This window comes from Arachis hypogaea, chromosome 18 (genome assembly GCF_003086295.3).
Source record: "Arachis hypogaea cultivar Tifrunner chromosome 18, arahy.Tifrunner.gnm2.J5K5, whole genome shotgun sequence".
Classification (NCBI taxonomy): domain Eukaryota; kingdom Viridiplantae; phylum Streptophyta; class Magnoliopsida; order Fabales; family Fabaceae; genus Arachis; species Arachis hypogaea.
The window spans coordinates 90,018,643-90,090,731 of record NC_092053.1 but is presented as its reverse complement, the minus strand read 5'-3'; the positions used below and the strand labels follow the sequence as shown (position 1 = coordinate 90,090,731).

General features: G+C 37.5%; 1 protein-coding gene and 2 non-coding genes across 3 annotated transcripts; 2 read left to right on the top strand and 1 right to left on the bottom strand.

Annotated features, from left to right (window-relative positions):
* Positions 1-22,201: 22,201 nt before the first annotated feature.
* Positions 22,202-22,666, bottom strand: LOC140181396 (pathogenesis-related protein 1B-like). Its single transcript, XM_072224950.1, has one exon. The coding sequence runs from the start codon at positions 22,664-22,666 to the stop codon at positions 22,202-22,204; it is 465 nt and encodes a 154-aa protein (XP_072081051.1).
* A 34,765-nt stretch (positions 22,667-57,431) lies between these two features.
* LOC112774040 (small nucleolar RNA R71) lies at positions 57,432-57,539 on the top strand. Its single transcript, XR_003188553.1, has one exon. It is a non-coding gene; the product is annotated as a small nucleolar RNA R71 (small nucleolar RNA).
* Positions 57,540-62,712: 5,173 nt separating this feature from the next.
* On the top strand, positions 62,713-65,760 carry LOC112773087 (uncharacterized). Its single transcript, XR_011876623.1, has 2 exons — positions 62,713-62,881; positions 65,460-65,760. It is a non-coding gene; the product is annotated as an uncharacterized protein (transcript).
* Positions 65,761-72,089: the final 6,329 nt, after the last annotated feature.

Below are 72,089 nucleotides of genomic sequence, written 5' to 3'. Positions count from 1 at the left end.
AATGTAACCATATGCCAATTTATTGAAATTTAAACAAAGCAAGGAAAAGAAATGTACCTACTGTCTACCTGTTCTTTACTTTCTTCCTCTTCTTCCAATTTGTTAAGAGAAATGACTTCAAAGAAGGAGAAGATTCAGCTATTACCCCCTGTCTTGGTCTCTCCTCAGCAAGCTTTCTTTTGTACATGGCTTGATTGAGCTTGCTTGCTATTGGTCCAGGGGTTGGATTGCTTGTGGTTGACCTCCTCTTGAATGTTGTCCTTGGTAGTTTGGTCACAATCCTCTTCTTGGTGCTTTTGTTAATTGCCTTCACTTCTTTGAATCCAAGTCTTGGTGGTTGTGTGATTGTTGGAGTCTTCTTTTCATCAAGAGTCTCTTGTATTGGTGGTTCCATGAACTCCTCCTTTATGTACTTCTCTGCCTCACTTGAGTTTGGAATGACTTCTTCCCTTTCTTGCTCCTCCACTTCCTCTTTTACACTCAACATTTGTTTTAATAGCTCTTTTATGGAGGAGGTTTGTTGATCTTCCCAAGCTTTCTTCATCTCCTCTTCATACCTTTCAATCATGGATTCAAGTGTTGAGGCGTTTTGGTCCAGGGAAATTTGTGAGAGTTGTGATTCTTCATGTTCCTTTGTCATCTCAAGTGTAGTTTCATTTTTAACCACCTCATTCTTCATTAAAAATCCACTTGACTCAGTAGCCTCTTCCTCTTGTCTTTCATCCTTCTTCATTGCACTTTCACTTGACATAAGGACCTTTTGTTCTTGTTTTTCCACTTCCTCTCCCACAGATTGATTTTTACTGTTTGATGGTTCTAAGTGTTTCCTTATGTTCTCCAGGTGCTCATTCGTCCTCTGACGGATGATTTCTTCCCTTTTCCAGGCTTTCATTGCCTCCTCCTTATTTTTTTTGAACATGGACTCAAGCTCTAAAAGCCTTGAGTGGTTCATGGAAGTTTGTGTGGGTGGTGAGTTTTGAAAGGGGCTTTCGGTTGAAGTATGGTCAAGTGATGATATCTTTGGATGAATATCATATTGAGCACTAGAATTCCCTTCCCAGCCACCATTAGAATCATGACTTGCATCATTTTGTGGTGTAGGGAAATATCCCATATGATTTTCTTTCTCATTTTGTGGTTCTGAAGCATAGCTCCATGAATTGGAGTGCCCAGAATTTGAAGTTTCTTGGTGATATTCCCAACCACCATTAGAGATTGGTGATGGTGGGTGATATCCCATAAAATTTTGTTTGACCATAAGATGAGTTGAACTCCATTTGTATTTTGTAAACATCAATGAAATTTGAAATTCATGTCATAGAGAAAGAATTTCTTAGTGAGGCAATAACTCAAGCACCTTGGTTTCAACTTAGAATAGAGAACAAAAATAAAGAAAATGCTTGATCTAGACTTCACACCCACTTAATCATTGTTGATCTAATCAATCCCCGGCAACGGCGCCAAAAACTTGATGAGTATTTTTGTGGAAAAACAAATTTCTCCAAAACACCCAAAGCTAACCGGCAAGTGCACCGGGTCGCATCAAGTAATAATAACTCACGGGAGTGAGGTCGATCCCACAGGGTTTGAAGGATTGAGCAATTTTAGTTTAGTGGTTGATTTAGTCAAGCGAATCAAGATTTGGTTGAGAGATTTGTGATTTGCAGAATTTAAATTGCATAGAAAGTAAAGGGAATGGGTAATTGGCATGAAATTAAAGAGAACTGAAATTTAAAGTGTTGAATCTTAAAGAACAAGAAATTAAATGGCAGAAACTTAGAACACAAGAAATGTAAATTGCAGAATCTTAAAGTGCAAGAAATGTAAATGGCTTGAATTGTAAAGGGAATTGGGAATTGGATTTGCAGAATTTAAACAAGGAAAAGTAAATTGCAACAAATAGAGAAGTAAAGGGTGACTTGAATCGAACCGGATCTTAAAACAGAAATGTGAATGAGATTGAAAAACATTCAACAGAGGATGTAAAATTGGAATTCAGATCTCAGGACTCAAGAGACTAGATAACCAAGTCTAGATCTCAATGCCTTCCTAGATCCAACAAGAGTAATTGCAAAGGAAATATAAATTGCAGAGAAAGTAGATGAGAGAGCAAGTAACAGAAACTGAAATTTAATTAAGCAGAGAATTAAACAAGATCCCAAGGTGAGATTGAAACAGAAGTTCTTCAATTCTCCACCCAAGATCCGAAGCAAGAAAATTAAAGAGTGCTGGGCAAGAACAAGGAAGAAGAGAGATCAATTCTCCTGCCCAATTCTCTTGAATTAAAATAACAATGCTAGAATGTAAAATGAGCTCTCTGCTGCAAGTATTGAAAAATTCTAAAAAGGAAGCTCTCCGAAAAACTTAAATCCTATGCTATTTATACACTTTCTTCAAATGGTCCTCAAGCCTTCAATTGGGCCTCTGCTCTTGATGGAATTGGGTTGATAGAGGCCTTGGTTGATTGCTCTTGGAGTTTAGAGAAGAACCGAATTGAACCGGGTTTGGAATCATGAAAGCTTGAGTAAAAGTTTGAGTAAAAGTTTGAGGCAAACTTTTACTCCAACTTTTCACATCAGCCACCCTCTTTTGCTGATATCAACATTGGGGCAAAAGTTTGGGGTCAAACTTTTGCTCCAACGTTGGCCTCCCCTTGCACACTCATGGCGCCAACTTTAGCCAAAAAGTTAGAGGCTAACGTTGGCGCAAACTTTTGCTCTCCAGGGTGTGTTGTTCATGCGCCAACGTTTGCCAAAAAGTTTGAGGCTAACGTTGGCGCACACTTTTGCTCTCCAGGGTGTTGATTTGTGATGCCAAAAGTTTGCCAAAAAGTTTGAGGCAAACTTTTGCTCCAGCTTTTTGCCCAAAAGTTTGCAACAAAAGTTTGAGGCAAACTTTTGCTCCAGCTGTTTGCCCAAAAGTTTGCACAAAAGTTTGAGGCAAACTTTTGGTCCAGCTTTTTGCTCCCTGGTTCATTTTCAATTAATCCAAAAGTTTGAGCTAAAGTTTTGAGGCAAACTTTTGCTCAAACTTTTTGTCCTCTCTTCCTCCTAGCCATTCCTTCTTGCTTCAACCTTTCTCCAAGCTTTCTTCGCCTATCATTAATCAACCAAACACATCAAAGCTATGCTCAAAATCATGAGATATTCATTCTTTCATAATATGTGACAATTATAGCATAAAACCTCATGAAATTGCATTAATTCATACATGGTTGATTAAATCAAAGGAAACATGAAAATCTACCCAATTGGCTTGCTTATGGCTTAAGAAAGTGCATAATTCAATTGAAAACAAAAGAAAAAGGCTAGTGAAACTAGGCTAAGATGACTTGTCATCACAACACCAAACTTAAACCTTGCTTGTCCCCAAGCAAGAAAAGAATCATGCAATAAAGATTGACAATCCAAGGCAAGAAGAATAGCAACTCAATGTTCATGGTAAGCTAGTTTTCTAAGCATGCTACAATCACAAAAGAAATGTAAATGATTGATGCTTCCATCTAGCTCAATTTATGAAATCTTTTTCTTATATTTCTTCCTTGAAACAAGCTTTTGATTTTCTTATTAGGTTCTCCTTTTGGGTGCTTTGCCCCATGAGTTAATAACAAAGCTACGACTTCTAAATGCTTTGTTTTCAAGTATTACCACTTGATACATAAGCACCACAAGCATTTGATTAGAGGACTTCATTAAGCTCATTTTTCTTTTCTTTTCTTGACTCTCTAATCATTGATGCTCAGAGCCTTGAGCTTTGAGGGAGTGCTTTTGCACTTTGAGCCTAACCTTGACTTCTAAGTGTTTTGTTTTCAAGCATTTGGCTTGATACATAAACACCACAAGTACTTAACAAATGAATTGCCATTGGTACTCAGAGCCTTCAGCTTTCTCATTCTTTCCCTTTTTCTTTTCTTGCTTTATTTTGCATTTGCTTCTTCAAGGTTTTCATGATTTTAAAAGATTTCACAAAATGTTCTAGATGAAAACTTCAATAAAATCCAATGCAATTGAGCAACAATTAATCATACTAGCTTTCCAATACTTGTATGCACATGCTAAACTCTTCTTTAGTTCCTTGTTTGTTTATGATCATGATGCTTTACTGCTTTTGAATTCACAAAACTCAAGTTGGTAATCATAATGGCACAACACCATGTTGCAATTTAGAAATCAAACTATGCCTTTTCATACACACATGCATACGGAGAAGGTAAAGACAATCATGCAGTTTATAGTGCTTGAAACAAATGAGGAGAAAAGGAACTCTACAACCTTGCAGTTCATCTTCATTATTGTTGTCCTTTTTCCTCTATTCTTCCTCCTTCCCTTGCCAAACTCAGAATACTTGCTCATCCTCAAGCAACAATTAGAACAATGGCCATGGGGCTAAGATGTATCATGAATGTCTTACACAATGAAATGTTAGTAGCACATGTGTTTTAAGCAAGCAAAATTAAAGATAATAATCAAGGCACAAGAGACAGAGATATTGTGATTGCAAACTTAAGAAGGTGAGCACAATACATTGCATAAAAGATAAGTGGCACACCAAACTTAGTGTGACACTTTCACTTGGAATTAATGCAAGTATCTTGTAAGAATTGGAACTAAATTTTGTTGCATAGCAATACCAAACTTAGAATTCAACCATATGTCAATTTATTTGAACTAAATCTAAACAAAAGAAACTGTTATATGTTAAATACAATCACCAAATGAAGAGTCTATTATGAATAAGGATGTCTTGGTGATGTATTAACAAAAACAGTTAATGAAGGAAAGTATTAAAAACAAGTAAATAAATGAAACAAAGAGAAAACAAAAATTATCCAACTAAGAATAAAAATAACACTGTAAAAGGCAATATGATTATGCAGACAAGTGATGTTGCTGGATTGATTTGCATAGAAAAATAGGTAGCACACCAAACTTAGAATCTTGGTGTGTCACTTTCATGTAAAATTGATGCAATCATCCATGAAGATGGAAAACAGTTTGTTGCAGGGCAACACCAAACTTAGAATGTAACCATATGCCAATTTATTGAAATTTAAACAAAGTAAGGAAAAGAAATGTACCTACTGTCTACTTGTTCTTTACTTTCTTCCTCTTCTTCCAATTTGTTAAGAGAAATGACTTCAAAGGAGGAGAAGATTCAGCTATTACCCCCTGTCTTGGTCTCTCCTCAGCAAGCTTTCTTTTGTACATGGCTTGATTGAGCTTGCTTGCTATTGGTCCAGGGGTTGGATTGCTTGTGGTTGACCTCCTCTTGAATGTTGTCCTTGGTAGTTTGGTCACAATCCTCTTCTTGGTGCTTTTGTTAATTGCCTTCACTTCTTTGAATCCAAGTCTTAGTGGTTGTGTGATTGTTGGAGTCTTCTTTTCATCAAGAGTCTCTTGTATTGGTGGTTCCATGAACTCCTCCTTTATGTACTTCTCTGCCTCACTTGAGTTTGGAATGACTTCTTCACTTTCTTGCTCCTCCACTTCCTCTTTTACACTCAACATTTGTTTTAATAGCTCTTTTATGGAGGAGGTTTGTTGATCTTCCCAAGCTTTCTTCATCTCCTCTTCATACCTTTCAATCATGGATTCAAGTGTTGAGGCGTTTTGGTCCAGAGAAATTTGTGAGAGTTGTGATTCTTCATGTTCCTTTGTCATCTCAAGTGTAGTTTCATTTTTAACCACCTCATTCTTCATTAAAAATCCACCTGACTCAGTAGCCTCTTCCTCTTGTTTTTCCTCCTTCTTCATTGCACTTTCACTTGACATAAGGACCTTTTGTTCTTGTTTTTCCACTTCCTCTCCCACAGATTGATTTTTACTGTTTGATGGTTCTAAGTGTTTCCTTATGTTCTCCAGGTGCTCATTCGTCCTCTGACGGATGATTTCTTCCCTTTTCCAGGCTTTCATTGCCTCCTCCTCATTTTTTTTGAACATGGACTCAAGCTCTGAAAGCCTTGAGTGGTTCATGGAAGTTTGTGTGGGTGGTGAGTTTTGAAAGGGGCTTTCGGTTGAAGTATGGTCAAGTGATGATATCTTTGGATGAATATCATATGGAGCACTAGAATTCCCTTCCCAGCCACCATTAGAATCATGACTTGCATCATTTTGTGGTGGAGGGAAATATCCCATATGATTTTCTTTCTCATCTTGTGGTTCTGAAGCATAGCTCCATGAATTGGAGTGCCCAGAATTTGAAGTTTCTTGGTGATATTCCCAACCACCATTAGAGATTGGTGATGGTGGGTGATATCCCATAAAATTTTATTTAACCATAAGATGAGTTGAACTCCATTTGTATTTTGTAAACATCAATGAAATTTGAAATTCATGTCATAGAGAAAGAATTTCTTAGTGAGTCAATAACTCAAACACCTTGGTTTCAACTTAGAACAGAGAACAAAAATAAAGAAAATGCTTGATCTAGACTTCTCACCCACTTAATCATTGTTGATCTAATCAATCCCCGGCAACGGCGCCAAAAACTTGATGTGCGGAAAACGATCCGACACAAAACTCACCGGCAAGTGTACCGGGTCGCATCAAGTAATAAAACTCATGGGAGTGAGGTCGATCCCACAGGGATTGATGGATCAAGCAACTTTAGTGGGTGATTAGTTTAGTCAAGCTAACATTGAGTGATTTGAGTGACAATTGAAGCCAACAGAATGTAAACTTGCAGGAATTATAAAGTGCAGAAAGTAAAATTGCAAGTAACTTAAAGGGCAAGAAATGTAAATTCCAAGAATCTTAAATTGCAAGAAATGTAAATTGCATGAAATTAAAGGGGAGTAGGTGCTGGAAATTAAAGAGAACAATAGATCACGCAACTGGAAATTTAAATTGCTGGAAAGTAAACTGAGAGCAATGTAAATAGAGAAGCAAAATTTCAGTGAATCAGAATTTAGAGCAATTGCAGAGGAATTTAAAATTGTGCAGGAAATGTAAATGAGATTTGCAGTAAGCTTAATGTAAATTAAATTGAAGAACCAAACAGAAAGTGAAATGCAGCACAATTGCAATAACTAAAGGAAATTGAAGATCTCAGGGGTTGGATGAGACTAGAGACCAAGTCTAGATCTCAATTCCTTCCTTGATCCAATAAAGAACAATTTGCAAAAGAAATGAAGATGAAAGCAATAAACAGAGTGTTGATTCAAATCCTTAATTCACTGAAATTTTGTAGAAGAAAACAGAGAGAATTCTCAAGGTGAGATTGAAACAGAATTTCTTCAATTCTCAACCCAAGATTTAAAACAAAAAGAAAAACTAAAGAGAGAGAGTTCTATATTCCTAATGCTCCTTAGTGGAACTCGCCTCCTAAATAAAATGAAACAGATGCCTATTTATAGGCATTTTTACAAAATGAAAATGAAATTCAAAACAAATTACAATTAAAATGAAATTTCTATTCTAACTATCTCTTGTGCCTTTGAGTGGTGTCAACTGGGCCCTTGCTCTTGATGGAATTGGGTTGATAGAGGCCTTGGTTGATTGCTCTTGGAGTTGGAGAGAGAACCAATGTGAACCGGGTTGTGAATCTTAAAAGCTTGAGTAAAAGTTTGAGTAAAAGTTTGAGGCAAACTTTTACTCCAACTTTTCACATCAGCCACCCTCTTTTGCTGATATCAACCTTGGGGCAAAAGTTTGGGGTCAAACTTTTGGGTGTTTTGGAGAAATTCGTTTTTCCACAAAAATATCCATCAAGTTTTTGGCGCCGTTGCCGGGGATTGATTAGATCAACAATGATTAAGTGGGTGAGAAGTCTAGATCAAGCATTTTCTTTATTTTTGTTCTCTGTTCTAAGTTGAAACCAAGGTGTTTGAGTTATTGCCTCACTAAGAAATTCTTTCTCTATGACATGAATTTCAAATTTCATTGATGTTTACAAAATACAAATGGAGTTCAACTCATCTTATGGTCAAACAAAATTTTATGGGATATCACCCACCATCACCAATCTCTAATGGTGGTTGGGAATATCACCAAGAAACTTCAAATTCTGGGCACTCCAATTCATGGAGCTATGCTTCAGAACCACAAGATGAGAAAGAAAATCATATGGGATATTTCCCTCCACCACAAAATGATGCAAGTCATGATTCTAATGGTGGCTGGGAAGGGAATTCTAGTGCTCCATATGATATTCATCCAAAGATATCATCACTTGACCATACTTCAACCGAAAGCCCCTTTCAAAACTCACCACCCACACAAACTTCCATGAACCACTCAAGGTTTTCAGAGCTTGAGTCCATGTTCAAAAAAAATGAGGAGGAGGCAATGAAAGCCTGGAAAAGGGAAGAAATCATCCGTCAGAGGACGAATGAGCACCTGGAGAACATAAGGAAACACTTAGAACTATTAAACAGTAAAAATCAATCTGTGGGAGAGGAAGTGGAAAAACAAGAACAAAAGGTCCTTATGTCAAGTGAAAGTGCAATGAAGAAGGAGGAAAAACAAGAGGAAGAGGCTACTGAGTCAAGTGGATTTTTAATGAAGAATGAGGTGGTTAAAAATGAAACTACACTTGAGATGACAAAGGAACATGAAGAATCACAACTCTCACAAATTTCCCTGGACCAAAACGCCTCAACACTTGAATCCATGATTGAAAAGTATGAAGAGGAGATGAAGAAAGCTTGAGAAGATCAACAAACCTCCTCCATAAAAGAGCTATTAAAACAAATGTTGAGTGTAAAAGAGGAAGTGGAAGAGCAAGAAAGTGAGAAAGACAACCAAAGAATTCCAAACTCAAGTGAAGCAGAGAAGTACATGAAGGAAGAATCCACAGAACCACCATTGCAAGAGACTCTTGATGAAGACAAAACTCCAACAATCACACAGCAACCAAGTCATAAATTCAAGGAAGTGAAGGCAATTAACAAAAGCACCAAGAAGATGATTGTGACCAAGATACCAAGGACAACATTCATGAGAAGGTCAACTGCAAATAATCCTCCCCCTGATCCAGCAAGCAAGATCAATCAAGCCAATTTCACAAGGAAGCTTGCTGAGGAGAGACCAAGACAGGGGGCAATAGCTGAATCTTCTCCTCCCTTGAGGTCATTCCTCTTAACAAACTGGAAGAAGAGGAAGAAAGTAAAAAAACAGGTAGACAGTAGGTACATTTCTTCTCCTTGCTTTGTTTAAATTTCAATAAATTGGCATATGATCACATTCTAAGTTTGGTGTTGCCTTGCAACAAATTGTTTTCAATCCCGTTTGGATGATTGCATTAATTCTACATGAAGTGTCACGCTAAGATTCTAAGTTTGGTGTGCCACTTAATTTTCTATGCAATGAATCCAGCAACATCACTTGTCTGCATAATCATATTGCCTTTTACAGTGTTATTTTTCTTCTTAGTTGGATAATTTTTGTTTTCTCTTTGTTTCATTTATTTACTTATTTTTAATGCTTTCCTTCATTAACTGTTTTTGTTAATACATCACCAAGACATCCTTATTCATAACAGACTCTTCATTTGGTGATTGTATTTAACATATAACAGTTTCTTTTGTTTAGTTTTAGTTCAAATAAATTGACATAGGATTGCATTCTAAGTTTGGTGTTGCTATGCAACAAAATTTGCTTCCAATCCTTACAAGATACTTGCATCAATTCCAAGTGAAAGTGTCACACTAAGTTTGGTGTGCCACTTATTCTTTATGCAAAGTATTATGCTCACCTTCTTAAGCTTGCAATCACAATGTCTCTGTCTCTTGTGCCGTGATTATTATCTTTAATTTGCTTGCTTGAAACACATGTACTACTAACATTTCTTGTGTAAGACATTCATGATCCATCTTAGCCCCATAGCCACGGTTCTAATAGTTGCTTGAGGATGAGCAAGCATTCTGAGTTTGGTATGGGAAGGAGGAGAATGGGAGGAAAATGACAACAATAGAAAAGATGAACTACAAGGTTGTAAAGTTCCTTTTCCTCTTATTTGTTTCAAGCACTATAAACTGCATGATTGTCTTTACCTTCTCTGTATGCATGTGTGTATGAAAAGGCATAGTTTGATTTCTAAATTGCAACATGGTGCTGTGCCATTGTGATTACCAACTTGAGTTTTGTGAATTCAAAAGCAGTAAAGCATCATGATCATAAACAAACAAGGAACTAAAGAAGAGTTTAGCATGTGCATACAAGTATTGGAAAGCTAGTATGATTAATTGTTGCTCAATTGCATCAGATTTTATTTAATTGAAGTTTTCATCTAGAAAATTTTGTGAAATCTTTTAAAATCATGAAAACCTTGAAGAAGCAAATGCAAAATAAAGCAAGAAAAGAAAAAGGGAAAGAATGAGAAAGCTGAAGGCTCTGAGTACCAATGGCAATTCATTTGTTAAGTACTTGTGGTGTTTATGTATCAAGCCAAATGCTTGAAAATAAAACACTTAGAAGTCAAGGTTAGGCTCAAAGTGCAAAAGCACTCCCTCAAAGCTCAAGGCTCTGAGCATCAATGATTAGAGAGTCAAGAAAAGAAAAGAAAAATGAGCTTAATGAAGTCCTCTAATCAAATGCTTGTGGTGCTTATGTATCAAGTGGTAATACTTGAAAACAAAGCATTTAGAAGTCGTAGCTTTGTTATCAACTCATGGGGCAAAGCACCCAAAAGGAGAAGCTAATAAGAAAATCAAAAGCTTGTTTCAAGGAAGAAATATAAGAAAACGATTTCATAAATTGAGCTAGATGGAAGCATCAATCATTTACATTTCTTTTGTGATTGTAGCATGCTTAGAAAACTAGCTTACCATGAACATTGAGTTGCTATTCTTCTTGCCTTGGATTGTCAATCTTTATTGCATGATTCTTTTCTTGCTTGGGGACAAGCAAGGTTTAAGTTTGGTGTTGTGATGACATGTCATCATGTCATGTTTTTCTATGCTTATTCATTTGTTTTCAATAGGTTTTATGCACTTTCTTGAGCCATAAGCAAGCCAATTGGGTAGATTTTCATGTTTCCTTTGATTTAATCAACCATGTATGAATTAATACAATTTCATGAGGTTTTATTCTATAATTGTCACATATTATGAAAGAATGAATATCTCATTATTTTGAGCATAGCTTTGATGTGTTTGGTTGATTAATGATAGGTGAAGAAAGCTTGGAGAAAGGTTGAAGCAAGAAGGAATGGCTAGGAGGAAGAGAGGACAAAAAGTTTGAGCAAAAATTTGCCTCAAAATTTAGCTCAAACTTTTGGATTAATTGAAAACGAACCAGGAAGCAAAAAGCTGGAGCAAAAGTTTGCCTCAAACTTTTGGGCAAACTTTTTGGCAAAAAGCTGGAGCAAAAGTTTGCCTCAAACTTTTGTGCAAACTTTTGGCATCACAAATCAACACCCTGGAGAGCAAAAGTTTGCGCCAACATTTGCCTCAAACTTTTTGGCAAACGTTGGTGCCACACCAACACACCCAGGGGAGAAAAAGCTTGCGCCAAAGTTTGCCTCAAGCTTTTTGGCAAACGTTGGCGCCACAAGGCATACAAGGGGTATACTTCCAACAAGAATAACTTGAGCTACAGAGCTCCAAATGAGGTGATTCAAAAAGCAATGGAAAGTAGGAATCAAGCGCTTTCCAGGAATATATGGCACTGCATGGTGGACACTAAAATTGAGGGAGAAAACTGCCCCGAAATGTGCATAAACGAATATCGTGGCAACCTGCAGTGAGGCCAACTGACCTCTGCACCATCGACGGAGTATAACTCGAGCTGTAGAGTTCCAAATGATGTGCTTCCAAAAGCATTGGAAAGTAGACATTCAGGGATTTCCAAAAATGTATAATAGTATGGGGTGGACAATACGTTTGAGCCTCCAAAACTGGCGTTTTCGACCACGTTTGAGGCAAACTTTACCTCAAACGTTGGGCACCAAAGCCAGTGACCCTGTCCTCTTCAAAGAAGCATAACTTGAGTTGTAGATGTCCAATTGAGGTGATTCCAATTGGTTTAGAAAGCTGACATTCAGAGCTTTCTAACCATATATAATAGTTTATAGTGGGCATAAAATTAGCAACGTTGACAAGAGGACAACGTAGCGCCACATATATGCACTAGGGGGCCAATGTTTGAGCAAAAGTTTGACCCCAAACTTTGGCTCAAACGTTGGTAGCAGCAAGAATGGGGCAGCTAGTGTAAAAAATTTGAGTAAAAGTTTGCCTCAAACTTTTACTCAAACTTTTACTCAAGCTTTTAAGATTCACAGCCCGGTTCACATTGGTTCTCTCTCCAACTCCAAGAGCAATCAACCAAGGCCTCTATCAACCCAATTCCATCAAGAGCAAGGGCCCAATTGACACCACTCAAAGGCACAAGAGATAGTTAGAATAGAAATTTCATTGTAATTTGTTTTGAATTTCATTTTCATTTTATAAAAATGCCTATAAATAGGTATCTGTTTCATTTTATTAAGGAGGCGAGCTCCACTAAGGAGCATTAGGAATATAGAACTCTCTCTCTTTAGTTTTTCTTTTTGTTTTAAATCTTGGGTTGAGAATTGAAGAAATTCTGTTTCAATCTCACCTTGAGAATTCTCTCTGTTTTCTTCTACAAAATTTCAGTGAATTAAGGATTTGAATCAACACTCTGTTTATTGCTTTCATCTTCATTTCTTTTGCAAATTGTTCTTTATTGGATCAAGGAAGGAATTGAGATCTAGATTTGGTCTCTAGTCTCATCCAACCCCTGAGATCTTCAATTTCCTTTAGTTATTGCAATTGTGCTGCATTTCACTTTCTGTTTGGTTCTTCAATTTAATTTACATTAAGCTTGCTGCAAATCTCATTTACATTTCCTGCACAATTTTAAATTCCCCTGCAATTGCTCTAAATTCTGATTCACTGAAATTTTGCTTCTCTATTTACATTGCTCTCAGTTTACTTTCCAGCAATTTAAATTTCCAGTTGCGTGATCTATTGTTCTCTTTAATTTCCAGCACCTACTCCCCTTTAATTTCATGCAATTTATATTTCTTGCAATTTAAGATTCTTGCAATTTACATTTCTTGCCCTTTAAGTTACTTGCAATTTTACTTTCTACACTTTATAATTCCTGCAAGTTTACATTCTGTTGTCTTCAATTGTCACTCAAATCACTCAATGTTAGCTTGACTAAACTAATCACCCACTAAAGTTGCTTGATCCATCAATCCCTGTGGGATCGACCTCACTCCCGTGAGTTTTATTACTTGATGCGACCCGGTGCACTTGCCGGTGAGTTTTGTGTCGGATCGTTTTCTTTATGAAAAAAACTTTGATGAGTATTTTTGTGGAAAAACAAATTTCTCCAAAACACCCAAAACTAACCGGCAAGTGCACCGGGTCGCATCAAGTAATAATAACTCACGGGAGTGAGGTCGATCCCACAGGGATTGAAGGATTGAGCAATTTTAGTTTAGTGGTTGATTTAGTCAAGCGAATCAAGATTTGGTTGAGAGATTTGTGATTTGCAGAATTTAAATTGCATAGAAAGTAAAGGGAATGGGTAATTGGCATGAAATTAAAGAGAACTGAAATTTAAAGTGCTGAATCTTAAAGAACAAGAAATTAAATGGCAGAAACTTAGAACACAAGAAATGTAAATTGCAGAATCTTAAAGTGCAAGAAATGTAAATGGCTTGAATTGTAAAGGGAATTGGGAATTGGATTTGCAGAATTTAAACAAGGAAAAGTAAATTGCAACAAACAGAGAAGTAAAGGGTGACTTGAATCGAACCGGATCTTAAAACAGAAATGTGAATGAGATTGAAAAACATTCAACAGAGGATGTAAAATTGGAATTCAGATCTTAAGACTCAAGAGACTAGATAACCAAGTCTAGATCTCAATGCCTTCCTAGATCCAACAAGAGTAATTGCAAAGGAAATGTAAATTGCAGAGAAAGTAGATGAGAGAGCAAGTAACAGAAACTGAAATTCAATTAAGCAAAGAATTAAACAAGATCCCAAGGTGAGATTGAAACAGAAGTTCTTCAATTCTCCACCCAAGATTCGAAGCAAGAAAATTAAAGAGTGCTGGGCAAGAACAAGGAAGAAGAGAGATCAATTCTCCTCCCCAATTCTCTTGAATTAAAATAACAATGCTAGAATGTAAAATGAGCTCTCTGCTGCAAGTATTGAAAAATTCTAAAAAGGAAGCTCCCCGAAAAACTTAAATCCTATGCTATTTATACACTTTCTTCAAATGGTCCTCAAGCCTTCAATTGGGCCTTTGCTCTTGATGGAATTGGGTTGATAGAGGCCTTGGTTGATTGCTCTTGGAGTTTGGAGAAGAACCGAATTGAACCGGGTTTGGAATCATGAAAAGCTTGAGTAAAAGTTTGAGTAAAAGTTTGAGGCAAACTTTTACTCAAACTTTTTACACCAGCTGCCCCATTCTTGCTGCTACCAACGTTTGAGCTAAAGTTTAGGGTCAAACTTTTGCTCAAACGTTGGCCCCCTTATGCACACTCATGGCGCTACTTTGTCCTCTTGTCAACGTTGTCAATTTTATGCCCACTATAAACTATTATATATGGTTGGAAATCTCTGAATGTCAGCTTTCTAACCCAATTGGAATCACCTCAATTGGACATCTACAACTCAAGTTATGCTCCTTTGAAGAGGACAGGGTCGCTGGCTTTGGTGCCCAACGTTTGAGGTAAAGTTTGCCTCAAACGTGGTCGAAAACGCCGGTTTTGGAGGCTCAAACGTATTTCCACCCCATACTATTATATATTGTTGGAAAGCCATGGATGTCTACTTTCCAATGCGGTTGAGAGCATATCATTTGGAGCTCTACAGCTCGAGTTATACTCCGTCGAAGGTGCAGAGGTCAGTTGGCCTCACTGCAGGTTGCCACCATGTTCGTTTATGCTCATTGCGGGGCAGTTTTCTCCCTCAATTTTAGTGTCCACCATACAGTGCCATATATGCTTGGAAAGCTCTCGATTCCTACTTTCCATTGCTTTTTGAATCACCTCATTTGGAGCTCTGTAGCTCAAGTTATTCTTGTTGGAAGTATACCCCTTGTATGCCTTGTGGCGCCAACGTTTGCCAAAAAGCTTAAGGCAAACGTTGGCGCAAGCTTTTTCTCCCCTGGGTGTGTTGGTGTGGCGCCAACGTTTGCCAAAAAGTTTGAGGCAAACGTTGGCGCAAACTTTTTCTCTCCAGGGTGTTGATTTGTGATGCCAAAAGTTTGCCAAAAAGTTTGAGGCAAACTTTTGGTCAAGCTTTTTGCTCCCTGGTTCGTTTTCACTTATTCCAAAAGTTTGAGCTAAAGTTTGAGGCAAACTTTTGCTCAAACTTTTTGTTCTCTCTTCCTCCTAGCCATTCCTTCTTGCTTCAACCTTTCTCCAAGCTTTCTTCACCTATCATTAATCAACCAAATACATCAAAGCTATGCTCAAAATCATGAGATATTCATTCTTTCATAATATATGACAATTATAGCATAAAACCTCATGAAATTCCATTAATTCATCTATGGTTGATTAAATCAAAGGAAACATGAAAATCTACCCAATTGGCTTGCTTATGGCTCAAGAAAGTGCATAATTCAATTGAAAACAAAAGAAAAAGGCTAGTGAAACTAGGCTAAGATGACTTGTCATCACAACACCAAACTTAAAGCTTGCTTGTCCCCAAGCAAGAAATGAATTATGCTCAATGGTTCTTTCATTTAAGATGGATTGAAAAACAACTTGTAAAGTCCTGTGAGTGAAGTGATCAAGTAACAGTGGGGTGAACTCTAAATTATATGCTCATACAAGGGCTTTAGTGCTTACTAGTCCTCACATATTGGGAGTCTTAGGTCTTAGGATTTTCATCCAAATGGTATCATGGAGATCTCTTTATATGTAGTCACCTTGAAGCAGCTTATAGTTTCTGTGCTTTGGCCTCGACTCTAAGTGTCATGTCTCAAAGCGGCTCTTTAGATAAGCTTTCAATCAATACTCCTAAACCAGTTGGTTTTAAGGTATTAGGTGTTAAAGCACCCCTAAGGATTTACTTGCTCAAGCCTCTTTCTTTGACACAACTCAACCACAAGCATTTACTAGGCTAACAACTCTTTGAGTTTTATTTCTTCTTTCTTTTTCTGCCTAGTAATTGATGCTCAGAGCCTTGGGCCATGTTCTTTTTGCTTTTGTATTTTCTTTATTTTTTTTTGTTTTGTTTGCTGCTTCTTGGATCAATAGATTTTTGAGAATCTCCACAATACTTCTTTGAACTTCATGTCCTGCCTATGAGCTCCCATGCAAGTTTTCACAAGCATGCAACCTCAATACATAATCATACAACTAGAACCACCACTTCTCCTAATCTTTTGCTTGTCTCAAAATTGTTTAATTCCTCAATCCTTCTTTTCAAAGAACTTTCATGTGATGCATTTTTGAACATTGAGTGCAAACAAGTTTTGAAGAGAAAAATGTTGTGAATAGTCAAGCATCATAGTTATTGAATTACAGAAAAACTATGCTATGCAGGCAGGCAGGGGTATTATGTAACTTTCAATTTAGCAGCATCTGATACAAAATAATCACTGAACAATACAACCTTTTGGAGTTCGCTTGCTTTCCTCTTCCTCATCATCATTGCCGATCTTTACATTCCTCTCTCTTCCTTTTGATAGATGATGCTTAATCCTTCCAAAAGTTTGTATGGTACCCTGCAGTGATATTGAAAGTTGCTTGTTCCCCAAGCACTTGAAAAATGGTTAGCATGCATGATTTATTTGTTGGCTTTTGAACTTACTTTGGTGTGGGAACACCAAACTTAGTACCTTGCCAATGGTCCTTGTGCATCAGATTAACCATGTGTAAAACTCTTTTTCTTTTTCAAAATTGACAAAACTGGAAACTTAGGAAACGGCAGCATAGTTGTCCAGTTTATCTAAATGCTTGAAGCTAGCATTATGCAGAAAGTGAGAATGTGTTTTATGATGGGATTTTGGTGGAACACCAAACTTAGAATCCTTCATTCTTCCTTATGTTGTTTTGGTGTGCAACACCAAACTTAGCTTCTTGCAATATAGATAAAACTAATTAACCTTTTTATTGATATAGATATGAAAAGATAGTTACCTCCAGTTGGGTTGCCTCCCAACAAGCGCTCTTTTATTGTCACTAGCTTGACAGTCCTTCATTCTGTGCTCATGGAAGTTGAGACTTCTGTTGCCTCTGGCTTCCTCCTAAGTGAGGTTTTGCTGTGTGATGCTCATCCTGGATGATTGATTCTTTTCCTTCAGCCCTCTTCTCACCCATTTCTGTGAGGTTCTTAGCCAGTTACTGCATTTGCCTCTCAATTCTTCTAAGTGAGGTTTCCTGGTTCTGTGTTATCTCCTCTTGATGCTCCATCATTCTCTCTATTAAGATCTCCACATTGGTGATCCTATGAAAGTGTTGTGAAATTTGTTGGTTGTGAGGTATCTGGGGTTGGAAGAGTGGGTAGTGTGGTGGTATGTAGTGATTGTTGATTGTATGGTGGTGTTTTTGCAGGTTTGGGAAGTTGGGATTGTTATAGTTGAAGTCCCTTTGTTCCTGATGCTGAGATTCCCTCATTCTTAGATAAGAATGTGGCTTCCATGGTGGAAATTGTGCATTCACTGTGGCAGAATGTAAAAAATCAATCTGTCTAGCTATTGACTCCAATTGTTGCTGAGTTTGCTGGTATAGCTGTTTGTTTTGATTCATGATTGGTGGGTGTGGTTCTTCTTGTACCTGACATACAAGCAGAACATAAGAAACACTCAAACCAGTGACACTTCAATCTACTGCTAGAATGAAGTTTTAGTTAGCTTAAGCAAAAATTCAAACAGTTAGTGGGTTAGTCAAAATTAGAGAAAAATAAAGAAAAAGTGCTTGATCTAGATCACCACCTCACTTAATCATTGTCAATCTAATCAATTCCTGGCAACGGCGCCAAAAACTTGATGTGCGAAAAACGATCCGACACAAAACTCACCGGCAAGTGCACCGGGTCGCATCAAGTAATAAAACTCACGGGAGTGAGGTCGATCCCACAGGGATTGATGGATCAAGCAACTTTAGTGGGTGATTAGTTTAGTCAAGCTAACATTAAGTGATTTGAGTGACAATTGAAGCCAACAGAATGTAAACTTGCAGGAATTATAAAGTGCAGAAATTAAAATTGCAAGTAACTTAAAGGGCAAGAAATGTAAATTGCAAGAATCTTAAATTGCAAGAAATGTAAATTGCATGAAATTAAAGGGGAGTAGGTGCTGGAAATTAAAAAGAACAATAGATTACGCAACTGGAAATTTAAATTGCTGGAAAGTAAACTGAGAGCAATGTAAATAGAGAAGCAAAATTTCAGTGAATCAGAATTTAGAGCAATTGCAGAGGAATTTAAAATTGTGCAGGAAATGTAAATGAGATTTGCAGCAAGCTTAATGTAAATTAAATTGAAGAACCAAAAACTAGAAACATGACAATTGTTAAGCAGTTTCTCTGATGGTTTGGAGCCGATACTGATCATGCTGAGGGTGCAATGTGTTCTTAATGAAATTTTTGGTGGAACACCAAACTTAGCATCTAACATTCACCCCTTAACTATTTTGGTGTGCAACACCAAACTTAGCTCTTTGCAATACAGAGAAATCTACTCAACTCTTTTATTAAATTAGCTATGAAGAGAAAATTACCTCAGGTTGGGTTGCCTCCCAACAAGCGCTTCTTTATTGTCACTAGCTTGACATGTTGTTCTTCACTTTCTTCCTCTTCTTCCAGTTGGTTAAGAGGAATGACCTCAAGGGGAGGAAAGTTTCAGCTGTTGTCCCCTTTCTTAGTCTCTCCTCAGCAAGCCTCCTTTTGTATACAGCTTGATTGAGCTTACTTGCTAGTTCAGGGGAAGGATTGTTTGCAGTTGACCTTCTCTTGAATGTTGTCCTTTGTAGCTTGGTCACAATCCTCTTCTCGGTGCTTTTGTTAATTGCCTTCACTTTCTTGAATCCAAGTCTTGGTGGTTGTGTGATTGTTAGAGTCTTCTTTTCATCAAGAGCCTCTTGCAATGGTGGTTCTGTGAGCTCTTCCTCTGTGTACTTCTCTGCTTCACTTGAGTTTGGAATTCTTTGGTTGTCTTTCTTATTTTCTTGCTCTTCCACTTCCTCTTTTACACTCAATATTTGTTTTAATAGCTCTTTCATGAAGGAGGTTTGTTGATCTTCCCAACATTTCTTCATCTCCTTTTCATATCTTTCAATCATGGATCCAATTATTGAGCCATTTTGTTTTTCATGTTCTCTTGTCATCTCAAGTGGCTTCTGTGAATATGCAAGGTCAGGTTCAAATGTTTCCTCTACCTCATTTTTCATTGAAATTTCTCTTGACACAGAGGCTTCCTCATCTTTCTTTTCCACTTCCTCACCCATAGATTTGTCTTCATCCTTACTGTTTGATGGTTCTAAGTTCCTCTTTGTTTGCTCTAAGGGCCCATTCATCTTCTTGAGGATGGTTTCTTTCCAAGATGGGGATTTTGTGTATCTTTCCACTAGTTTTCTCTGTATTTCAATGGCTTCAAGGTATTCCTCATCTGTTAATTCAAGAGATGAAGGTTGAGAGTAATTTTGGTGACGTGAATGTGTTGTGGTGAAGTTGTGTTGAGGGGTGTGGAATGAGTTGTGTGATTGATGGGATGACTGGTATGGATTTTGGAGGAAACTTTGTGTTGAGGCATAATCAAGTGATGAAAAACTTTTAAATGAGAAACTGGGACGTGAGGGTGGATGCTCTTTCATTCTTTGGTGATACTCCCATCTACCATGAGGATAATAATTTGAATTATTTTGTAGTGGTGGTTGGTATCCCATATGATTCTCCTGCTCATCTTGTGTCTCTGAAGCAAATCTCCATGGATTGGAGTGCTTAGAATTCGTATTTTCTTGGTGATATTTTCAGCCACCATTAGAGATTGGTGATGGTGGGTAATATCCCATAAAATTTGTTTGATCATAAGATGAGTTGAACTCCATTTGAATTTTGGAAAGCACAACACCATTGAAAATTGAAATTACTCATATCAAAGATGAGAATTTCTTAGGGAGGCATAAACTCAAACACCTTGGTTTCAATCTAAAACAGAGAACAAAAATAAAGAAAATGCTTGATCTAGACCACCACCTCACTTAATCATTGTCAATCTATTCAATCCCCGGCAACGGCGCCAAAAACTTGATGTGCGGAAAACGATCCGACACAAAACTCACCGGCAAGTGCACCGGGTCGCATCAAGTAATAAAACTCACGGGAGTGAGGTCGATCCCACAGGGATTGATGGATCAAGCAACTTTAGTGGGTGATTAGTTTAGTCAAGCTAACATTGAGTGATTTGAGTGACAATTGAAGCCAACAGAATGTAAACTTGCAGGAATTATAAAGTGCAAAAAGTAAAATTGCAAGTAACTTAAAGGGCAAGAAATGTAAATTGCAAGAATCTTAAATTGCAAGAAATATTGTGAGTTTTTACTTGACGATAACCGGTGCACTTGCCGGAAGGAATTTTGTCGATCGTGCAATTTCCTAAATCGTGGCATAACTAGTTTATGCGCATCACGTCACCATCATCACTCAACGTGAAGTCGTCGTCGTTGCTAATTAGAAGTAATAAACCTTCATTTATATACTTGAGAATTACTTTTTGTAATGGTTAGGTTTTATTACCATAGTTGTATATTAAATTCGATCAGAAATAATTTCAAAATTTTTTATGCACATCTGTTTATTTTGTATCATACGAGCTAATAAAAATATTTAGGAAACAATAAAAATTAACCTAAATCAGTTTAAAATATTTTATTTTAGAGTAAAGTGACAAATAAATTTTTAAAAATTTATATTTCGAATAGATCAGTTTCTAAAGAAAAAAAAGTATGTACCAATAAAATCTTTTAGGATAATAAATGTGAAAAAATTAATTTAAATTAAGACTTTTTACTCTAATCATAGAGGTTAATTTGAAGGTAATGTATCCACATATATATACTATTTTGGAGGACTTTATTAGTATGTTTTTAAAGAATTAATTTGCCAAAAGCGTAAATTTTTAAGATTTTATTTATTATTTTATTTTTTATTTTTTATTTATTAATTATCTCTAAAATAAATATATAATATTAAATATAATAAATATATATAATTTTAGATATTATATATACAAAATTATAGGTGTTAAACTAAATAAGTTAAATTTAGAATATGTTTTTCATGAGATGTATACACCTAAAAGATGTAGATATATATTACGTACGTTATATATCTACTATTGTTTAATAGCTGCATAGATTCAGCTTTTCATCTGAGTCACCCTAGGGTTTGTAACTTTTCTACATAGCTGTAATAGTTCTATACACATTATCCATCCTTGACCTGTGTTCTATAGAATACTTAACACATCTGCATGTAACTTCTTGGAGGCCATAAATTTTATCATTAATCCGTTTCTCAGTTATGCATTTGGGAATGGCATAATAATATACAAATCACTGAACAAGTTATTGCTGATATAGTTCCTCACAGTGCTATTACCGGTAGCAATAATGCCATCATCACGAGAATAAGAATCACCAGCTAGGCTTAATCTTTATCATGTTATAAACGAAAAAAATTAATATTTCTTTGTTTAGCTTAACATCTATATTTTTATATATACATATAATTTTTTTAAGAGAAAATCTAGGAGATCAGCATTTTTATTAAAATTTGGCAGCATTTAATCAGCAAAAAGAAAATGAATAATCTCACATCATTAGATGTAATTTCACACCATTAAAACATTAATCATAGGTAATTGAAGGCTGCAAATTACAAAATCTGCTGGCCACTAGCATTCTTTATATATTTATTATATTTAATATTATTTAATTATTTTAATAATAATTAATAAATATAAAATAAGATAACTGATAATTATTAAATAGTACAAGATAAAATAATTTTATTTTAGGTTGATTTTCTTTTGGCTCTTAAATATCATTGTTATTTGATGTAGTAATCTTTACTTTGCTTTATTCGATCATGTCCTTATTTCTTGGTACGGTAGATTACTATTTAGTAAGTAATATTAAAAGAGACATTATATTTGTACCATTTTTATATATTTTATTATAATTGTTTTCTTTTTTTTTTAACGAAAAGTAAAAGGTGTATAACAAAAAATGTAGACAAAAATTGGTGCATAGAACAGTGGTTGTAATTAACTAGAAAGGACGATGGCCTTCAACGTTTCCTTTAGGACTATAAAGACAACCAATAAGAGTGCACCCGCCAATAAGAAACATGCATAGTCTCTTTGGGCACTTAAGTTTAGCGCATCCAACATGAGTAGTTTCTCTCCAAACAACTTGAGTGTAGCATTCACACTTACCACCAATACACGAGTTGGATTTATGGTCGTAGTACTTTTTCTGTTCCACCCACTCTGCTATCGCTTTTGCTGCTGTATAGTGTTCAGGTTTCACATGCCACGCAAGATTCTTGCCGTACATAGAGGGCTTGGATGGCACAAATATTCCCTGGCAGATTGTGAGGTATTCATTCATCAACTTCTGAGCTATTTTTTCTAGTTTCACATCCCACTTCAGCGGAGGAACCCCAACGCTTACTCGTGCAGTGTTGTGGCCTCTCAAATACTCTTCTGGAGACTCTGCCTCATCAGCTACCATAGCTACTATGCACAATGGCAATAATATGCTTACAAAATTTATTATTATTACCATCTTCATAATTCTCATTTTATTGTTCTCTGTCAATGCTCGCCAAATATCAGTAGAGAAATGTTTAGGGTTAGATTGTTATAATATTGTAATGAATAATGGATATGTACAATCTATTTATATTATATCATATAGTTGCCTTTTGATGTACTTGAATGAATATATATATTGATTTAATTACTAGATGATCAAGAAAGAAATATAAAATATTTATTATCAATTAGAGTAGTATAATGATTATATAATTGATGATTCTTGACTCTGTGATCTTTCATAATAACTTGGGGTCAAATTAAAAAAGCTTGTAAACATCTTAATCAAATGATGTAGGAACAAGGAGAAATAGTAGATTAAGTATATTAATTAGTTAACTATAAAAAGAGAATACAAATTTTATATTGTTTAGGATATATAGTAAATTTGTGTTATGTATTAATTTTACTTTGTATTAATTTTACTTTATCTAAGTCGTAAAGGCTTTTTTTTATTAGTATAAATAATTTATGTTTAGTTTTGAAGCGAATGTGAGCTGAATATGATATAAACCGTGTTTTTTATTGTCATACTTTAAAAGCGTGGCCAACAAAAGCCCATAGCTACACTTTTTAAGGATTATTGGTTTGACCATTAATATACCAAATCATTTTTTAAAAAAATCTTAAATAAAACACTCTACCCCAAATCAAAAACTCCCAAACCAAATGACTTAATTTCCTCTTTAGTACTACAGACGGCAATAGATTCTCTCAATTTTTTTTTAATTATTTGATAAAATGTGATTTTTTACCTTATATTTTTTAGGTGAGACAACAAAAAACCATGTGAGAAAAGATACTAAATGGTAAAAAATTACACTTAACTCAACAATGGAAAAATAATTGGAGAAAAGGACAAACAGGTCCTTGAAATTTTGGCCCACAAACATTTAAGTTCTCAAAGATTTGAAAATACATTTAAGTTTCTAAATTTCTCAAAATCTAGACACATCAATCCCTCTGTTTACTTGGGTCTGTCAAACCCAACGAAAAAAATCAAACGTGACTCCCGTTATACTAATCTGGCCGATACAGATGCACATGCGGAAGAGTTTTTAAAATGGGACAAATTAAACCCAAAGATTGATGTGCCCAAATTTTAAGGAGATTAGAGACTTAAATGTATTTTCAAATCCTCAAGAACTTAAGTGTCCACTGACTAAAAACTCAAGGATCATTTTATCCTTTTCCCAAAAATTGAGAACATCCACTCCCTATTCACTCCCATAGCGTCTCTCACAGCGATGAAACTTCTCCCTCTTCTCTGCCATCGATGCCACCTCATAGCACTCTGACTCACGCCCTGCGGCGATGCGACCTCTCCCCATCCTCGAAGCACTTCTCTCTCCGTCCTCCTCCACGGCACCACACACCAGTAGCTACTGTCATCCTCCACGCACCAACAATCGCCGTAGTCCTCCACACACAGCAGCAGCATGCATCAATGCCATTGTCCTCCATGTACAGAAGGACCTCCCTGCACTCAACCACTCTTTATCTACACCATCAACTCCTCAAGAATGGAACATCCGTGTCAGGTTGGTTCCATTCTTTATTGTTATTGATTATTGTTCTTTTATTTCTTTAATGAAATTAGAGTAATACCCAAAATATGTCCCCAAAGATTTGGCGGTCCGACAGATTTGTCCCTCAGAAAAATTAACTAGGTCCCGAGTCCCCAAGATTACTAGATATATGTCATATAGGTCCCCAAGTCAGGTTGAACCGGTTAACACGACACTCTTTCTCCTACGTGGAGGTTGTAGGTGTGACGTGTCAGGTAAAGCCACTTGCGTCGTGCTCAAGACACATTAGTCCTTGGACACGTGGCTAAAACGACAAACGTTTTGGGACAATGCCAAACGACGCCGTTTTAAGGGTATAGATACATCCCCTCCTTTGTTTCCTGATTATCAAAAATTCAGCGTTTTAAAGTCAAATAGGTCCCCTAAAATTTTTATTATAAGTCAAAAAGGTCCTTGATATTAAGTGGATACCTTGTATTGAAGGCGGCTTGTTCTTCCTCTTGAAGATCTTATGGAGTGCTTTAGCTCCTCAATGTCTCTTCCTTGCCTTTGTTGCTCCTTCCTCATGACTCTTTGGTCTTATCTAATTTCATGGAGGAGGATGAAATGCTCTTGGTGCTCCACCCTTAGTTGTCCCATGTTGGAACTTAATTCTCCTAGGGAGGTGTTAATTTGCTGCCAATAATTTTGTGGAGGAAAGTGCATCCTTTGAGGCATCTCAGGGATTTCATGATGAAGAATTTCCTCATGCTCTTGTCCATGAGTGGGCTCTCTTGTTTGCTCCATCCTTTTCTTAGTGATGGGCTTGTCCTCATCAATGAGGATGTCTTCCTCTATGTTAATTCCAGCTGAATTACAGAGGTGACAAATGAGATGAGGGAAGGCTAACCTTGCCAAAGTAGAGGACTTGTCCGCCACCTTGTAGAGTTCTAGGGATATAACCTCATGAACTTCTACTTCCTCTCCATTCATGATGCTATGGATCATGATAGCCTGGTCTATAGTAACTTCAGACCGGTTGCTAGTAGGAATGATTGAGCATTGGATGAACTCCAACCATCCCCTAGCCACTGGCTTGAGGTCAAGCCTTCTTAGTTGAACTGGCTTTCCTCTTGAATCTCTCTTCCATTGAGCGCCTTCCACACAAATGTCCATAAAGACTTGGTCCAACCTTTGATCAAAGTTGACCCTTCTAGTGTAGGGGCATGCATCTCCTTGCATAATTGGCAAGTTAAATGCCAACCTTACATTTTCTGGACTGAAATCTAAGTATTTTCCCTGGACCATTGTAAGCTAATTCTTTGGGTCCGGGTTCACACTTTGATCATGGTTTTTGGTACTCCATGCATTGGCATAGAACTCTTGAACCATTAAGATCCCGACTTGTTGAATGGGGTTGGTGAGAATTTCCCAACCTCTTCTTTGAATCTCATGTCGGATCTCCGGATATTCACTCTTTTTAAGCTTGAAGAGGACCTCAGGGATCACCTTCTTCTTGGCCACAACTTCATAGAAGTGGTTTTGATGGACCTTTGAGGTGAATCTCTCCATCTTCCATGACTCGGAGGTAGAAGCTTTTGCCTTCCCTTTCCTCTTTCTAGAGGTTTTTCCGGCCTTAAGTGCCATAAGTGGTTATGGAAAAACAAAAAGCAACACTTTTACCACACCAAACTTAGAAGGTTTGCTCGTCCTCGAGCAAAAGAAGAAAGAAGGGAGTAGAAGAAGAAGAAATATAGGAGATGGAGGGGGTTTAGTGGTTCGGCCAAGGGGAAGAAGTAGTGTTTGTGATATGTGGAAATGAAGGAGTGAAGAGGGGTTTATATAGGAGTGGAAAGAGAAGGGAGGGTTCGTGTATTAGGGGTTGGGTTTGGGAGGGAAAGGATTTGAATTTGAATGGTGAGGTAGGTGGGGTTTTATGATGGATGGATGTTGGTTGGTAAAGATATTATGGAGAAGAGGGTAGGATTTGATAGGTGAGGGGTTTTTGGGGAAGAGGTATTGAGGTGATTGGTCAATGGTGGGTGGGGAAGAAGAGAGAGAGAGAGAGAGAGAGAGAGAGTTGAGGTAGGTGGGGATCCTGTGGGGTTCACAGATCTGAGGTGTCAAGGATTTCTCATCCCTGCACCATGTTGGTGTGTAAACGCCCCTTGGAGTGCCAATCCTGGCGTTTAACGCCAGCTTATCTTCCCTTTCTGGAGTTAAACGCCAGTTTTTCTCCCCTTTCTGGCGTTAAACGCCAGTTTTGTGCCCCTTTCTGGCGTTAAACGCCAGTCTGGTGCCCTTTTCTGGCGTTAAACACCCAGAATGGTGCCAGACTGGGCGTTTAACGCCCATTTTGCTACCCTTACTGGCGTTTAAACGCCAGTAAAATTGTCCTCCAGGGTGTGCTATTTTTAATACTATTTTTCACTCTATTTTTGCTTTTTCAGTTGTTTTTATGACTTCACATGATCATCAACCTAAAGAAAACATAAAATAACAATAGAAAATAGAAATTTAACATAGATAAATAAAAATTGGGTTGCCTCCCAACAAGCGCTTCTTTAATGTCAATAGCTTGACAGTGGGCTCTCATGGAGCCTCACAGATACTCAGAGCATGATGATGGCCTCCCAACACCAAACTTAGAGTTTAAATATGGGGGCTCTGTTTTACTCTGCATTGAGAGAAGCTTTTCATGCTTCCTCTCCATGGTTACAGAGGAAGATCCTTGAGCCTTAAACACAAGGTACTCCCCATTCACTTGAAGGACCAATTTTCCTCTGTCAACATCAATCACAGCTTTTGCTGTGGCTAGGAAAGGTCTGCCAAGGATGATGGATTCATCCATACTCTTCCCAGTGTCTAGGATTATGAAGTCAGAAAGGATGTAAAGGCCTTCAACCTTTACCAGGACATCCTCTACAAGTCCATAAGCCTGCTTCCTTGAATCATCTGTCATCTCTAGTGAGATTCTTGCAGCTTGTACCTCAAGGATTCCTAGCTTCTCTATTACAGAGAGGGGCATGAGGTTTATGCTTGAACCAAGGTCACACAGAGCCTTTTCAAAGGTCGTGTTGCCTATGGTACAAGGTATTGAAAATTTTCCAGGATCCTGTCTCTTTTGAGGTAATGTCTGCCTAATCAAGTCATTCAGTTCATTGGTGAGCAAGGAGGGTTCATCCTCCCAAGTCTCATTACCAAATAACTTGGCATTTAGCTTCATGATTGCTCCAAGGTACTTAGAAACTTGCTCTTCAGCAATATCTTCATCCTCTTCAGAGGAAGAATACTCATCAGAGCTCATGAATGACAGAAGTAGGTTCAGTGGAATCTCTATGGTCTCTATTTGAGCCTCAGATTCCTCTGGTTTCTCATTAGGAAACTCCTTGGAGGCCAGTGGATGTCCATTGAGGTCTCCCTCAGTGAAAATCACTACTTTTCTCTCCTCCATGCATTCGGCCATGTGGGACGTGTTTATGGCCTTGCACTCTCTCTTGGAATTTTCTTCTGTATTGCTTGGGAGAGTGCTAAGAGGAGTTTCAGTAATTCTCTTACTTAGCTAACCCACCTGTGCCTCCAAATTTCTAATGGAGGATCTTGTTTCATTCATGAAACTTAGTGTGGTCTTAGATAGATCAGAGACTATGGTTGCTAAGCTAGATAGACTTTGCTCAGAATTCTCTGTCTATTGCTGAGAAGATGATGGAAAAGGTTTGCTATTGCTAAACCTATTTCTTCTACTATTATTGTTGTTGAAGCCTTGTTAAGGCTTCTGTTGGTCCTTCCATGTGAGATTTGGATGATTTCTCTATGAAGGATTATAGGTGTTTCCATAGGGTTCTCCTATGTAATTCACCTCTTCCATTGCAGGGTTCTCAAGATCATAAGCTTCTTCTTCAGAAGATGCTTCTTTAGTACTGCCTGTTGCTGCTTGCATTCCAGACAGACTCAGAAATTATATTGACTTGCTGAGTCAATATTTTATTCTGAGCCAATATGGCATTCAAAGTATCAATCTCTAGAACTCCTTTCTTCTGGGTTGTCCCATTGTTCACAGGATTTCTTTCAGAAGTGTACATGAATTTGTTATTTGCAACCATTTCAATGAGTTCCTGGGCTTCTTCAGATGAAGAGAGCCACCAGCAGAGTTGTCCAATGACATCTTGGACAGTTCAGATAGACCATCATAGAATATGCATATGATGCTCCATTCTGAAAGCATGCCAGAAGGACACCTTCTGATCAACTGCTTGTATCTTTTCCAAGCTTCATAGAGGAATTCGCCTTCCTTCTGTCTGAAGGTTTGGACTTCCACTCTAAGCTTACTCAATTTTTGAGGTGAAAAGAACTTTGGGAAAAGAAAGCATTGACCAGCTTTTCCCAAGAGTTCAGGCTTTCTTTAGGTTGTGAGTCCAACCATGTCCTAGCTCTATCTCTTACAGCAAAAGGGAAGAGCATAAGTCTGTAGACCTCAGGGTCAACCCCATGGGTCTTAATAGTGTCACAAATTTGCAAGAATTCAGCTAAAAACTGATGAGGATCTTCCAATGGAAGTCCATGATACTTACAATTCTGCTGCATTAGAGAAACTAATTGAGGCTTAAGTTCAAAGTTGTTTACTCCAATTGCAGGAATTGAGATGCTCCTTCCACAGAAGTCAGAAGAAGGTGCAATGAAGTCACCAAGCATCTTCCTTGCATTGTTGGCATTGTCGTTATTTTCGGCTGCCATGTCTTTTTCTTTTTCAAAAATTTCTTTTAGGTCCTCTCCAGAGAGTTGTGCTTTAGCTTCTCTTAGCTTTCTCTTCAAGGTCCTTTCAGGTTCAGGATCAGCTTCAACTAGAATGCCTTTGTCCTTGTTCCTGCTCATATGAAAGAGAAGAGAACAAAAAAGTATGGAATCCTCTATGTCACAGTATAGAGATTTCTTGAGGTGTCAGAGGAAAAGAGGAATGGAAGGATGAGGTAGAGAGGAGAATTCGAACTTATAGAGAGGGAAAGAGTCCGAATTGCTAATAGAGGAGAAGTGTTAGTCCTTAAATAGAAGAGGGTGAGGAGGTGGGGAAATTTTCGAAAACAAAATAAATAAAAAAAATAAAAACATAATTAAAAGGAATTTTGAAAAAGTGGTTGATTGTTTTCGAAAATTAAAAGTGAGAAAGTGGTTAAGTGATTTTGAAAAAGATTTTGAAATTAGCAATCAAAAAGATATGATTGAAAATTATTTTGAAAAAGATGTGATTGAGAAGATATGATTGAAAAACAATTTAAAAAGATTTGATTTTTAAAATTAATGACTTGGCTAACAAAATGTTTAAAAGATATGACTCTAAAATTTAAATATTGAACCTTTCTTAACAAAGAAGTAACAAACTTGAAATTTTTGAATCAAATCATTAATTGGTAGCAAGGATTTTCGAAAATAGTGAAAGAAAAATGGAAAAAGATTTGATTTGAAAAATTATGAAAATTTGAAAAAGATTTGATTTTTAAAAATTTTGAAAATTTGAAAAATATTTGAATTAAAAACTAACTTACCTCCCTTGTGCTGTGCTGGCGTTAAACGCCTAGAATGGTATCCATTATAGCGTTTAACGCCCAAATTACTACCCTTTTGGGCGTTTAACGCCCAGCCAGGTACCCTGGCTGGCGTTTAAATGCCAGATTTCCTTCCTCACTGGGCGTTTTGAATGCCCAGCTTTTTCTCTGTAATTCCTCTACTGAATGTTCTGAATCTTCAATTCTCTATATTATTGACTTGAAAAGACATAATTTTGAAATTTTTTTTGAATTTTTAATGATGAGAAACAACAAAATGAAACTAATCATGGAAAAACTAAGATCAAATAAACAATGCATGCAAGACACCAAACTTAGAAATTTTTATATCAAAGACACTAACAAATTGAGAATGCATATGAGAAACAACAAAAGACACAAAACAAGAGAATTTAAAGATCAGACCCAGGAATATCATCAAGAACAACTTGAAGATCAATGAAGAACATGATGCATATATTCGAAAAATGCAAGAAAATTAAAAAAATATGCAAGACACCAAACTTAAAAATAGACACTAGACTCAAACAAAAAACACAAATTTTTTTTTTGTTTTTATGATTTTATTAATTTTTTTGTATTTTTTTGAAAATTATTTGGAAAAAGAAAATAAGGAATTCAAAATTCTTAATGAGAATTCCAGGAATCATGCAATGTTAGTCTAAAACTCTAGTCCAGGAATTAGACATGGCTTACTAGCCAGCCAAGCTTTCAGTGAAAGCTTCGGTCCAAAACACTAGACATGGCCAATGGTCAGCCAAGCTTTAGCAGATCATTGCATAGAACAGCTAAATTGATGAGAAATCCAAAGAAGCTCTTCTAAAGATAAGTGGAAATCTCGGTCCAAAATATTAGACATGGCTTAACAGCCAGCCAGGTTTTAATATATCTCTGAAACTCTAGAATTTATTCTTAAAAATTTTGATGAATTTTTAGAAAACAAATATTTATTAATTCATTTTTTTTCGAAAATTGAAATAAGAAAGCTTAAACCTAAAATAAAATTACCCAATCTAAGCAACAAGATGAATCGTCAGTTGTCCAAACTCGAACAATCCCCGGCAACGGTGCCAAAATCTTGGTACACGAAATCGTGATCACACACTTTTCACACAACTCCGTGCAGCTGACCAGCAAGTGCACTGGGTCGTCCAAGTAATACCTTATGTGAGTAAGGATCGATCCCGCGGAGATTGTCGGCTTGAAGCAAGCTATGGTCATCCTTGTAAATCTCAGTAAGGCGGATTCAAATGTTCATGAGTTTGATAATTAAAATATAATTAAAATAGAAAATAAGATAGAAATACTTATGTAATTCATTGGTAGGATTTCAGATAAGCGTATGAAGATGCTTTGTTCCTTCTGAATCTCTGCTTTCCTATTGCCTTCATCCAATCATGCGTACTCCTTTCCATGGAAAGCTGTATGTTAAGGGATCATTTTTATATCATTGTTGAGACTGTCTTTGTATCACTTTTGATCTCTTGATCACGTTTGGAGGCTAGCCATTCGGCCATGCCTAGACCTTTTTCACTTATGTATTTTCAACGGTGGAGTTTCTACACCCCATAGATTAAGGTGTGAAGCTCTGCTGTTCCTCATTTGTTAATGCAAAGTACTATTATTTTCTATTCAATCCAAGCTTATTCTTGTTCTAAGATATCCATTCGCACTTCAACATGATGAATGGTGATGATTATGTGACACTCATCACCATTCTCACTTATGAACGCGTGCCTGACAACCACTTCCGTTCTACATGAAAACGAGCTTGAATGCATATCTCTAAGCCTCCTATCAGAGTCTTCGGGGTATAGGCTAGAATCAATTGGCAACATTCTTGAAATCCGGAAAGTCTAAACCTTGTCTGTGGTATTCCGAGTAGGATCTGGGATGGGATGACTATGACGAGCTTCAAACTCGCGAGTGTTGGGTGTAGTGACAGACGCAAAAGGATCAATGGATCCTATTCCAACATGAGTGAGAACTGACAGATGATTAGCCGTGCGGTGACAACGCATTTGGACCATTTTCACTGAGAGAACGGATGGTAGCCATTGACGATGGTAATCCCCAACATACAGCTTGCCATGGAAAGGAGTATGCATGATTGGATGTAGGCAATATGAAAGCAGAGATTCAGAAGGAACAAAGCATCTTCATACGCTTATCTGAAATCCTACCAATGAATTACATAAGTATTTCTATCTTATTTTCTATTTTAATTATATTTTAATTATCAAACTCATGAACATTTGAATCCGCCTGACTGAGATTTACAAGGATGACCATAGCTTGCTTCAAGCCGACAATCTCCATGGGATCGACCCTTACTCACGTAAGGTATTACTTGGACGACCCAGTGCACTTGCTGGTCAGCTGCACGGAGTTGTGTGAAAAGTGTGTGATCACGATTTCGTGTACCAGACATCTTGATCAATTCTCATTTCTTCTTCTTGTTCCTCCTGGGCATCGGTTTCAAACACTTCTTCCACCAAGTCTTCTATCATTTCCACTCTCATATGCTTTTCTTTCTCAGGAGGGAATTGCATCACTTTAAAGACATTGATGATCATTTTTTCATCATGTACCCTGTCGGTCATTTCACCTTTCTCCACATCAATGATAGCTCTTTCTGTTGCTAAGAAAGATTGCCCCAAGATGATTGAGTTGTGTCCTTCTTCTTCCATGTCTAAAATGACAAAATTAGCAGGGAAGATGAATTCCCCAATCTTCACCAACAAGTTTTCTACAACTCCATTAGGTATCTTGAGTGATCTATCAGCCATTTGAAGTGACATTCTTGTTGGTTTGACTTCCTCTATTGCAAGCTTTTTCATCAATGAGAGAGGCATCAAGTTGATGCTGGCTCCTAAATCACAGAGAGCCTTTTCTAGTGTCATTTTGCCTATGGTGCATGATATGATGAAACTCCCAAGATCTTTGAGTTTTGGTGCGAGACCCTTTTGAATGACAATACTACACTCTTGGGTTAGGATCACTGTCTCCTTTTCATTCTAGCTTCTCTTCTTATTAATGAGTTCTTTGAGGAATTTTGCATACAAAGGCATCTGCTCTAATGCTTCAGCAAGGGGGATGTTGATTTCCAGCTTCTTAAAAACCTCCAGAAACTTGGGAAATTGTTGATCCTTGAGCTCTCTTTGCAACCTTCGAGGGTATGGTAGATGAGGGATGTAAGGTTTCACCACCTTCCTCTGTTCTTGTGAATGTTCCTCTATCACTTGCTTTCCCTTCTTTAAAGCTTGTTACTCTTCCTCCTTCTTTTTGAAACTCTCTTGATCATGCTTGTCCTCCTCTACTGCCACTTCTTTCTTGCTACCAACCTTGTCGTCCTCTGCTGGCTTCTTGTTAGCTTCTTTATCATTCCCAAAAGTCTTTCCACTTCTTAATTGAATGGCCTTGCATTCTTCTATAGGATTAGGGATGGTATCACTTGGGAAGGAGTTGGTTGGCTTTTTAGCTGGTTGTTTGGACAATTGTCCAATCTGTCTTTCCAGGTTTCTCAGTGAAGCTTCATGATTTTTCTTGGCCAACTCTTGATGTTTTATCATTTTCTCCATCATCATCTCCAAGTTGGAGATTCTTTGAGATTCTTGGGGTGGTTGTGGCTGAGTATGGGATGTGGATGGTAAATGAAAGTTGTTTTGGTTAGTTGATAGATTATTTGGTGGGTAGTTTTATGGTTTTCTGTATGGATTTTGGTTAGTATTTTGATGGTTTTGGTGGTTTGTGTTTTGGAAGTTGTTTTGGTTGGAGTTTCTTTGCTAAGGCTGCTGTTTCTGGTTCTCTCCCCACTTCAAATTGGGGTGGTTTCTCCAAGATGAGTTGTAAGTATCTCCATGGAAATCATTTGGTCCAGAGCCTTGATTGTGCATGTACTGCACTTGTTCAGGCTGCTGTTCCTCATAGCTTTTCTCTTGCTGTCCCCACACAACTGGTGGTTGATTAGTTGTGCTTACTGCTGCAAGCTGTAGTCCATCCATCCTCTTTGATATCGTTTCAATTTTCTGTTGAAGTTGCTGATGCATGATTTTATTTTGAGCCAAGATTGTATCAACACCTTCAAGCTCAAACACGCCTCTCTTTGGAGCTTCTTGCCTTTCAGAAGAGTAAAAATATTCATTATTGGCTACCATGTCAATTAGATCATATGCCTCTTGAGCAGTTTTCATCATTTGCAAGCATCCTCCTGAAGAATAGTCTAAAGCTTTCCTTGAACTTATGGTCAAGCCTTCATAGAAATTCTGCAACTCCACCCATTCACTGGACACCTTCTGATCAAAGCTTTATACCTCTCCCAGGCTTCATACAATGATTCTCCTTCTAACTGCCTGAAGGTTTGCACATCAGTTTTCAGCTTAATGATTCTTTGAGAGGGGTAGAATTTGGCTAGAAATTTGCTAACTAAATCATCCCAATTGGTGATGCTTTCTTTAGGAAAGGTCTCTAACCAATGTGTGGCCTTATCTCTCAGGGAAAATGGGAATAATAGAAGTTTATAAATGTCAGAGTGGACTCCATTGATTTTGACAGTATCACAAATTCTCAAAAATACAGAGAGGTGTTGGTTTGGATCTTCAACAGTACTTCCTCCATACTGACAATTATTCTGGACCAGGGTAATCAATTGAGGTTTGAGTTCGAAGTTATTAGCATGGACATTAGGGGTTAAGATACTGCTCTCACAATTCCTTGGGTTGGGGGTAGTGTAAAAAGCTAGGACTCTTCTCTGAGGCTGACCATTGTTGTTGGCCACATCCTCAGGTGGGTTAGGGATGTTACCTTCCATCTCTTGATCTTCTTCCTCTGATTCTTCTTCTCCAATCACTCCTTTCCCTTTTGCTTCTCTTCTCAATCTCAAGAATGTTCTCTCTGGTTTAGAATCAAATGAGGTGGATTCACCTCTTCTCCCTCCTGGCATACAACCAAACAAACCAAAAACACAAAAACAGAACACTCTGTTGTTAGAGTGAGGTTATGGTTTATAGAAGCAAAATCTCAAATGATTAGTGTGCTTAATAAAGACAAAAGAAAATGCTTAATCTAGATTATCACCTTACTTAATCATTGTTAATCTAAATCAATCCCCGGCAATGGCGCCAAAAACTTGATGAGAGAAAATTGATTCCACACAAACTAACTGGAAAGTGAACCGGGTCGCATCAAGTAGTAATAACTCACAGGAGTGAGGTCGATCCCATAGAGATTGATGGATTAAGCAACTTTAGTTAGGTGATGAATTTAGTTAAGCTAAAAGTTGGTGATTTGAGTTGAAATTGATTGACAAAATGTAAATTGCAAGAATTGTAAATTGCTGAAAGTAAATTGACTAAAACTTAAATGGCAAGAAACTTAAATTGCTGAATCTTAAAGTGCAAGAAATCTAAAAGAGCTGAAACTTAAATTGCAAGAAATGTAAATAACTGAATCTTAGAGTGCAAGAAAGTAAAATTGCAGAATCTAAATTGCGAGGAACTTAAATTGCAGGAATTATAAAGGGAATTGGGTGCAGGGATTCAAACAGCAAGACAAATCAAATGGAATTTGAAATTAGAGAAGTTTTAAGTGAAGAAAATCACCGAAAGTGGTTCATCAAGGATCGGAGATTTTCTAATCCTTCATCAATCAAATGGGTCTCAACTCCTTTCTCAATCATATGAGTAGATCTATGGCAGATTGAAATTGACTGGATCCCAATTCCTTGGCAATCCAATCTCTCTAATCACAATCAATCTTGCCAATTCCTTGATCTAATTCTCATGAGAAGAGGTTAAGTGCAAATCTCTCATCCATGAGCCACACTAACTCTCAAGATCTCAATTCCTTCCGAATGGTGTTGATCAAGAGAGTAGTGAAGGATGGAGCTCCAATTCCAATGCAAGTGATTCCCCTTCTGAGTTTCACACAAGCATTCAATTGAATTCAACCCCCTTCCGGAGTGAAGAATTCTAAATCAAAATAGAAGATATCCAATAGCTACAAAAATGAATTGAGAAGAAGAAGAAATTCATTGATTCATTGGAATAACAATAGAGCTCCTCCCCCTAATGAATTTGGGGTTTAGTTCATCATTGCTCAAGTAAAACCAGAAAACAGAATGTTGCAGAAAAAAAATGTAGAAGAAAAATACAAAAGAAAAAAATTCAGATCTGCAGCTAACTACACAGCTCCAATTCCCTACTGACTAGCTCTCCCTTATAAATCAAATTTCCTTCTATTTATACACTTTCCAAATTGGTCTTCAAGTCCTTGGATTGGGCCTTTGTTGAAGCAAGCAAGAGTGGGTCTCTGTGATGTTGAAGAGGGCAATTGGCGATTCCCATTTTTGATCTGCATGGGTGCTCAATTAAACTGGTATTGGTGTCAACGTTGGCCTCAACGTTTGCAAGAAAACGTTGAATCAAACATTGGCTTGAGAAAGGATTTCCAAAGGGCTGGGCGTTGGCGCCAACGTTGGACTCAACGTTGGTGCACCAACGTTTTTCTACCCACGCGTGCGCGTCGCATACGCGTACGCGTCAAAATGGAGTTTTGCGCGTATGCGTCGCTCACGCGTTGGTGTGTCTGGCCAAAATATATATCCACGCGTACGCGTGGTCCACGCATGCGCGTCGATTGCAATTTTTCAAATCCAATTTTTGAGTGGCTCATCGCGGACATTGGAGGCAACGTTTGAGGTAGTGTTGGACCTCTAACGTTTGTGTGGTCACGCGTACGTGTGACCCACGTGTATGCGTGAATGGTTAATTTTGCCATTTCACGCGTGCGCGTGACTCATGCTTACGCGTGGATTAAGAAATTTTCCACTTTCACGCGTACACATCATCGATGCATACGCGTCACCCAAAAATTTTCTGGCTCCAGAATTGAAAAAAATCGAAGACGTTGGAGGTAGCGTTGGACCTCCAACGTTCCCTCCAACGCCAGCACCAGCATTCTGCAGCTTTCCACGTTTGAGGCAACGTTGGCACCCATTTCTTTTTTCCAAAAACGTTGCCTTCAACATTGGTGGATCAACGTTGCTACCAACATTGCATCTCCCTCTCTTCTTCAACACTCTTTTACTTTGTTTCCTCCTCTTCTTTCTTGCTTCTTTCTTGCCTCATTTCTTCCTACAATCAATCAAACATTGCCTCAAATTTTTCTATATTCATGAGGTATTTGCATCATTCATAACATCTAGTAAAAGTGGCATAAAACCTTATGAAAAAGCACATAAACACCCATGTTCAACTGACTTTGGGAATGCATGAAATTTCAATCCAATTGCTTACTTATTGTGCAAGAAAGTGCATAAAAACTAAATGAAACAAGAGAAAAATGTTTGTGAAACTAGCATAAGATGACTTGTCATCAACTTTCAAAAGCACCTCACCACCAAGGCAGTCTGGACCATGCATAAAATCCAAAATGTCGTGAGAGAATACATAAACAACGAAGAGGTAAGCCTAGTCGTGGCCGCCAATAAACGTCAGCACGGGAGTACCCCACCTCAGAATAACCCGCCACCAAAAGACACCCCAAAAGAGCACTTCAATTCACCCGCCCCTAACCGGCCATCCAAGGTGGGAAAGTTCAGGAACTACACCCCCCTACTGGCCCCTATCGCAGAAATCTATCACCAAATAGTAGAACCGGGCATTCCCCCAAAAGCACGACAATTAAAGGAATGGACAGGTGAAAACAAGAGCCTAACTGTGACTACCATAGAGGATACGGACACAAGACCCAATACTGCTTCGATCTGAAGGACGCTCTCGAACATGCTATCCGAGACGACAAACTCCCTGAGTTCGCCAAAATTATCTGAGAGCCTAGGAAGTTGAAAGAGAGAGATCACTAGAACGGGAAGGACGCAACCCCAATATGGTACGACAGGCACACCAGGAGAGCCTGGAGACCAACCCCACCATAATAGTAAATGTAATCACGGGAAAAGACACACCAGAAAAGTTAAAGTCGACACTAAAATAGGAAGCTGACTTTAACATCCTCTTCAGAGGTGCTGTCAACAAGCTAAGCCTTCGAAACAAAAATTTACAAAGCCATCACAACGGAGTAACCGGATCGGAGATAACTTTCTCAAACCAGACGACTCCATCATGCTACCGGTCACAATCGGTACTGAAGGCCAGAGGAAGACCATGCTCTCCGAGTTCGTGGTGCTAAAAGACTCCACGGCCTATAACATCTTCCTCAGAAAGAAGACAATTAATGATCTATCCGCCGTCATATTCACTTAGTTCCTAATCATGAACTTTCAAGCCGACAACGGCACCATTAGAATGATACACTGGGACTGGGAAGTCGCGCTAGAATGCGACAACACCAGTCTAGCCATTCGAAAGAGATCCGAAGACGTGGCGGACATCTTTTTGGTCGACCTCGATGCACGCCAACACGACCAACCATGACTAGAACTAGAAGGAGACATGGAAAACTGCAAATAGGACAAACTAAAGATGAATTTACATTCATCAGCAAAATCCTACCCTTCGACCTGAAAGGCGACCTTGTGGAGCTCGTGAAAGGAAATAGGACCTATTTACGTTCATCTCGGCCGACATGTCAGGAATTGATCCAAAGCTAATATCCCACCGGTTAGCCGTAAACCCCAAGGCGAACCTGGTAGCACAAAGAAGAAGGAAAATGTCCATAGACTGAGCATCCAATGTTTGAAGCAGGCTTCATCCGAGAACTCCCCTACACGACCTGGCTAGCCAATGTTGTGCTAGTGTAAAAAGCAAACGACAAATGGTGAATGTGCATCGACTACACGGACTTAAACAAAGCTTGTCCATAATATGCCTTTCCCCTGCCAAACATTGATGGGCTAGTAGACACCACCTCGGGACACCAATACCTCAGCTTCATGGATGCATACTCCGGGTACAATCAAATACCAATGTACTTACTAGACGAGAAAAAAACTGCATTCGTAACCCCAGAAGACACGTACTTCTATACAGTCATGCCCTTCGGATTAAAGAATATCGGAGCCACCTACCAAAGACTCGTCACTAAGATTTTTAAATACCTCTTGGGGACCAAACTAGAGGTTTACATCGACGACATGCTAGCCAAAATCCAAATCGGCAGGGAGCTCATCGATGATTTAAAACTTATACTATGCACGCTAAGGAAGTACCGAATGCGACTTAATCCCACAAAATGCGCTTTCGGGATGGAAGCCAAAAAGTTCTTGGGCTTCATGATCACACAACACAGAGTGAAGCAAACTCAAAAAGTGTTGCCATCCTCCAGATGAGTAAACCAACAAACCTCAAAGATGTCCAAAGACTAACAGGACAACTTGCCGCCCTCTCGCGATTCCTTGGAGCATCGGCCCAAAAAGTCATCCCCTTCTTTAAACTCATGAAAAGGGCATAAGCTTCAACTGGGAGTCCGAGTGTGAGGAGGCCTTCCAACACCTTAAAAGGGTCCTAGCAGAACCTACCATACTCTCAAATCCTAGAACGGGAAAGACCATATACCTCTACTTGTTCATAACGGAAGGGGCGCTAGCACCGGCACTCGTCTGGGAAGACGACCAAAGGACACAGAGCCCAATATACTTCATAAGCAAGGTCCTCTAAAATGACAAAACGCGCTACTCTAAACTCGAAAAACTAGTCTACACGCTACTTACGGCATCCCGACACCTTCGACAATACTTCCAAGGCCATCCTGTTACGGTCTGAACGGACCAGACTGTTAGGCAAGTACTCCAAAAGCCAGACCTGGCAAGATGGATGCTCGCCTAGTCGGTCAAGCTATCCCAATATGAGATAAGATTCGAACCCAGGAACGTGATTAAGGCTAAGGCCATAGCGGACTTCATTGCTGAAATGACCCTCAAAAGTGAGCCCTCGGATTCATGAGAGCTCTACGTCGATGGCTCATCAAACACCAAATCCATAGGTGTAGCGATAATACTAGAAAACGAGAACAGGACACTATTAAACAATCCATTCAGTACCAATTTCTGATATCCAACAATCAAGCCGGGTACGAGGTCCTCTTGGCTGGATTGACACTAGGAAGGGAAATCAGGGCCAAGAAACTAGAAGTTTGTAGTGACTCCCAAGTGGTTATCTCCCAAGTGAACGGGAACTACCATACACGGGATTAGTGCAGAATTTCGAATACCACAACTGAACCGGCAAGTGCATCGGGTCGTACCAAGTAATACCTCAGGTGAATGAGGGTAAATCCCATGAGAATTAATGGACCAAACAAAAATAATTGAGTGATTCACTTAGTCAGACAAGTAGAAAATAGTATTTTGGGTTCAAAAGCATCAAACAACAATTAAGAAATTAAGAAAGCAATTAGTAAATTTGGTGTGAAAAGTTTGTGAGAAAACAGATAAGGTTTCAAAGATATTTATTTTTCCGGATTAATAGTTCTTACCAAATACTTTAATCATGCAAGATTCAATTCATGGCAAACTTTAATTGACTAAACCCTGATTCCTTAGTGAATTAGTGTCCTCTAACCTAATCAACTGCTAATTCCTTGGTCACTTAATTAAGATTAAAGGTTTAGGTCCAATTCTAGTTTATTAGCCATAAAAACCTTAAATACCCAAATATAAGATGATTACATATCGCATATCACGTTAAGTCCAGGTAATTAGTAGTTTAGGAGGAGTTACTTTCAAGTTGTTATTCAAGTGAGTTAACTTTTCCAAGAATCAACAAGAATTCATGTAGAAAAAGAGCTATTTTACAATATACTCAAATTCATAAGATGATGAACGAAAATAATTCTTGAATTAAAATCAATACATCAATTAAAAGTAGAATAGCAATAGTATTAATCCATAGAATAAACAGAGCTCTTAATCTTAACAGAGAAGGTTTAGTTGCTCATGGCTCAGAGAAAACTAGGGTTTCAAAAATGTGTAAAGTGTAGAATAAGGTAGTGAGAAGAGAAGCCAGCCCGAAGGGCTGAATCTTTTTCCCTTCTATATCTAACCTAATTGATTTGAAAATAAAATAAAATGACAACTACTAAAGGCCCAAAAGATTGTGTTTTGTTTTAACTAATAATGAAAAAATAATTAATTAATTATTATCTAAATCCACAAATAAAGCCTTCCGTATGAATCCATGTGCGCGCTACTAGGCTAAACGCCAGGTTCGGCATTTAGCACCACTAGCGTGTGTGTGAGGCGTCTTTTACGAAGCTGCCGGCGCTAAATGCCGGGTCGTGGAATTTAGCGCCAACTCAACAGAATTGTTGCACGCATTACGAGGCGCTCAGTGCCAAACGTCCAGTAGCAGCATTTGGCGCCAGCTTGGCAGCATCAAATTTCTTCCTTTTTGTTCTGTATGAACTCTGCCAAACTCGCTCGAATTTTTTCATGAAATAAATAAAACCACAGTGCGCTTTAAAGTAGAATCCAAATAGGCTTCAAACACTATAATCTCAATAAAACTTACTAAATTCATCTCTAAAATTATAAGAAAATTTAGCATCTCTTAACTTGTTGTTTAGTGTACTCCTTGGGGATGACCCTCATAGCCTTGTAGTTTGCAATATCCGCAAACCACAGACCCTTTTTGAGAGGTCTCAGTCACAGGAGTGGATTCTTGCTTTCTTTCTTCGGGCTCAATTCTTGAGAGGTGGTCAACAACTTTATTCTCAGACCCTTTTTTGTCTCTAATCTCAATATCAAACTCCTGAAGAAGGAGCACCCACCTGATCAATCTTGGTCTAGAATCCTACTTGGTTAGAAGGTACTTAAGAGCAGCATGGTCAGTATAAACAATAACCTTGGAACCAATTAAATAGGACCTAAACTTATCAAATACATAAACTATAGCCAATAACTCTTTTTCTGTAGTTGTGTATTTCTTTTGCGCGTCATTTAGCTAGCATGGTAAATGACGTGCATAAGCTTGTCTTATCTCTGCCCGAAGATAGCCCCTATAGCATAATCACTGGCATCACACATCAATTCAAACGGTAAATTCCAGTTGGGGGGAGCTATGATGCGAGCCGAGACAAGTCTTACTGTTAGAATTTCAAAGGCATGCAAACAATCATTATCTAAAATAAAAGGAATGTCTGCAACCAAGATATTGCTTAAAGGTTTAGCAACCTTAGAAAATCCTTTATAAATCTCCAATAAAATCCTGCATGTCCTAAGAAACTCCGGATGGCCTTTGCGTTAATGGGTGGTTGTAATTTTTCAATTACCTCCACCTTAGCTTTATCAACCTTAATTCCTTTGCTTGAAATCCGGTGCCCAAGAACAATACCTTCATTTACCATAAAATGACATTTTTCCCAATTCAAAATAAGGTTTGTTTTTTGGCACCGTTTCAAGACTAAAGAAAGATGCTTAAGGCAAGAATCAAAAGAATTACCAAAATAAAAAAAATCATCCATAAATACCTCAATGAACTTTTCAACCATATTTGAGAATATAGAAAGCATACACCTCTGAAAAGTTGCTAGGGCATTACAGAATCTAAATGGCATCCTCTGATAAGCAAATACTCCAAAGGGACATGTGAATGCTGTCTTTTCCTGATCTTGAAGGTCTACAATAATCTGATTATAGCCAAAATATCCATCTAGAAAATAGTGAAAAGCATGGCCAGCTAACCTCCCAAGCATCTGATCAATGAAAGGCAAGGGGAAGTGATCTTTTCTTGTTGCATTGTTGAGTCGTCTGTAATCAATACACATACGCCACCCTGTGATGGTGCTTGTGGGAATAAGCTCATTCTTCTCATTCTTGATCACTGTCATCCCTCCTTTATTGGGAACCACTTGCACAGGACTCACCCATGGAATGTCAAAAATTAGGTAAATTATCCCGACATTCCAAAGTTTCATCACCTCTTTTTGGACCACCTCTTTCATATTTGGTTTTAGTCGCCTCTGTGGTTGTACAACCAGTTTAGCATCATCATCAAGTAAGATCTTATGCATACATTTAGCCAGATTAATCCCCTTCAAATCACTAATGGTCTACCCAAGAGCTGTTTTATGACTCTTGAGCACTCTAAGCAATGCTTCCTCTTCCTCATGCCTTAGAGAAGAGCTAATAATCATTGGATATGAATCATGCTTGCCTAGGAATGCATACTTCAAAGAGGGAGGCAAGAGCTTCAACTCAAGCTTTGGAGGCTCTTATTCCTTATGAATGGCGAGTGGTTCCCCCCTTTTGAGGTGATGAGTCATCAATCTTAAATAAATCATCCTCTAGAAGGGGTTCCAAAACCTCATCAAGCTCTTCAGCTTCAAATGCCTCTTGAATCAGTGGCTCAATAAGATCAACTCTCATACACCCCTTAGAATCACTAGGGTGATGTAAAGTCTCAAGCACATTAAGGACTACTCCCTCTTCATTGACCCTCAGAGTCAATTCACCCTTTTAAACATCAATAAAGGCTCTTCCAGTAGCTAAAAAGGGTCTCCCCAGAATAATAGAGGCATTCTTGTCCTCTTTCATATCCAGTATGACAAAATCATCAAAAAAAATTAAATAGTCCTACTTTCACAAGTAAATTCTCCACAACTCCCAAAGAAAACTTAATTGAATGATTAGCAAGTTAAAGAGAAATACGTGTAGGTTTTACCTCATCAATTTGGAGCTTTCTCATCAAGAAAAGTGGTATGAGATTGATGCTAGCTCCAAGGTCACATAAGACTCTCTAAATAGTGATGTCTCTAATGGTACAAGGAATTAAAAAGCTTACCAGATCTTGCATTTTCTCTGGGAGATCCTACTGAATAATAGTACTACATTCCTTAGTAAGCACCACTGTCTCACTCTCTTTCCAATTCCTCTTGTTAATCAACAACTATTTCATAAATTTTGCATAAAGAGGCATTTTCTCAAGGGCCTCTGCAAAAGGGATGTTGATCTAAAGCTTCCTGAAAACCTCTAGAAATTTGGAAAACTACTTGTCTTTGGAGGCCTTCTGAAGTCTATGAGGATATGGCATCTTGAGCTTGTACTCATGTGCTTTAGACAACACCGGATATTTCTCAAGATCAACCAGAAAAGGGTTATCTGGGTGTCTAGGAGGGGCATGCTCCTTTTTGCTCTATACCTCCTCCTAAGCTTCTTTTTCAACCGGCTCCTCACTAACCTTTACTTCTAAACTTGTTATCTTACCACTTCTCAAATGAATAGTTGATGGAGAGAATTACAACGGTTCAAAAATTTAGCAAACAATTTCTTCGTCGAAAGCATAGTCCAAACTGACAAGTAACCCTCCCAATCAAAGTTTAATTTCAAATACAAATAACGGAGAGTAATTAAACCTCGAGTCATTCTCCCTAGGAACTAGTGACCATGAGCGCACAATTTTGGTTGTGAAAAGTAAGGGGTTTTCAATGATGAAGCAAATAATTAAGAAATAAAAGGACAATCAAAATTGTAATTAATAAACTAATAAAGGAATAAAAGAAATATATATGTAATATAAACAAGTAAGACTCAAAATTGATGGAATTGTGGTTTAAAACATAAATGGAACTTTGACTTGGAATGAGTTACAAAATTCCTTCCTTGCCATAACCACAACTATGATAATTATAATGGATTAATCTCACCTAGTCAAACCTTAACATCGAAGAGTAAGTGGTATGCGAAATTGTGATCATCAACAATGGTGCCAAAGGACTTGGAGCTCTTAAACATGAATCACACTTTGTCACAATTCCGCACAACTAACCAGCAAGTGCACTGGGTCGTCCAAGTAATACCTTACGTGAGTAAGGGTCGATCCCACGGAGACTGTCGGCTTGAAGCAAGCTATGGTTACCTTGTAAATCTCAGTCAAGCGAATTCAGATGGTGATGGAGAATTGATAACTAAAAGATGAATAAAACATAAAATAAAGATAAAGATACTTAAGTAATTCTTTGGTTAAAATTTCAAACAAGCGTATGAAGATGCTTTGTTCCTCCTGAACCTCTGCTTTCCTATTGCCTTCTTCCAATCATTCATACTTCTTTCCATGGCAAGCTTTATGTTGGGCATCACCGTTGTCAATGGCTACTTCCCGTCCTCTCAGTGAAAACGATCCAAATGCACTGTCACCGCACGGCTAATCATCTGTCGGTTCTCGATCATGCAGGAATAGGATCCATTGATCCTTTTGCATCTGTCACACGCCCAACAATCGCGAGTTTGAAGCTCGTCACAGTCATCCCTTCCCAGATCCTACTCAGAATACCACAGACAAGATTTAGACGTTCCGGATCTCAGGAATGGCCGCTAATAATTCTAGCCTATACCACGAAAGTTCCAATCTTAGATTAGAAACCCAAGAGATATGCATTCAAGCCATTGCTAGTAGAACAGAGGTGGTTGTCAGGCACATGTTCATAAGTGAGAATGATGATGAGTGTCACGGATCATCACATTCATCATTGAAGAACGAATGAATATCTTGAAGAAGAAATAGACTTGAGTTGAATGGAAAAACAATAATACTTTGTATTAATTCATGAAGAACAGCAGAGCTCCACACCTTAATCTATGGTGTGTAAAAACTCCACCGTTGAAAATACATAAGAACAAGGTCTAGGCATGGCCGAATGGCCAGCCTCCCAAAACGTGATCAATTGTATGAAAAGTGTGAAAATACAATAGCAAAAGGTCCTATTTATAGAGAACTAGTAACCTAGGGTTTACAGAAATAGGTAATTAATGCAGAAATCTTCTTCCGGGCCTACTTGGTGTGCGCTTGGGCTGAGCATTGAAGCTTCCATGTGTAGAGACTTTTCTTGGAGTTAAACGCCAGCTTTTGTGCCAGTTTGGGCGTTTAACTCCAGCTTTTGTGCCAGTTTTGGAGTTAAACGCCAGAATTCTTGAGCTGACTTGGAACGCCTGTTTGGGCCATCAAATATCGGGCAAAGTATAGACTATTATATATTGCTGGAAAGCCCAGGATATCTACTTTCCAACGCAATTGAGAGCGCGCCAATTGGGCTTATGTAGCTCCAGAAAATCCACTTTGAGTGCAGGGAGGTCAGAATCCAACAGCATCTGCAATCCTTTTTCAGCCTCTGAATCAGATTTTTGCTCAGGTCCCTCAATTTCAACCAGAAAATACCTGAAATCACAGAAAAACACACAAACTCATAGTAAAGTCTAGAAGAGTGATTTTTATTTAAAAACTAATAAAAATATAATAAAAACTAATTAAAATATGCTAAAAATATACTAAAAACAATGCCAAAAAGCGTATAAATTATCCGCTCATCACAACACCAAAATTAAATCGTTGCTTGTCCCCAAGCAACTGAAAATCAAATAGGATAAAAAGAAGAGAATATACAATAAATTCCAAAAATATCTATGAAGATCAGTATTAATTAGATGAGTGGGGCTTTTAGCTTTTTGCTTCTGAACAGTTTTGGCATCTCACTTTACAATGATTGGCATCTATAGGAACTCTGAATCCAGATAGTGTTATTGATTCTCCTAGTTAAGTATGTTGATTCTTGAACACAGCTACTTTATGAGTCTTGGCCGTGGCCCTAATCACTTTGTTTTCCAGTATTACCACCGGATACATAAGTGCCACAGACACATAACTGGGTGAACCTTTTCAGATTGTGACTCAGCTTTGCTAGAGTCCCCAATTAGAGGTGTCCAGGGTTCTTAAGCACACTCTTCTTTTTGCTTTGGACCTTGAATTTAACTGCTCAGTCTCAAGTTTTCACTTGACACCTTCACGCCACAAGCACATGGTTAGGGACAGCTTGGTTTAGCCGCTTAGGCCAGGATTTTATTCCTGTGGGCCCTCCTATCCACTGATGCTCAAAGCCTTGGATCCTTTTTATCACCCTTGCCTTTTGGTTTAAAGGGTATTGGCTTTTTCTGCTTGCTTTTCTTTTCCTTTCTTTTTCTTTTCTCTCTTTTTTTTTTTTGCAAGCTTTACTATTCACTGCTTTTTCTTGCTTCAAGAATCATTTTGTGTTTTTTCATATTATCAACAACATTTCTCCTTTTCCCATCATTCTTTCAAGAGCCAACAATTTTAACATTCATAAACAATCAAATTCAAAAATATGCACTGTTCAAGCATTCATTCAGAAAATAATAGTATTGCCACCACATCAGAATAATTAAACCGTTTTAAAATTCGAAATTCATGTACTTCTTTTTCTTTTTCAATTAAAAATACTTTTTATTTAAGAAAGGTGATGGATTCATTTTCATAGCTTTAAGGCATAGACACTTAGACACTAATGATCATGTAATAAAGACACAAACATAAATAACATAAGCATAAAAATTCGAAAAACAGAAAATAAAGAACAAGGAAATTAAAGAACGGGTCCACCTTAGTGATGGCGGCTTGTTCTTCCTCTTGAAGATCTTATGGAGTGCTTGAGCTCCTCAATGTCTCTTCCTTGCCTTTGTTGCTCCTCTCTCATGGTTCTTTGGTCTTCTCTAATTTCATGGAGGAGGATGAAATTCTCTTGGTGCTCTACCCTTAGTTGTCCTATGTTGGAACTTAATTCTCCTAGGGAGGTGTTGATTTGCTCCCAATAGTTTTGTGGAGGAAATTGCATCCCTTGAGGCATCTCAAGGATTTCATGATGAGGAAATTCCTCATGCTCTTGTCCATGAGTGGGATCTCTTGTTTGCTCCATCTTTTTCTTAGTGATGGGCTTGTCCTCATCAATGAGGATGTCTTCCTCTATGTCAATTCCAGCTGAATTGCAGAGGTGACAGATGAGATGAGGAAAGGCTAACCTTGCCATAGTAGAGGACTTGTCCGCCACCTTGTAGAGTTCTTGGGATATAACCTCATGAACTTCTACTTCCTCTCTAATCATGATGCTATGAATCATGATAGCCCGGTCTATAGTAACTTCAGATCGGTTGCTAGTAGGAATGATTGAGCATTGGATGAACTCCAACCATCCCCTAGCCACGGGCTTGAGGTCATGCCTTCTTAGTTGAACCGGCTATCCTCTTGAATCACTCTTCCATTGAGCGCCCTCTTCACAGATGTCCATGAGGACTTGGTCCAACCTTTGATCAAAGTTGACCCTTCTAGTGTATGGGTGTGCATCTCCTTGCATCATGGGCAAGTTAAATGCCAACCTTACATTTTTTGGACTAAAATCTAAGTATTTCCCTCGGACCACTGTAAGCCAATTCTTGGGGTCCGGGTTCACACTTTGATCATGGTTCTTGGTGATCCATGCATTGGCATAAAATTCTTGAACCATTAAGATTCCGACTTGTTGAATGGGGTTGGTGAGAACTTCCCAACCTCTTCTTCGGATCTCATGTCAGATCTCCGGATATTCACCCTTTTTGAGCTTAAAAGGGACCTCGGGGATCACCTTCTTCTTGGCCACAACTTCATAGAAGTGGTCTTGATGCACCCTTGAGAGGAATCTCTCCATCTCCCATGACTCGGAGGTGGAAGCTTTTGCCTTCCCTTTCCTCTTTCTAGAGGTTTCTCTGGCCTTTAGTGCCATAAATGGTTATGGAAAAATAAAAAGCTTTAGCTTTTACCACACCAAACTTAGAAGGTTGCTCGTCCTCGAGCAAAAGAAGAAAGAAGAGAGTAGAAGAAGAAGAAATAGAGGAGATAGAGGGGGCTTTGTGTTTCGGCCAAGGGGGATGGGTAGTGTGTATGTTGTGTGAAAATGAAGGAGTGAAGGTGGGTTTATATAGGAGTGGAGAGGGGGGTATGGTTCGGCCATTATGGGTGGGTTTGGGTGGGAAAGTGGTTTGAATTTGAATGGTGAGGTAGGTGGGGTTTTATGATGGATGGATGTGAGTGGTGAAGAGAATGGTGGGATTTGATAGGTGAGGGGTTTTGGGGGAAGAGGTATTGAGATGATTGGTGAATGGGTGAAGAAGAGAGAGAAAGGTGGGGTAGGTGGGGATCCTGTGGGGTCCACAGATTCTGAGGTGTCAAGGATTTCTCATCCCTGCACCATGTGGCGTGCAAAAACGCCCCTTGCTGCCAATCCTGGCATTAAATGCCAGGCTGCTGTCCATTTATGGCGTTTAACGCTAGCTTCTTGCCCATTCCTGGGTGCCCATTTCTGGCGTTAAACGCCCAGAATGGTGCCAGACTGGGCGTTTAACGCCCATTCTGCTACCCTTACTGGCGTTTAAACGCCAGTAAGTTTCTCCTCCAGGGTGTTCTATTTTTCATTCTGTTTTTCCTTCTGTTTTTACTTTTTCAATTGTTTTTGTGACTTTCACATGATCATCAACCTACAGAAAACATAAAATAACAAAAGAAAATAGAAATTTAACATAGATAAGTAAAAATTGGGTTGCCTCCCAACAAGCGCTTTTTTAATGTTAATAGCTTGACAATGGCTCTCATGGAGCCTCACAGATGTTCAGAGCAATGTTGGAACCTCCCAACACCAAACTTAGAGTTTGACTGTGGGGGCTCTGTTTGACTCTGTATTGAGAGAAGCTCTTCATGCTTCCTCTCAATCAGAATTCCAGTCCATTTTAGAGGCTTGTCACTCATCTGAGAGTGGAGGACATTTTGGTCCCTAAAGAACAGCTAGAAAGATCTTAGATTGTGGATTCTGGTGGCCTACTCTTTTTAGAGACGCTGCTGAGTTTTGTAAATCTTGTCTCCCATGCCAGAAATTTGGTAATATATCCAGGAGGGATGAGATGCCTCAACAAATTATGCTTTTCTGTGAAATTTTTGATGTTTGGGGCATTGACTTCATGGGTCCATTTCCAAATTTTAATGGATATTTTTATATATTGTTAGCTGTGGATTATGTTTCCAAATGGGTGGAAGCAATTCCTACCCGCACTGATGATGCTAACACTGTTGTTTCCTTTGTGAGAAACCATATTATATGTCGCTTCGGATCACCACGAGCAATCGTGAGCGATCAAGGCACCCATTTTTGTAACAGGAAACTAACAGGATTAATGAAGAAGCATGGAATAATTCATAAAGTTGCAACAGCTTACCATCCCCAAACTAATGGGCAAGCCGAGGTGTCAAACAGAGAAATTAAGCGTATCTTGCAAAAGATAGTAAAGCCTCATAGAAAAGACTGGAGCACCAGGCTACAAGATGCACTCTGGGCATATAGAACAGCATACAAGACACCCATTGGAATGAGTCCTTTCCGCTTGGTTTATGGAAAAGCTTGTCACCTCCCAGTTGAAGTAGAACACAGAGCTTTTTGGGCAGTTAAGGAGTGCAACATAGGAATTGAGAAAGCCGGAGCTGAAAGGAAGTTGCAACTGTAGGAACTGGAGAGCCTTCGCCTAGAAGCTTATGAAAACTCCAGAATATACAAGGAAAAGATGAAGGCTGTACATGATCAAAACATCAAGAAGAAAGAGTTCCAACCTGGGGATTTAGTCCTCCTTTACAAATCTCGACTAAGGCTCATGCCAGGTAAGTTGAGATCAAGATGGGAAGGTCCATATAGAGTAGAGAAGGCCGAACCGTACGGAGTTTATCACCTAAGCCATCCTTCAAGCTCTGAACTTATTAAGGTTAATGGACAACGCCTGAAGCTATACCATGGCGAGAAGGTGCAGAGAAACAAGGAGCTTGAGATCTTCCTCTTGGAAGATCCCCACATAGCAGAAGATTGAGCTAGTGGAGCGTCCAACTTACGGACGTTAAAGCAAAGTGCTAGGTGGGAGACAACCCACCATGGTATGATCGTTCTTTTCTTTATTTTTAGTTTTTCCTATTCAATAACTCTTCTCTTTCTTAGTACTTTCGTGCATCTGCATTTACATGTTTTTATTTCTTCCAAAAAAAAATTTTTTTTGCTACGCAACGCGATCGCATCAGCGACGCGTCCGCGTCACAGGGAGAGTAAAGAAAAATAAAAAAATGAACAGAAAGTCACGCTGGAGTGTGGCTGGAGGCGTGCCAATGGCACAAATCAACCCACGCGACCGCGTCGCTGACGCGTTCGCGTCACAGGGGAATCATGGCCTCCCACGCGACCGCGTGCCCCACGCAGCCGCGTAACCTGAGTTTTCGACGTAAAAAGGTGCACAATGAAATATTGTGCGAGAGTGATGCTGGATTGGTGCTGGAAGCACAATCCTTATCACGTGACCGCGTCGCCGACGCGGCCGCGTCATCCATTTTCTGGCGCGCACTCACGCGATCGCGTGACCCATGCGATCGCGCCGTCCCAATTTTGGCAAATAAATTAATTTGAACAGAGAGTTGTGCTGGTGCGGGGCTGCACTAGCGCCAGAAGCATAACATGGGTCACGCGACCGCGTGACCGACGCGATCGCGTCACCATACTTGAAGCGCATCCACGCGAACACGTGCCCCACGCGGCCGCGTCGCATGCGCCGCACAGCTCAACCTGAAATTGCCACATATCTTATCTTTCTCTCCTCCAAATCCTAATTTTCCTTTTCCCTCCTTATTTCTTCCTTCTCCCTTCCCCCTTCTATCTCACCTTTCACTCTCTATCTCTCTCACCTCCATTAACAAGGTTTTACTTTCTTCCTCCCCCTTTCTTTTTCTATCATTCTTATTATTTTATATGTATTTTCTTTTCTTTTCTTTTTCTTTTCATTATTCATATTTTCTTTCTTTTTCTTTTCCTTTTTACATGGTGTTAGAAATTTACTTGTTTTTCTTTTTTCTTTTTTGAGTCATTATCCCTCATTATATGCTTGTGGATTGTTGCAAATTGTTTGACAATTATTTTTATTCTATTTAAGGGATTGCTTGCATGTTCATCTTCATATTTTCTATACCTTATTCAACATGCATGCTATGTGTTTGTGAAAAAGCTCAAATGGCATTATGTACTTCTCTATGTTGTTATACTATTCAATGCTTGCTTTTCACAACTTTCCTTTACTATTGTTTTAATTGAATTTAATTATCAATACAAACGTGATGGTTTGTTACAAAGTATTGCTTGGTCTATGCTACTCATGCCCTTTGCCGGCATGCCAATAAACACCTTGCAGTCACTTGTCTTTATATGCACTAGCTATTTTCCATTGTTGGCTTTTCACATGTACTCGCGAGCATGTGTTAATGTCAGTATATCTTAATGTGCATCCATCCCCCTCTTTTCCGTTTCCTTCCTTGCTGTATATCTCTTTGAATTTAATTTACTTTCTCTTCCCTTCTTTCAGGATGGCCACCAAGAAAGGAAAAGAGAAAGCTACTTCCAAACCACCAGCAAGAAGAGGAACTAAAAGAGCATTAGTGGCAGAGCCTTCTTCAACTGCAGTCAAGCCCTCAACAAAAAGCGTTAAGAGGATAATAAAGGTTGATGAGAAGAAGAAAGCCTTTCCAGCAAAGGACACTGCGTGATTTCCCAATCGCTACTGTGAGCAGATGTTCCCTATCCTGGCAAAAAGAAACTATAACAATGAATACCTTCTTATCCTCCCATCCAATATTGCTTCCTTTGTTGAGCCGCAAATTGAACGAAGACAATGGAGTTTCCTACGGAGACAGCTAAGGCAGGTCAATCTTTCTTGGGTAGTTGAGTTCTACTCTAACTTCTACATGCCAACCCTGCAGTCTGTTTATGTCCGACAGAAGCAAGTCCCCATCACAGAAGAGGCCATTCAGCAAGCTCTGAGTCTTCCCCCTATTCCAGAAGGAATGGACGCCTTCCAAGAAGCCGCACTTAAGCGCCCGAGGTACCAATTTGACTGGGACTCCGTTCTCGGAGTTATCGCATTACCTGGCAGCCGTTGGATCTATGAATACCACCGTACCCGCCCTAAGGGAATCTTGGCTTCAGCACTTACCTTAGAGGCTCGCGTCTGGACACAGATCATGTCCCATTACACCTTTCCGAGCACTCATGAGTCCTCCTTCACTGCAGACATGGCTGTTCTACTATGGTGCATCCTTACAGACCAACCTCTGCATCTCTCAAGACATATTCGGAATGCTATGGGACACGTACAAATTGCAGGCAACTTACCTTTCCCCGCCTTGGTCTCAGATCTTGTCTCAGCAGTTGGAGTCTCCTACAGAGCTGGGGACACCAAAGCCGTGCTTCCACGGGATGATCAGTATGTCCTTAACGGGAAATACCTCAAACTCCCAGCAGCCACTACAAGCCTTCCTGCTACTCCAGTTGAAGATAATCCTTCTTCAACACCACAAGCACCTACAACTGATGAATTGCTCCAACAGATAATCGAAAGGTTGGATCGGCAAGAACAAAAAGCAAAGATGAGAGAGTGCCGTAACGAGTGCCGATTCAAACACCTCAAGGAGCTACTTAAGGGACACTTCAAGGACTCGGATACCCCGGACTCCACTTTTTTTACCAGCACAGGGAGCCATAATGGTCCTGACTGTGGAGATACTGCTACCAGCCCACCCCTGTTCCTGACAGACGGCACCGAGGACGGTGCAAAGCCTTAAGTGTGGGGAGGTCGGTCAGTACCTGACTTCCGGAGGTAATTTCTCTTCTCTAGCACCAATAATTAGAATATTTTAGTTAGATTTTCTTTCTTTTATAGAATAAAATAAATTGCATAAGTTAGGATAGTTGCATGAATGTTCTACTTGATTGAAAAGACAATAAGTTTCTTTTAAGACTCTATCTTTGAAACAAAAATTTTTATGATAAATTTGCTTGAGTTGTATTTGGAACATGATATTTGAGCTAAAGAACACACAACCTGTGAAAGATTTGAGCCTTTATGTATGGTTACATTATTTAACCATAATTATTTCATTCTTGTGTGTTTACTTCTCTATGATTGTAATCTATATTTTGTTTTATCTTATATGTTCAATATTTATTATATTTGCATGCTTGCACATGATTGAGGTCATTATTTGTTTAAACTCACTTATCCAAATTAAGCCCACCCTTTTCAATTACCTTTGTTAACCACTTTGAGCCTTTAAATCCCATTTGTTCTATATTTTACCACATTACTAACCTTAAGCTGAAAAACAATTGTACATCCCAAATTGAATCTTTGGTTAGCTTAAGATAGAATTGTGTGTGCTAGTTAAGTATGGGAAATTGTGGGAACAAAAGTTGTTAAAGGAATGTGTCATGAGAATTTAATGGGAATTTGGATACCTACTCATGTGAAACTATAAGAATAAAAAAATCTATGTGCATTGATAAACTATATTTATTTTAATGTTAAAAAAATAATATATATATAAGGGGACAAAATTACCCCAATGTTAAATTCATAATTCAAAGATCAATGCACATATGATAGAATCAAATATAAAGTTGATACATGAGTATGGATAGAAAAAGGGAATTCTGGGTAGCTAGGTATGAACTTTAAGATTACATTAAAAATATATAGGTTGGGTTGAAGCTTGGGTTAATTAAAGATTCAATTTATTAGCTCACTTGACCAAATGTATACCCCTACCTGTACCTTAGCCCCATTACAACCTTGAAAAGACCTCATGATGTTTGCATTTATATATTAACTGTTGTTGATTGGTTAGGAGAAGAACAAAAGTTAGAAAGCATGATTAGAGAAGGATAGAGTGATTACCCTATACACTAGAGATTAGAGCGTATATACATTATCAGTGAGGATTCAATGCTTGAATTTTCATGTTCCCTGCTTTCATGAGCTATCTTCTTGCACTTTTATCTGTTTTATTGTATAATGATAGAATTAGTGGAATTTGATTTGTAATTGTTTTGAATAGCTTATTTACTTTTGATCAAGTGGGCAAGAATCATATAGTTGCATTTATTTATATATATATATATATATATATATATATAGGCTTGCATTGCATTTCATGAATTTCTACATGTTCATACTTATTTCCTTATCTCCTTCAATTAAGCATGAGGACATGCTAATGTTTAAGTGTGGGGAGGTTGATAAACCACTATTATATGGTTTATATTGTGTTTAATTGTGTGGTTTTATCATGATCCTTACCCACTTATTCATCAAATTAGCATGAAATTATAATTCCTTCCTGAATTTATAACATGTTTGAAAACTGCTTCCTAGAGACTTTAATTATGTAATTTTAATTTTCCTTTATTCTATTCGATGCCGTGATCTGTGTGTTGAGTGTTTCAGACTTTATAGGGCATGAACGAGTTGGAGATTGGAAAGGAAGCTAGCAAAAATGGAAGGAACACAAGAATTTGAGGAGATAACCAGCGAGAAGTGACGCAGTGACGCGGCCGCATGGCCCACACGGCCGCGCGGATTGGAAAAGCTAAAGCGACGCGGTAGCGTAGACGACGCGAACGCGTGGCAAGGAAAAATTTGAATGACGCGTCCGCATGGATGACGCGATCGTGTGACATGTGCGATCTGCATAATCTGCAGAATTCGCTGGGGGCAATTTTGGACCTTGTTTCGACCCAGTTCTCGGCCCGGAACAGCAGACTAGAGCCAAAGAATATGCAGAAACAAAAGACAACATTCATTCTACACAGTTTCAAGTTTTAGATCTAGTTTTACTCCTTTAGGTTTCTTTCTCTAGGTTTTAGGAATTTTAATTTTCAATTGGTCTTAGCATTGGAACATTGAGAAGAGTTATTTCCTCATCAAGACTTCGTCATTCTAGTTCGTTCTCTTAACTTGGTTTTATTCTTCCATGTTCTTTGCTTTGTTCAATTTTGTCATTTGAATACTTTCATGATTATTTAGTACAAGGATTATTTCTTCCATTTTAATTTATTTTCCATTCTAATAATCATGTCTTCTTTTAATTCCCTTTCATGTGTTATGGATTTATTATTTACAATGAGTGAGTAGTTCCCTCACTTGATAGGGAGTTGATTGAAAGGAACTCTTGAGTTGGAAGGATTGAAAGAAAAGTTGTAATTGGGTTAACTGTTGGATTGTTATCTAATCACTAACACCAATCCCTTTGAACTAAGTGGGTTGCAACTCGTGAACAGATCTAGCATTCCAACTTGTTTGACTTTCCTTTACCTAGTAAAGGATAACTAAACAGAACAACCAATAATTATAAATTAATCTTGAAATCATCCCATCAATAATAGAGATTCCAACTAATCGACTCCCAATCAAGGCTTTTATTCATATTATTTGGATTTTCTCAATTTAATTTTCCACCTACTTTACTCAACTTCTTGGAACATCTGATTAATAAAATAGCACACTTTTCTACAACTCGTTGGGAGACGACCTGGGACTTAAACTCCCAGTAATTTTTAATTTAAACTCTCTGTGACATATTTCTAAATTGATAGGCAGATTTTCGGTGAGTTAAGAACTATACCTGCAGCGTAACTATTTTAATAATTTTTAATTCACCAACTTCTGTGCCTCATCAATCCTCTACAAGTCCATAAGCCTGTTTCTTTGAATTTCTGCCATCTCCAGAGAAATTCTTGCAGCTTGTACCTCAATGATCCCTAGCTTCTCCATTACAGAGAGAGGCATGAGGTTTATACTTGACCCTAGGTCACACAGAGCCTTCTCAAAGGTCATGGTGCCTATGGTACAAGGGATGGAGAATTTTCCAGGGTCTTGTCTCTTCAGAGGTAATTTCTGCCTAGTCAAGTCATCTAGTTTTTTGATGAGCAATGAAGGTTCATCCTCCCAAGTCTCATTACCAAATAACTTGGCATTTAGCTTCATGATTGCTCCAAGGTACTTAGCAACTTGCTCTTCAGTAACATCTTCATCCTCTTCAGAGGAAGAATACTCATCAGAGCTCATGAATGGCAGAAGTAAATTCAATGGAATCTCTATGGTCTCAGTGTGAGCCTCAGATTCCCATGGTTCCTCATTAGGGAACTCCTTGGAGGCCAGTGGGCGTCCATTGAGGTCTTCCTCAGTGGAGATTACTGCCTCTTCCTCCTCTCCAGGTTCGGCCATGTGAGACGTGTTTATGGCCTTGCACTCTCTCTTTGGATTCTCTTCTGTATTGCTTGGGAGAGTACTGGGAGGGAGCTCAGTAATTTTCTTACTCAGCTGACCCACTTGTGCCTCCAAATTTCTAATGGAGGACCTTGTTTCAGTCATGAAACTTTGAGTGGTTTTGATTAGATCAGAGACAATGGTTGCTAAGTCAGAGTGGCTTTGCTTAGAATTCTCTGTCTGTTGCTGAGAAGATGATGAAAAAGGCTTGCTATTGCTAAACCTGTTTCTTCCACCATTATTGTTGTTGAAACCTTGTTAAGGTCTCTGTTGATCCTTCCATGAGAGATTTGGATGATTTCTCCATGAAGGATTATAGGTGTTTCCATAGGGTTCTCCCATGTAATTCACCTCTTCCATTGCTGGGTTCTCAGGATCATAAGCTTTTTTTTCAGAGGAAGTTTCCTTAGTACTGCCTGTTGCTGCTTGCATTCCAGACAGACTCTGAGAAATCATATTGACTTGCTGAGTCAATATTTTATTCTGAGCCAATATGGCATTCAGAGTATCAATCTCAAGAACTCCTTTCTTCTGATTTGTCCCATTATTCACAGAATTCCTTTCAGAAGTGTACATGAATTGGTTATTTGTAACCATTTCAATGAGTTCCTGAGCTTCTGCAGGCATCTTCTTTAGATGAAGAGATCCTCCAGCAGAGCTATCTAATGACATCTTGGATAGTTCAGACAGACCATCATAGAAAATACCTATGATGCTCCATTCTAAAAGCATGTCAGAAGGGCACCTTCTGATCAATTGCTTGTATCTTTCCCAAGCTTCATAGAGGGATTCTCCTTCCTTCTGTCTGAAGGTTTTGACTTCCACTCTAAGCTTGCTCAATTTTTGAGGTGGAAAGAACTTTGCCAAGAAGGCATTGACTAGCTTTTTCCAAGAGTTCAAGCTTTCTTTAGGTTGTGAATCCAACCATGTCCTAGCTCTATCTCTTACAGCAAAAGGAAAAAGCATAAGTCTGTAGACTTCAGGGTCAACTCCATTAGTCTTGACAGTGTCACAGATTTGCAAGAATTTAGCTAAGAACTGATAAGGATCTTCCAATGGAAGTCCATGAAACTTACAATTCTGTTGCATTAGAGAAACTAATTGAGGCTTAAGCTCAAAGTTGTTTGATCCAATGGCAGAGATTGAGATGCTTCTCCCATAGAAGTCGGGAGTAGGTGCAGTAAAGTCACCAAGCACCTTCCTTGCATTGTTGGCATTGTTGTTTTCGGCTGCCATGGTTTCTTCTTCTTTGAAAAGCTCTGTTAGGCCCTCTAGAGAGAATTGTGCTTTAGCTTCTCTTAGCTTTCTCTTCAAGGTCCTTTCAGGTTCAGAATCAGTTTGAACAAGTATGCCTTTATCTTTATTCCTGCTCATATGAAAGAGAAGAGAACAAAAAAGTAGGGAATCCTCTATGTCACAGTATAGAGATTCCTTGATGTGTCAGAGGAAAAGAAGAATAGAAGAATAAGGTAGATAGAAGAGAATTCGAACATATAAAGAAGGATAGAGTTCGAATTGCACCTTCAGGAGGAGTGTTAGTCCCTTAAATAGAAGGATGTGAGAAGAGGGGAAGAATTTTCGAAAATAAATTAAAAAGATTTTGAAATAATAAAAAGAAATTTTGAAAATTTGATTGAGATTTTCGAAAATTAAGATTGGGAAAGAAATTAAGTGATTTTTGAAAAAGATTTTGAAATTAGAAATCAAAAAGATATGATTGAGAGTTAATTTTGAAAAAGATGTGATTGAGAAGATATGATTGAGAAGATATGATTGAAGATCAAATTAAAAAGAGAAAGTTTTAAAATTAAAGTTGATTACTTGACTAACAAGAAATTAGAAGATATGATTCTAGAATTAAAACTTTTGATCTTTTCTTAATAGGCAAGTAACAACTTGAAAATTTTGAAGTAAATATTTAATTATAATAAGGATTTTTGAAAATAAAAAAAATGGAAAGAAATTGATTTTGAAGAGATATGATTAAAAAGATATGATTTGAAAAAGATTTGATTTTGAAAAATTATGAAGATTTGAAAAAAAATTTGAATTAAAAACAAAATCTTCCCTCTAGTGTCCTTCTGGGCGTTTATCCATTCTGGCGTTTAACGCCCAAAATTCTACCCTTTTGGGCGTTAAACGCCCAGCCAGGTACCCTGGCTGGCGTTTAAACGCCAGTTTTCCTTCTTCACTGGGCATTTTGAACGCCTAGCTTTTTCTGTTTGATTCCTCTGCTGAATGTTCTGAATCTTCAATTCTCTGTATTATTGACTTGAAAAGACACAATTTTGAAAATATTTTTGAATTTTTAATGATGAGAAATAACAAAAAAAATGCAACTAAGATCAAATAAACAATGCATGCAGGACACCAAACTTAAAAATTTTCATATAGGAGACACTAACAAATTGAGAATGCATATGAGAAACAATAAAACACACAAAACAAGAGAATTTAAAGATCAGAGCAATGAAATCATCAAGAACAAGTTGAAGATTAATGAAGAACATATTGCATATTTTCGAAAAATGCAAGAAGAATGCAATTGACACCAAACATAAAAATTGACACTAGACTCAAACAAGAAACATAAAATATTTTTGATTTTTATGATTTTATAAAATTTTTTGTGGTTTTCAAAACTTATATGGAAAAGAAAATAAAGGGATTCAAAACTTTTAATAAGAATTTCAGGAATCATGCAATGTTAGTCTAAAGCTTCAGTCTAAAAAGATTAGACATGGTTGGCCAAGCTTCAGCAGGAGATTACATTCAGCAGCTAAATTGATGAGAATCAATCAGCTTTTGTGATGATAAGGACATCACCTTGAAACTCTAGAATTCATTCTTAAAAATTCTGAAAAATAAAAAGAAAAGTACCTAATCTAAGCAACAAGATGAACCGTCAGTTGTCCAAACTTGAACAATCCCCGGCAACGGCGCCAAAAACTTGGTATGTGAAATTGTGATAATCAACAATGGCGCCAAAGGACTTGGAGCTCTTAAACGTGAATCAAACTTTGTCACAATTCTGCACAACTAACCAGCAAGTGCACTGGGTCGTCCAAGTAATACCTTACGTGAGTAAGGGTCGATCCCACGGAGACTATCGGCTTGAAGCAAGCTATGGTCACCTTGTAAATCTCAGTCAGGCGAATTCAGATGGTGATGGAGAATTGATAATTAAAATATGAATAAAACATAAAATAAAGATAGAGATACTTATGTAATTCTTTGGTTGGAATTTCAGACAAGCGTATGAAGATGCTTTGTTCCTCCTGAACCTCTGCTTTCCTATTGCCTTCTTCTAATCATTCATACTCCTTTCCATGGCAAGCTTTATGTTGGGCATCACTGTTGTCAATGGCTACTTCCCGTCCTCTCAGTGAAAACGTTCCAAATGCGCTGTCACCCCACGGCTAATCATCTGTCGGTTCTCGATCATGCTGGAATAGGATCCATTGATCCTTTTGCGTCTGTCACACGCCCAACAATTGTGAGTTTGAAGCTCGTCACAGTCATCCCTTTCCAGATCCTACTCAGAATACCACAGACAAGGTTTAGACGTTCCGGATCTCAGGAATGGCCGCCAATAATTCTAGCCTATACCACGAAGGTTCCAATCTTAGATTAGAAACCCAAGAGATACGCATTCAAGCCATTGCTAGTAGAACAGAGGTGGTTGTCAGGCATATGTTCATAGGTGAGAATGATGATGAGTGTCACGGATCATCACATTCATCAAGTTGAAGAACGAATGAATATCTTGGAGAAGAAATAGACTTGAGTTGAATAGAAAAACAATAGTACTTTGTATTAATTCATGAAGAATAGCAGAGCTCCACACCTTAATCTATGGTGTGTAGAAACTCCACCGTTGAAAATACATAAGAACAAGGTCTAGGCATGGCCGAATGGCCAGCCTCCCAAAACGTGATCAATTGTATGAAAAGTGTGAAAATACAATAGCAAAAGGTCCTATTTATAGAGAACTAGTAACCTAGGGTTTACAGAAATAGGTAATTAATGCAGAAATCTTCTTCCGGGCCCACTTGGTGTGTGCTTGGGCTGAGCATTGAAGCTTCCATGCGTAGAGACTGTTCTTGGAGTTAAACGCCAGCTTTTGTGCCAGTTTGGGCGTTTAACTCCAGCTTTTATGCCAGTTTTGGAGTTAAACGCCAGAATTCTTGAGCTGACTTGGAACGCTTGTTTGGGCCATCAAATCTCGGGCAAAGTATGGACTATTATATATTTCTGGAAAGCCCAGGATATCTACTTTCCAACGCAATTAAGAGCGCGCTAATTGGGCTTCTGTAGCTCCAGAAAATCCACTTTGAGTGCAGGGAGGTCAGAATCCAACAGCATCTGCAGTCCTTTTTCAGCCTCTGAATCAGATTTTTGCTAAGGTCCCTCAATTTCAGCCAGAAAATACCTGAAATCACAGAAAAATACACAAACTCATAGTAATGTCCAGAAGAGTGATTTTTATTTAAAAACTAATAAAAATATAATAAAAACTAATTAAAATATGCTAAAAACATACTAAAAACAATGCCAAAAAGCGTATAAATTATCCGCTCATCAGTAAGTCAAGTGAGTATAATTATTATTAATCCACAAATTCTAGCTATCTTACTAATTACCTTAGTAAGAAGCTAGCGTTAGTGGAAACAATAACAACTAATAGTCCAAGAATTATCACTAAATGTTAGACATTATGACTCTAGTACTCCATATACTCATTTCCCCAAGCCAAGGGGTGAAAATCTAACCCATAATCAAAAATGACATTTTATCAAACACATGGTGGGCATAATCATAAAACATTGCAAAGTTAAGAAAATGATAAAAACTATGAACCACAAATGATCAAGATCAACACTAGTAACTCAAACAAACATATAATAACCATCAAACATGAATTTCATTAACTAAAACTCAAAATTGCAAACTATGTATATATTGACAAAGAAAATTAAAGTATAAAAAAAATAGAACAAGTAGTACAATAAAAAAGAAAATTAAAGAAATACTTACAATGAAAATAGCTAGAATCCAAGATCAAAATTGGAAATTGTAACTTGAAATATAAACCCTAATGAAACCTAAGAAAAATTGAGAGAAAAACTAACCTAAAACTAACCTAAAAACTATCTAACTGTATGTATTGTATATTGTAAGGTATGAATTTGTGTTGATAGCCCTTCTATATATGCCTCAAAGCCTTCAGAAATGGGCTTGTAAACCTCCCAAAATGCGAGTCATGTGAGTTTTTAATGAAGGCACGCACAGGACCTGTGCGTACGCACACATGCTGATTTCCTTCTTTTGCGTACGCACATAGAGTTATGCATATGCACACTTGGCTGTGTGCTTCTCCTTTGTTTTCTTCATGTTCTCTCTTAATTGCATGCTTTTCTTCCACTCTTATCAAGCCATTCCATCCAATTACACCTGAAATCACTCATCAAAATAATCAAGGTATCGAATAGAATAAAAGTGGAATAAAATTGATTAAATTAGGCACAAAATAGCATGTTTTCACAATTAGGCACAATTTACAAAGAGAACACAAAAGTATACTATTTAGGTGAATAAATGTGGGTTTATATGATGAAATCCACTCAATTCAATCTAAAATTTATTGTCAAATATAGATTTATCGATTCTCTCACACTTAAACACTAGCATGTCCTCATGCTAATCACAATCAAAGGACAAAGGTAAAAGGGCAAGCAACTTAATCAATGCATCTACCTACATGCATGCAACTATGCAAAATTAATATCTATCTATATCTATACTATGGTTTCCTATTAAGGATGGCAAAAACAAACAAAAGAATTTTAATCAATCCAAAGTAAGATGACGCGGCACGACAAAATCAATGAGAGACATTGGAAAAGTCTACATTTTTTGTCTCATCAACACAAATGTCCAAAAAAGAGGTGGCAACGTTTAACACCGCCATTTCATATATATATTCTTCAGTTACGTTATTATTCCTTCATCCTTAAGGTTCAAGCTTGAGATATATATAACTTTCATCGCTAAGCAATCGTTAAAAAAAATAGCATTCACATCCTTAGCTTCTGAGTTATTATTCATGGAAGAAAAAGATGAAGGACAAAGATCAGCTAATCCTCCTCTGGAAAAGCCTAATGAGGGGTTGCCAAGTAAGTCATAATTTTTTGCTATTTCCAAATATTATTATATTTCGTGCAAATTAAAAAGAAAAATTGATTCTGTTAACTCTTTAATTAATTTTGTATAATCGCAAAATCATTCATGTATGTGTGAAAACACGGAAAAATTATATAGAGGTTTAGATTAAAATTCACCTCAATCTATACTTTTATACTGTTCTGTGTTTATGTTGGTATTTCAATTTTTACGCATTTAAGTTATAACTATGGATTAAATTGTTGTTTATATTCACTTTTATTTATTTTATGTTTTTTAGTTTTATATTTAACTTACCATATCAAATAGTAATTCAGAAAGTCTTGGAAATTAATATAGAACAACTAATATTATTGTCAATATTTGATATAAGAAAAAATCTAAAACTCTTAAAAATAAAATTAATGAAAACTCAACTAAAAATATCTAAAATTTAAATAATTAAATAAAAAATTTATTTTAGTGAATTTTAGATATTAATTTTTTTTGACAACTTATTTAATATTAATTAAAATTGACTAATATAATATTAGTTTCCTAGTATTATTTAACAGTAATTGAATGTACAGTTTAATGATTTAATTTTTTTAATCTCTTTTGAGTTTAAAATCGTGTGACCAACACTCACTCTCTCCCTCTCCCTCTCCCTCTCTCAAATGCCTTTAAGTTTTTAAATAAAAAAATGAAAAAGAAGAGAAGCAGCTATTTTATCAAAAACACAAAAAAAAATTGAGCCAAAATTAAAGTGGCATGTATGCTATAACAGTCCAAACTCCAAACTTTATTTATGATTTATGCTATTATAAAATTAGTACTTTAATTTAATTAGCTACCTTTGTGTGTGTATATATCCCCTAATACATTTCCGAGACAATATAAGAACCTAATCAAGAACATATATATATTCAAATTATGAAATACTACAGCTCAACTCATCCTTATCACAAAGCCGACAACAATTAATTAAATAAACACCTAAAATTAACCTCGAGTCCTAATCACTTGTAATTCATAATTAGTGTATATTCTATACATGTTAGGTTGTATTTGTTTATAAGAATAAATATTGAGATAAAGATATAGAGATATAAAATTATAGAGAAATGTTAGGGGACCAGTAATTTTGGTGTTTTGTAACCATCAATTGACCATCAATAATATTTTTAATGATGTGAGATTATATCTAATGGTGAGAGATCACTCACTTTTGTTTTGATAGTTAAGTGCTGACTAAAAAACACAAAAATTACTGACCCTCTAAATTTTTTTAAAATTATATTTAATAAATAAGATATAAATAAATCTAAAGATATATTTACAAATTACATATCCAATGTAAATATGATCTAAGCTATAAATACCTCTAAACCTAGAGATATAATGGTTACTTTCTAATTTGAAAAATAAGAAACATCAAACTTTAGAGTATTTTGATTATAAAAGTTTATTTAGTTATAGCAATTAAAGCCAGAAGTGAAACTGTGAAAGTACCCAGTCTTTCTTTCTTTTGCCTTTTTTCAAGAGCTTCTTGTATCCTCCACAGAAAAGCAGTCCCCGGCCGGCTAAAAAGACGATCACAATCTGCAACCGCAGAGCAATCAAATGAAAAATTGAATATCCACGGACACATTGTTGTCTTCCATAGGTTGCTGATAATTAGTGCTGATATATATACGAATTTATTATTTATATACTAAATATATGTATTTTTTTAAAAAATACTATGTATATATTAAATACATATAATATTAGCCATCATTTGTTTTTTTATAAATACACGTATAGTTTTTTTTATTATCAAAGATAATAAATTTTATTCTTTGAATAAAAATTAAAGAATACATTTATCCTGAACATACCAAAAGACAATAGCCAATTTAAAAATAAGTTCTGTAAGAATAAAAGAAATAAGAAAGGGAAAGTGAGCTTTCTTTAATCTTGGTTTTCAAACACTTTGATCTTCTCGAATCATCTTCTTCGTCGCCTCCACTATCTCAATTCATGACTTCTCTTCACCTCTTCTAAAATCCAAGTATTTCGAGCTCTCCAAATATTCCAACATTGAACCGCCAACAAAAGAATTTGTTTATTTTTATGTCATAGTTGTAAAAACACAATCAATTGCCATTACGAAAATACATAAATAATAACAACTAATATTTTCTAGTTATCAGACCTCAGCTATTTTCAGAAGCATAATCATTGGCTCAAAGATAATAATTGGTAATATCATCATTGATGTTACATCTGTACTAATATATTTTTGTATTGTCTTTCAATAATTATTTCTATTCTATATCGTAGATTTATTTTATTAATACAAAAAAAATATTAACAGAATGTCTAATTTATCTCAGAAAAATAAAAATCAAAAATAAAAAAAAAAATTTATAAAAAATTTTGTTGTTTTTTGAAATAATTATTAGAAATTATTTAAAATTTTTTCTCAATATAAAATATAATTAAGTGATTAATAGTTGCTTAACAATTCAGAGCCTGCATAATGATTAAACTTACGGCATAGTCCATGTATATAATTTTTTTATAACATGTTTAACATCTTGTTATCAGTGTCATACAATCAACCTGTAGAATCAAACAATCTCAAGAAAACAAGTTGGCCAAAGCTGGTAGGCACCACTTCTGAAGAAGCACAGAAAAAGATAAAGAAGGAGATGGGTGAGGCTGATATCCAGCTGATTCCACCGGGTTATTCTGTCACTTTTGATTTTCGATCCCAACGAGTTCGAATTTATGTTGATGAATCTGACAAGGTCATTAGGACTCCCAGCATTGGCTAGCTTTTCCAATCCATCTTGCTAATTCTGTAAACATATATTTTAAATAGAGAAATATTCGAGTGTTAGTAGAATTTATTGTTTTTTATCATTATTTTAGTCATTATTTATTTATCTAATATTTTTAATTTAGTAATTTAATAATTATTTTTAGTCCATATTTTTAAGTATATTAATGATAAAAAATAATAAATTACTTAAATAATATATATATACACATGGTGCACGAAACTGGCTCCGCACGTTTCGCGCAAATAGATCAGCAAATATACCGGGTCGTCTAAGTAATACCTCAGGTGAGTGAGGGTCGATTCCACGGAGATTGTTGGTTTGAGCAAGTAGTAGTTATTTTGCAGATCTTAGTTAGACAGATAGAAAATATAGTTGTCACAAGAAAACGCATAAAAACAGATAAATAAATAAAACGTTACTAGATAGGAGTGAAATCAATGGTAAGAGAATGTTGAGGCTTCAGAGATGTTTTATCTTTTCGGATTAACTTTTTTTATTGTCTTCTTCAATAACTTTCTGATTCCTTCAATAGCAGTCATAAGTGATTAACTCATGTCCTCTCATCAAGTTAACCTCCTCTACTACAACAATCCACCATGTTGAAGTGATTCATGTCTTCTCATCAAGTCACCTCTAAGTTTCTCACTGTAGTAAAAGATGAAGCTCTAAGCAATCCACTCCTCTTCACGATCCTACTCAAGATGCCACAGACAAGGCAGATCTTTCGGATTAGAAAGTGATGATTCTCTGACTCTAGCCTTAACGCCACAGAGACTTCACTTACCCACAGTCAACGAAATTTTATGTCACGTATCCAAAGTTGTCCAGGTACTCTATTGGAATCCGCAATGCAATCTCTAGCTTTGGTTCAATGCTATCCGGGTCAGGACTTGCATGGAACCAATGTAGAACAAGGGTGATTGTCACGGGTTACCCTCAATTCATAAGCTGAAGAACGAGGTTGTATAAGAGAATAGAATCAGACATATTGAACTAGAACAGTAATATTATTGATCCATGAAATTCAGCAGAGCTCCTAACCTTAACCTTAGGAGGTTAGTGACTCACACTGTACAAAATTAGTGATGAATTCGAATGGGGTAGGAAGAAGATCCTAAACAAGGGTGATCTTCTCCTATATATACTAATCTAATGACTAAGGATTATAGAAATACGATAGATTAGTATTAGAGGTGCAAAAATCCACTTCTGGAGATCACCTGGTGAGTGTTTGGGTTGAGTTTTAAGTGTCTCCATGAGCTAGTACCTCTTAGGGTGTTGAACGCTGGCTAGGGATTCCCTTTTGGGCGCAGGACGCCAGCTCCTCCCCTGTGGGCACTGGACGCCAGGAATGGGGCTGGTGGCTGACTTTGAATGCCAGTTTTGAACCTTCATTTCCGAAGTAAAGTATGGACTATTATTTATTTCTGGAAGCCCCTTATGTTAGCTTTCCAAAGCCGTTGAGAGCGTGCCATTTGGACTTCTGTAACTCCAGAAAAGCTCCTTCGAGTGCACAGAGGTCAGATCCTGATAGCATCTGCAGTGCTTTCTCTGTTTCTGAATCAGACTTTTGCTCAAGCTCCTCAATTTCAGCCAGAAAATATCTGAAATCACCATAAAACACACAAACTCAAAGTAGAATCCAAAAATATAAATTTTTCACTAAAACCTATGAAAACATAATAAAACTTAAATAAAACATAACAAAAACTATTTGAAAATGATGTCAAAAAGCATATAAAATATCCGCTCATCAGAACACCAAACTTAAACTGTTGCTTGTCCCAAAGTAACCAAAAACAAAGTTCGATAAAAGAAGAGAAGGATACAATAAATCTCAAAGTTTTCAATGAAGCTCAGTTTCAATTAGATGAGCAGAACTAGTAGCTTTTTGCTTCTGAATAGTTTTGGCATCTGGTGCACGAATTGTGAATCACACTTTTCACAACTCGTACCACTAACCAGCAAGTGCATTGGGTCGTCCAAGTAATACCTTGCGTGAGTAAGGGTCGAATCCCACGGAGATTGTTGGTTTGAAGCAATCTATGGTTATCTTGCAATTCTTAGTCAGGAAGTCAATTATATTTATCAGTTGAATTGCGAATGAACAAGAGAGCATGGGTTAAAAGTTACTTGTTATGCAGTAATGGAGAATATGTTGGAGTTTTGGAGATGCTTTGTCTTCTGAATCTCTGCTTTCCTCTGTTCTCTGATTCACGCACGCACGTCCTTCTATGACAAGCTGTGTGTTGGGGCATCACCGTTGTCAATGGTTACATCCCCTCCTCTTGTGAAAATGGTCCAAATGCTCTATCACAGCACGGCTAATCATCTGAGGTTCCCGATCATGCTGGAATAGGATTCACCCTCCTTTTGCGTCTGTCACTACGCCCAGCACTCGCGAGTTTGAAGCTTGTCACAGTCATTCAATCCCTGAATCCTACTCGGAATACCACAGACAAGGTTTAGACTTTTCGGATTCTCATGAATGCCGCCATCAATCTAGCTTATACCACGGAGATTCTGATTAAGGAATCTAAGAGATATTCATTCAATCTGATGTAGAACGGAGGTGGTTGTCAGACACACGTTCATGGATTGAGGAAGGTGATGAATGTCACTGATCATCACCTTCTCCATAGTTAGGCACGAATGGATATCTTAGATAGGAACACGCATGTTTGAATAGAAAACAGAAATACTTGCATTAATTCATTGAGACACAGCAGAGCTCCTCACCCCCAACAATGGAGTTTAGAGACTCATGCCATCAAAGTGTACAAAATTTTGATCTAAAAATGTCATGAGATACAAAATAAGTCTCTAAAAGTTGTTTAAATATTAAACTAGTAGCCTAGGTTTACAAAAAGTGAGTAGACTATGACAGATAGTGCAGAGATCCACTTCTGGGGCTCACTTGGTGTGTGCTGGGGCTGAGACTTAAATATTTCACGTGCATAAGTTGTTTTGGGCGTTCAACGCCAGGTTTGGATCCATTTCTGGCATTGAACTCCAACTTTTAATCCTTTTCTGGCGCTGGACGCCAGAATTGGGCAGAAAACTGGCGTTGAACGCCAGTTTACGTCGTCTATCCTTGAGCAAAGTATGGACTATTATACATTGCTGGAAATCCCTGGATGTCTACTTTCCAACGCAATTGGAAGCGCGCCATTTCGAGTTATGTAGCTCCATAAAATCCACTTTGAGTGCAGGGAGGTCAGAATCCAACAGCATCAGCAGTCCTTTTTCAACCTGAATCAGATTTTTGCTCAACTCCCTCAATTTCAGCCAGAAAAATACCTGAAATTACAGAAAAATACACAACTCATAGTAAAGTCCAGAAATATGAATTTTTCCTAAAAACTAATGAAAATAAACTAAAAACTAACTAAAACATACTAAAAACTATATGAAATTAACCCCAAAAAGCGTATAAAATATCCGCTCATCAGCATCTCACTATCCTTTGAAGCTCAGAATGATTGGCATCTTTACGAACTTAGAATCCAAATGATATTATTGACTCTCCTAGTTTAGTTCTTTTTTATTCTTGAACACAGCTTCTTTACAATCTTGGCCGTGACCTTAAGCACTTTGTTTTCCAGTATTACCACCAGATACATAAATGCCACAGACACTTAACTGGGTAAACCCTTTCGGATTGTGATTCAGCTTTGCTAGAATCCTCAGCCAGCGGTGTCCAGAGTTCTTAAGCACACTCTTTTTACTTTGGATCAAGACTTTAACTGCTCAGTCTCAAGCTTTTCACTTGACACCTTCACACCACAAGCATATAGTTAGGGGAGTAGCTCATTTGAACTATTTAGGCCAAGATTCTGTTTCTTTTAGGCCCTCATAATCATTGATACTCAAAGCCTTGGGTCCTTGCTCTTGCCTTTTGGTTTAAAGAGCTATTGGATTTTTGCTCTTGCCTTTTGGTTTTAAGAATTATTGGCTTTTTTTGCTTGCTTTTTTTTTTCGCATATACATATTTTTTTTCTTTTATTGATTTTTTGCTGCTTTTTCTTACTTCAAGAATCAAATCTTGGATTTTTCAAATTACCAATAACACTTCACTTTCATCATCATTCTTTCAAGAGCCAACATTTTTTAACTCCAACATCAAATATGCACTATTCATTCATGCATTCAGAAAATAAAAGCAATGCCGCCACATCAAGTAATTGAACTATTCTTAATATATAACTCGAAATTCATGCATCTTACTTTTCTTTTTCAATTAATTTTTTTTCTTTCAAGCAAGGTGAGAGATGCATGGAATATTTCATAACTTTAAGACATAAAGATGATCATGCACTAAAAACAGACAATAAAACAAAATACATGAAAAACAGATAAATAACATAAGCAAAGGGAATTAAAGGAACGAATCCACCTTAGTGATAACGGCTACTACTCCTTCTGGAGGGTCCAATTAGAGAAACATTAATTAAAGGAAAATATTGGACCTGGTATTGAAGCAATAAAATTAAAAGAAATCCTAATCCTAAATCCTAAGAGAGAGGAGAGAACCTCTCTCTCTAAAAACTACATCTAAAATTAAAAATTATGAATTGTGAGCTGGTGATTGTGAATGGATGCATTCTCCCACTTTATAGCCTCTAATCTGTGTTTTCTGGGCCGAGAACTGGGTCAGAAACAACCCAGAATTTGCTAGTTTCAAATTCAAACACGCTGGTTTTTTTGCCACTGCGACGCATTCGCGTAGACCACGCGTTCACGTCACTTATCGTCAAGGCAACTACGGCAAATTATATATCAAATAGAAGCCCCGAACGTTAGCTTTCCAACGCAACTAGAACCGCATCATTTGAACCTCTATAGCTAAAGTTATAGCCGTTTGAGTACTAAGAGGTCAGGCTGGCAGCTTTGCAGTTCCTTCAACTTCTTGTATTCCTTCCATTTTTGCATGCTTCCTTTCCATCCTCTAAGCTATTCCTGCCCTATAAACTATGAAATCACTTAACACACATATCAAGGCATCTAATGGTGATAATAGAGGATTAATATTAGCAATTTAAAGGCCCAGGAAACATGTTTTCAATCATAGCACAAAATCAGGAAGGAGAATGTAAACTCATGCAAATAGTATGAATAAGTGGATAAAGAGTTGATAAAAACCACTCAATTGAGCACAAGATAAACCATAAAATAGTGGTTTATCAACCTCCCCACACTTAAACATTAGCATGTCCTCATGCTAAGCTCAAGAGAAGCTATAAAGGAGTGAAGAGGAATGGTAGAATGTATGAAATGCAACCTATCTATATGAATGCAACTCTATGCAAAAATGTTTCTACCTACTTGGTTAAAAGTAAATAAATTCTCCAAGACAAACATAAATCAGATTTCACTAATTCAAATTATACAATTAAAGATAAGTAAACTTGTCAGAAGATAGCTCATGAAAATAGGGAACATAGAATCAACCCTTGAACCCTCACTGGTAGTGTATATCACTTTAGTCTCTCAAGTGTATAGGGTAATTCACTCTACTCTTCTCTAATCCTGCTTTCTAAACTTTGTTCTTCATCTAACCAATCAACAAAAATTTAATGTACCAATGCAAACATCATGAGGTCTTTTCAAGGTTGTAATGGGGCTAAGGTAAGGGTGAGGGTATATATATGGCTAAGTGAGCTATAAATTGAATCTTTAATTAACCTAAACTTTCACCTAACATACATATACTCTATATAATTCTAATTCATGCCTAGCTACCCAAAATTCCCACTTTTGCATCACATACTCATGTATCAACTTTTCTTTTTAATTTATCACATGTGCATTGATCTTTCATTATTAAACTTAGCATTGGGGTAATTTTGTCCCCTTATTTATTTACTTATTTATTGAGTATATATTTTTTTTTGGATTTTTTTTTTCAATTTTAAATTTTTTTTAACATGAAAATAAACATAACTTATCAATGCACATGGATTTTTTATTTTTTTTATAGTTTCACATGAGTATGTACACAAATTCCCATTATTTTATCATGGTAGAAACATAACACATTCCTTTATTAACCCATGTTCCCACAGTTTTCCCACAATTAATTGTTTACACAATCCCTATCTTAAGCTAACCAAAGATTCAATTGGGATATTTAATTGTTTTTCTGCTTAAGGCTAGTGATGTGGTAAAATATAGAATAAATGGGGGTTTACAAGGCTCAAAGTGGCTGACAAGGATGATTTAAAGGGTAGGCTTATTTGGGATAAGTGAGCTAAACAAGTAATGGCCTCAATCATATGCAAGCATGTAAATACACTAAATATTGGACATATAGAATGGAACAAAGCAAATATTGCAATTATAGAGAGAAAAACACACAAGAATAAAAATTTATGGTTAAATAATATAACCA

Bases quoted from the DNA above. Each gene is read 5' to 3' on its own strand.
- LOC140181396 (XM_072224950.1), bottom strand. From the start codon at position 22,666: ATGGTAGCTGATGAGGCAGAGTCTCCAGAAGAGTATTTGAGAGGCCAC.